Raw genomic sequence first — 72,089 nt, forward strand, 5'->3', positions numbered from 1 at the left:
CGCGGTGACCACCTAATTTGCCTCGTGGCCAAAACCGGATCAGGAGGACGGCGACAGAGGAGGAGGACGGTGGGGGTGGTGCCCACCGCAGCAGTCTGACCCAAAAGGCAGTATGTATGTATGTCTTTATTTATATAGCGCCATTAATCTACATAGCGCTACACAGCAGTGATACACGTGGTAATCATATAAATAACAAATAACAGATCATGGGAATAAGTGCTTCAGGCATAAAAGTAACATTTCGGAAAAGGAGTCCCTGCCCCGAGGAGCTTACAATCTAATTGGTAGGTAGGAAAAATGTACAGAGACAGTAGGAGGGAGTTCTGGTAAGTGCGTCTGCAGGGGGCCAAGCTTTATGTATCATGTGTATAGTATTAGCCACGGAGCTACTCATATGCTTCTTTAAGCAAGTGTGTCTTAAAGTGGGTCTTAAAGCTGGATAGAGAGGGGGCTAGTCGGGTATTGAGGGGAAGGGCATTCCAGAGGTGCGGGGCTGTCTGTGAGAGGTTTAAGGTGGGAGAGGGCTTTAGATACAAAGGGGGTAGGGATGGTGCATAGTGAGAAATTAGGGCTGAGATGTAAGGAGGGGCAGAAGAGTGTAAAGCTTTAAAAGTGAGGAGGAGAATTGAGTGCGAGATGCGGGATTTGATAGGAAGCCAGGAGAGGGATTTCAGCAGGGGAGACGCTGAGACAGGCAGTGAAAACTTCCAGGGTCTGCCGCCAGGAAGGACCTCCCCTCCACTCCAAATGTAGGGAGTTTAAACTGAGGGAGGGGTAGAGAATAATGGAGAGAATGGGGGTGAAAGGGGGGGGGGGTGGAAGATGGGTGAAGGAGAGAGAGAGAATGGGGGAAAAGAGAGAAAGGAGAGAGAATGGGGGGAGAATAGAGTCAATAGCCGGGGAGAATAGAGAGACTGGGAGGGGGGAGGAGGGAAGAGAGAGAATGGGAGGGGGGGGGGAGGGAAGAGAGAAAATGGGAGGAGAGGAGAGAAGAGAGAGAATGGGAGGGGGGAGGAGAGAAGAGCGATAATGGTGGGGGAGAATAGAGAGAATGGTTTGCCTAGAGCGCTTAATACCCCTGCACAGGCCCTGACTATAAGTTAAGTTAACCCACTGCAGGTGCCCACTGGCAACAAAGGAGTTAAAATATAAGGAATATATGAATATTATTTTTCATTAATGTTAACAATTTCATTGCCGGAGGGGCCCTGAGAACCACAAGGGTTCAAATGTGGTAAAGAAACAGGGAATTAAACTGAATTAAACTGATCCAGATGCAGGCATTGAATAAACTGCAAGTCACTAATGTATCCAAACAGTCTTTATATATTTATACTCTTGACACTTTTAACATTATCATGTTTAGTACATAAAGAGCAAGGAAGCAGGATAGGAAAATATCTTTTTATTCATCTCCATTTTTTGGCCCAAATCCACAAAGCTCCATTAAGTCGCTTAACATTGAGTTAACATAACTTAAGATCACATTAATACTAACAGTATATCTTCAAAGGGTAATAACATAACGTTGAGCATATCAGGTAAAGGTTACTGCGACAACCTAAGAATACGTTACTTAGACCAGACTTACAAACCTGGCGTCACTCACAGCCAGACTCTGAAATAGGGCTTTTATAGGGTCTGGGTGGGTGCAAATCCACAGTAAGGCATGAATGAACAAACGGTATTTCCCACTTCTCTCTTTCTCAACTTGAGTTAAAGACCTTTTTCAGGGCCTGGTGGAAGTGACGCTAAGACGTACTTATTGTCATGTGAAGAGAACCTCAGCCTGCCGTTAAGCCTAGGTCAATGAGATGCAGAACGGCCGTTGTTTTTGCATATTGCTATTAGGATACGTGGTAACCTCAGGGAATATAACGGCTGTTCCTGTTTTTGAGTGACGTCCGTTATGAGCCCTTATTTAGCCGAGCTTTGTGTATCTCGCCATTTTTCCCTTCTCTAAGCCTCCTCCTTCTCTCTCGCCCCTATATAATGTGCTGCAGAAGACGTTAGCTCCATTAAAACGAGTGGGACCAAAATATTCTCCAGCACGAGCAAGGCGTCTTCACAGTGTATTGAATAGTGACCACCAGTAAGTCTGCAGTGCTACAGATCCTGTCCCATAACAAGTGGATCAGTCGGAGGTATGTGACACATGGATGGAATGTCTAAGAAAAATCACTTCTAGGGATCAGTTCCTAAACCCTCACTGTTGCGTATCACAAGGGTGCTCAACTCCTGCTGTCAAGATCCCCAGCTGGTCAGTATTTAAGGATATCCCCGCTTCAGCACAGGCGGCTCAATCAGTGGCTCAATCGAAAACTGAGCCACCTGTGCTGAAGCAGGGATATCCTTGAAACCTGACCTGTTGGAGGGGTCTGGAGTTGAGCACCCAATGAGTATCAGGCTTAGGATGCCAGCGTTTGGGGCATGCACCATCGCCCCCTACTTCTGTGCTCCATAATGCTGAGTAATTGCCAGCTGCTTTGTGGCATTCTGCCAAATTATTTCACACAAATGCACCACTTTATCAAAACTGACAGGAGAGAGATTTATTCCCCTAATGAGGAGGCCCATCCTGAAACCTACGTGTTCCAATGCACGAATCTACCAAATTCAGCCCCGCTCAATCCTTTTGGATCGAGGGTTTCCGTGGCCGATCCTGACACTATATTATTAAAAGGACAGAAAACACACATTAATTGCACTAATGAGCATTGCAGACCAAGGTAAAGGAATGACCAGAGTCTACAGTGGCCAAAGCAGGTACACAAAATGAAACATACGTTGACACGCTAATTGATGCAGAAGCATTGGAAAAGATTTGGAGGTCTTATTTAAAGTCACAATCCACTCCTTGCGCTCTCTTACCCACCCCCCGCCCCTTCTTTTTTTTGTTACATAGGTGGAAAGCAGACGGCTCTCGGAGCTGAACCCCCTTAATTTGAGCTCAATAGGATGGCCTGTGTAATGTGGGAAGTTAGAGCTCTCTTTGGATTCCTCTGTAGGGGGTGCCACCGGCAGCACCTTCCCTGGTATGTATCTTTTTTTTTTTTTATAACTTGAAGTTTATTGTTTTTTTTGTTTGCAGTACATGGAATTACAATAAAAATGTTTACATTAGACTTCCTTCATTTTGTGGTCATTCCAATACTTTTTGCAATAACAACGTCTGACTCACAACACAAAACTCACAGGGGAGGGGGGGTGTGAAGGAGGGGGGGAAGGACGAGGCAGGGTGACCATCTCATTTCGGTGCCATGGACCTGATATCCTTTAAGATTTGATTTTATCTAACACGGAGCTCAAGGGGGGTTCTGTGACGGGGGCCTAGTCTTATTTATAATTAAGTCCTTTTCTGTCTGTATGAAAATCAAAGGAGAACTCACCTAACCCTATCATAGCCATATCGTGGCATTGCCTGGTATGTATCTTGAGAGCCAGGGGAGCACCAGAGCTGAAATGAACATAGTCCAGCTATGCATTAGAGAAATAAAAAGGGGGGGGGGGTGGCAGGGGGTAGGGGTGCCGGGAATTGAACAGGACAGCCCGGTATTTGGTTACTCTTGGGGCGATTCACTAAGCAGTGAGCTTTTTCACTAAGAAGTCAAGCGCATTTGGTAAGGTGCAGGCACATTCATGCCCGATTGCGCGAGCTATCGTACTTAAAATTCTAAAGCGCGATAGCTGATAGAAGAAAAAAAGCAGCCTGTAAGAGCTGCACGGAGACGCTGCGTCTCCATGCACGGCTCATACAGGCGATCGTGCATTAAGAATATTGATTTTGATCATAGTGTACATGAGCAGGGGGTCTCCTGAGCTGAACAGCTTTGGTTTCAGCCTCGGGGACCCCCTACTTCATGAGATAGAGGACCCATTATGGGGTGCCGGTGTCTCCTATGCAGGATTAAAATCCACCGATCACGTGACGCGGGAGCTTTAAAAGCACAGGAGATACCGGCACCCCATAACGGGGCCTGTATCTCATGAAGTAGGGGGTCCCCGAGGCTGAAACAATGCGGTTCAGCTCAGGAGATCCCCTGCTCATGTACACTATGATCAAAACACACATACAGTATCAATAAAAAATCATTTATAATAATATATATATAATATATAATGAAGATGCAATAATTACATTTTTATTAATAGTGTGCGGGAGCAGGGGGTCTCCCGAGATGAACCGCATTGATTCCAGCCTCGGGGACTTCCTGCTTCCCGAGTTACAGGCCCAGATATGGGGTGCCGGTATCTCCTCCATTATTTAAATGTCCTGTGTCATGTGACGCGGATGCCTTAAAAATGGCGGCGACACTGGCATCCGATGCCCCATACCGGGGCCTGTAGCTCGGGAAGCTTGGGGTCCCTGAGCCAGAAATCAAAGCGGTTCAGCTCAGGAGACCCCATGCTCCCGCACACTATTTAAAAAAATACATTAAAGCAGCTTCATTAGCTTAGCGCAGCGTTTCCCAACTCCAGTCCTCAGGGAACCCCAACAGGTCAGGTCTTAAGGATATCCCTGCTCCAGCACAGGTGGCTCAGTCAAAATGACTGATTGACCCTGGGCAGCCGTCTTGCCCCCGAGCCTCTCGCAAGTCGCAGGCGCTCGCAACCACTGTGGGTCTCAAGTATTGACCTGCCCAACTTTGCAGGGGGCTGTTGCCCCACTTGTGGCATCTTACCATGCACTGCACCCATTGCAGCATGTCCCCACCACCTCCCTGCCCTGCAGGCGGCTCTATTCCTCGCTGGGGCCGCCTTCGTCACTTGACGATGGCCAAGCTATGGCACCGGCTGAGCCGTAAAAACTTTGTCCACTCTCTGCAGACGGCCGTCGTTCCTGGCTGGGGCCACCCTTGTCAACGGCCCAGCCGTGGACTGCACCCATTGCAGTCCATCGTTGCGGCATGTCCCCACCACCTACCTGCCCTGCAGGTGGCCACCGTTCCTGGCTGGGTCCGCCATTGTCGCTTGATGGCCAAGCTACCGCACCAGAGAAGCCGTAATAACCTTGTCCGCTCTCTGCAGGCGTCCAGCGTTCCTGGCTGGGGCCACCCTTGTCGACGGCCCAGTCATGAACTGCACCCATTGCAGCCGTCATGGCAACATGTACTGTGCCGTGTCTCCTTCCTACCCCAGCAGCATGTACAGTCATGGCGACCCCTCGCTAAGGTGTCGGAGCTGCTTTGGGATGAGGTGGAAACAAAATAATTTTCCTGTCTACCAATATTTCCGCTGCCAGAAGGGGAGGCTCTGCAACACAGGTGCACTTCCCCTGTCCTCTCAGAGTCACACACTAGAGATCAGCCACGGAATCAGTTCCCAGACCTAGAACTTTTCTCCCTTGCTCTATCATTAGGAATCGCACCTACCGTCAAATTGTAATATAAACTGAAGTAGAAGTACTAGCACAGAACCCATCACACTTCCCTGGACGTTCCAAGCCATTGCCAGCAATGTTGCTTGTGAACAAGATGGTATCCAGCCCAGTCCAGGACCGCGGTACTCCCAATGCTTTGCCGATACCGCAATTCCATTTTGACCTCGGTGTTGAGGTATTTAGCCTTTGCCAGCCCACTTTGTCCCCTCAGTTCTGCTCCTACACAAATCGTTAGCAGAGAGCGGACTTGCCAAAAATAGATAAGAACCCAAGCCAGCATTATAAACAGTTATAAGGGCTTTGTGCATCCTGTGCAGTCCCCCACACCTCAGTGGGGGCCCATGTGTAGCCCCCCTGACCCCAGTGGGGGGCCTGTGTGTAAGCCCCCGATCCCAGTGTGGAGGGGGGGACACACATGTAGGCCCCCTCCCCAAATAATTTTGGTAAACACCCCAACCGCTATGGCTTATACCCCACAGAGCTTACCATCCATTTTACCTGTGTTACCGGGAGAGTGCTTATAGCAATAGCGGTTATTACTTATGTCGATGGCTGTACATTGATGGTAAAGGTTATGAACAGTTTGTAATGGGTTTGATAATAGCTGAATTAAACATTACATGTTAGCTATTTGCACAAAGGGAACCTACTTTCTGCCAACATGCTTAAATTATAAACAATCTTGTTGGGGGGCGTGTATAGCCACCTCCCCCACCCAAGGGGGGGGGGGGGCGGGACTTGTGCATCCTCCAACCCCAGTGGGAGGGCGTGTGTATCCCCCCCCTCCACTGCCCCTGTGCCGGAGCTCCATGCTAATAATGTGTGGCCCATGATATTGACCCTTACCCCCTTGCCCTTGGAGGCCAATGGTGTCACCCCTCACCCCAGTGGGGGCTCAAGTGCAGCCTCCCACCCCAATGGGGGTCCATGTGCAGCCCGCCCCCCCCCCAATGGGGCCTGTGAGCAGCCCCCCCATGTCATTGGGCCCCCCCAGTGCATTCTATTTCATATCACACTGCCCCAACTATATATTAGCGAATGCAGATGTATAGTTGGCTTACTAAAGCATTCATAGGACCGAGTTGAGAATCTAAGATGTGTAATTAATAAGATGTAAATCTCGTATTGTATGATCATATGGACCATATATATAGGTCCAACAAGAAAGGCTCTTATCTGTTTCTGTTGTAGCTGTAGGGGAAGGCCTCTTTGTTCTCACAGGTAACAGGGAAATCTGTTTGCACAACATGGTGGGCAAGGCAGCAAGCGGCCCCGGCCCCATTGAGGGGCAGTTCTTGTTTATGCAGCGCCCGCTACCTGGCCTTTCTCCCCGGCACGCGGAGGATCTCTCCCTGTTGCCATTCCGGCCCTCCCTCACAAACTGCCACTTCGGCGGTCAGCCAAGTGGGAGCGCATGCCCGGCACTGACGGATCAGCAGGGGGAGCACGGGTTAATCGAAGTCTGTAAAAGACTTTGATTAACCCGCGCTCCCCTTGATTTCCTTTTTTTGTCACATTAATTGGGGAACAAGGAAAGGTTCCCCTAAGGGTTTCTGAGCTGCGGACAGTGGACTCCGAAGGCGTACACTTACATGGTGGTTGACGCAGGGGCCCCCTGTATATGGTAATATAATATCATTTTTATTGCTATTCATATCTATCTGAATTCAGTCTGAGAGCTCCCAGGTATTTTCTGTCACCACACTGACGGATCAGCACCTTCCTCCTCGGCATGCAGGGACTCCAATCACCTGACACAAGGAGAATCTCGCCCAGTCGCCAAAATGGCCCTTTTCCTCACAAGCTGCCGCAGTCACATGGGAGCCTTCGGCCAGAGATGGCAGGTAGCGGACTCAGGTGGAAAGGAATGCAAGTGAGGGGGTGAATCCCTTCACTTACCCTGGATGTGTCCCTGCGGCTTCCACAGCCGACCTGCATTTGTAGCGCCCCGGCACCTTCGCTCCCTGTCACGCAGGACATCCCCTACCAGCCTCGCACTGGCCCGACAGCTCCCACGAGTAGCAGAGCAGAAAAATTCCTGCTGCTGCCATGTGGGAGGGCCAGAACAGGCGCTACATCAGTGCTCTCTATGCGCAATTGCTGGCAGGGAGTTCTCTCTGCACCTCAGCTGGCTGGAGATGACAAGGAGCAGACTAAGGGGGTTCAAGGGGGAAGGCCTAGGCCATTTACTTACCCTAGGTTGTGCGTTAATACTGGAACTCTACATTTGCAAATCACATCTAGACCGTTTGAGAGAGAAGGAAAAAAAAACCCAGCATCTGTAATGTAGAAGCAATGTAAAGCACATAACAGGTTTGCTGTTTAGCAAAGACCAGGGAGCATATGCTGAACTCTTCCTCAAACTCCATTGGAAAGGCAAAGGACTACCACAGGTGCGGAGAACTGCCACGTTTGACGTACTGTAGCAGAGTCGGATTCCCATCCGATGCGTATCCTTCTAAGATAGAATTGAATGGTTGTGCATGGTTTATTATTCGGTCTGCTAAATAAAATCTTCCAAAAGAAGGTCAACTGCTACGATCACAGAAGCCATCAAGTGTTAAAATAAAGTTACTCGAGTGAGCAAAAGGTCTATTGTTAAAATGTAAGGAAATGTACTAACAAATAAAAAAAACAAGATGTTGTTCTTGAATAGATTGCATGTGTAAGGCATGTGTTATTCATATTAGCATTAAAGAGGGACCAAAACCAGGAAAATTGCAATGGCTTATTTAGCTTGTCTGATGCATGAAATAATTTTCATAAATGTTCTTTAATATGTATTTTACGGTTAAAAATAAAAATCTATCCTAAAGGACTAATGTGTAGTATCAGTGTTTCGAGTCTTCCATTGACTATCCACCCAGAAATAGCAAGTAAAACATTTAGTCTCATATGTTGCTTTCATCTTCTTTCAATGTATCATCTGAACTCAGATGAAGGACATTGGGTTCGTTATTCACTTTGTGGTCCGTCTCTTCCGCGTTGGCTTCCCGGCTTTTCTGCTCTGCTTTCTGTTCCTTTGCCTGGAGCCAGTAGTGGATGGTCATCCCAATTAAGAGGTAGATAGAGGCAACAATCAGGACTATCCCACATGCTTGATAGGTGTACTTGTAGTCTCCATAAATATCATTTAATCTACCTAGAATTCCAAGAGAGGTTAAAGAGTGTTAGAAGCAGAAGAGGACATTACACTAGCAACTATATTAACCTACAACAAAGGCAGCCATACATTGTATATTCCATTTGGTAGGAACCCAGGTAATACTTTAATTTTACCATCACCATTCGCCCATACAAAATTCTAAAGCCCTGCCTATAAAAAAAATATATATTTTTAATTATTTTGCTTTTATTTTTGTTATTTTAAAGTGATTACTGCACATGTTAAGGACAAGCAGAGATGCAACTTTTGGATAATGGAAGTAAAATTGAAATATTGAGAGTAACTAGGATTTTTAACACCTATAATTGTGTGAGTCCTCGATTCGAACAATTATATTGCCAAAAATAGAGTATTACACAACAAGTATCCACAAAAAGTATTGCTGTGCTATTGGCCTTTTGACTACTTTTTACAGAAAACTGGGGCCCACATTATGGATCAAATTACAATGGGCATTTAAAAGTACATTCAGCCATGTATCTCATGACTATAATACCATATATTTAGTCATTTAACAAGCTTGTGGAATGTACCCTTGAACAACTTCAGTACAAGGGCATATCAATGTCAAAAGCATTAGGCCGCATCCATACTAGAACGCGCTAGCTTCCGCGCTTTTCCGTGACCCGCCGTCGCACTGGAAACATAAACTTGTTTGTATTGCGAAGCGCCGCTCTCCCTGTAGCGCATGTGCACGTGCTAGCGCCCACTATGCACATATGCATTGGCGTCCCAATGTTTATTTCAGCGCAAGCTACGTAGCTCGCGCAGTATCCGGCACTATGGACGCGACCTTAGGGTGGAGCTGAATTACTGACACTTCTAAAACAGGTGTTAACATATGCATAGAATAGTAGGATAAAAACTAACTCATGTCATTAACCGAGTTCTGCTAGTGTTTAATGGGTGTCAAAATAGACAAAGGACTGGTTTAACCTCCCAGCTTTATGGTTGTAAGTAGCAAATTATTTCTGGATCAGTAGATTCAATGGTTACGAATTTAGACAAATCTGCGTTTGAATGAGACTTCTTAACAGTTTTTCCCAGGCAGTGGGATGTTAAACTATAGAACGAGAGATGGAAAAAAGTAAAAACTATTCCCACTGGTAACTTTAAAATATCAGATACACAAATACTTAAAAAAGGACATTCTTCGTTTTACCTAGGAGAGGTGGTCCAAGTAAGACCGGGCAACATTCCATAACGGTCACCAATCCAACAGCACTGGAGAATCTCTGTGCCCCAACCAAGTCCATCAAGGTTTCAAAGAGGACAGAGCTCAGCCAACCAAAAGCAAATCCAAAGAACCCAGCGTAGATACAAAAGCCGAGGTAACTTGTTGACAGGGGAAGCATGACGTGGCATATTCCATTATAGAGCACTGAAACTGCAAAGAAATACTGGATCTTCGGCCTTACCCATTTGGTGTTGGCTAAAAGCCCCATGGAAGGTCTTGCAACCATGTCTACCAAAGCAAGGATAGAAAGCAGGAAGGCAGCAGACTCATTCGAAATGTTCTTGCTCTTGGCGTAGTTGCTAAGGAAGACCAGGGGAGAAAAGAGTCCAAAAAACATAATCATGTGTCCAGATAAGTAGATCAAGAAACCTCGGTGAGTGAAGAGAGACAAGTCTAAGAACTTGTTGATAGTCTGAAAGACAGTTGGCTTAGTCTTGACCTTGCAATCAATAAGGTCTTTGTTGGCGTCAATGTCTCCTTTCAATTCGCTCTTCCCAGCTTCCTCCAATACCTCTTTGGTAATTTTCTTTTTTGAGTCAACCTTTGGCCCTAAAGGGCGCATCAAGGATCCTGCCGCACAGCAATTCAGCAGGAGGCCACCTAAGATTAAGAAGCTTCCTCTCCAACCGAAGATGCTATAGAAGTATTGATTGAGGGGAGCCAACGTGGACAAAAATACAGGGCTCCCTGCCATAGCCAGTCCATTTGCAATTGGTCTTTTCTTGAAGAAATATTTGCCAATTATTGTCAAAGCTGGATTGAGGTTGAAAGCTAGTCCAAGTCCTGTTTAAAGAGAGAGAGAAATTAGGATAGTCAATTAAAATGGGGACATCCGCCATTCATAATCCAATATTGTCTACCCGCGCTCTTGGAGGGGGGTTCGCTCTCCCGCTCCCCAACCCCCACCCGGACTTGAGATGCAGAAGGAAGCAGAGGGAAATCCCTTCCTTTGCAGGCGGGCCTGGGTCAGGGGGTGGGGCCTCAAGTAGAGCAGCGTGGGGCTGGAGCTACAGCCTGTCTCTCAGGCTAGGAAAGGTGAGAGGAAGGGTTAAATTGCAGGGGTAAAAACATGAAAGGAAGGAGAGAGAGACAGAAAGACAGAGACAGACCCATATTTACTAAAGGGTGCAAAGCTTTACAACTTCCTAACTCCTATTAATTTGAATGTAAGTTAGGTTGGGCTAAAGTTTAGAACCCTTTAGTGAATATGGGTCTTAGAGTAGATCTAGGATAGCACTTTATAACTTTATATACTGTATGTGTAGCCCCCCATAAAGACTGTCAGTTAAGGCATTAATGGACTTAAGGGGTTAACTGTGTGGGCTCATGAAGTGCAGAGTATCGCCCTTCTCCCATCACATGGTATATAGAGTGATTTAGCAGGAAATAAGTCACTCCCTCTGTATGTATGTGATCAGTGGCGTCACCATGGGCATATATAGTTAGCCCAAAGGTTCTAGAACTTCGGCTCCTGGGAGATGCAGTTGGGGGAGCCTCACTGTATAGTATGGAAATAGGTTTCAGTGTTCAGTGTATAGATATATGTACTAGGATTGATCTGTCCCTGTTTGTTGTTTTATAGTTAGGGAAGTGCCCTACATAGATTGTGTGAGTAGAAATGGCTAAGATTAATAATTATTTATATTCAAGGAATTACTGCCCCTAGAGGAAGGTCCATAGGTAACTCCGACCCAGTCTGCCCGGAAGCAGAGGTCAGTGTACAGTAACAGGATATTGATCCTGAGAACATGCATGTCAGCCAGAGCCCGTCAGGGGCCCACTAGAAGGGGAACATTACATACACCATACAGAAGAGGGACTAGTCAGCTAACAGAGATAAACAAGCCTCAGTACCTCCCTAGTGTATTAAGATAAGGTCACCTAGGGAAGAAACAAATAGTGCAAACCCTGTGAATATATCAGAACTGTTAAAATTGTGAAGTGTGTCTCAATCTGAAGAGCATTATAATCGGCTGTTAATAAAGCTTCTGTTTATACTATAACCTTTCCTGGTGCCCATCTATATTACATCTTTATACGCCCAGCCTGCATGCATCCCGCACCCTGACAAGGTATGTGAAAATGAGCAAATCTGATGTAGACTCCTTAAGGCTAAGGTCCCGCTGCATGCGCCCGCACGGCCGGCTTGCTTGCCGGCGGCGCGTGCAAGTCACTGCACCGTGCCGTGATCTGCTGTCTGCAGTTAAGTTTTATTTCAGTGTGGGGGGCGTGGCCAAAATGGGCTGTGTGGGCGTGGCCATAATGGGGACAGGGCCACAATGCCGGCCAAAATAAAAAAAAAACACTTCACTTACTCCGGCAGCTATGTATGGTAGCTACCAGTCAGGTCTAGGGGGGTTAATCTATGTTCCACCTCCCTCAATAACACCCAGGTAATGTATAAAAGGGGCAACTGGGCACTACGCTCCCCACTGACTTACATGTGAGGCTAAGTACGGTGCGTGACATAAGGCGAGTGGTTTGTAACGTCACCATATAGTGTCAGTCTAGTTGTCAACTACTTTATTTGCGCTAAACATTTCTACTTATTTGGAATCTAACACACACACCCAAACAAACGCACACAGCTCAGCAAACCTCCCCCCCTCGCTCCCACTCCCCCGCCTCTTTGATTGGTTATCTTGCGTATCACGTGACGCGTCACCGCTCCAGAACACCAGAGGCTTGTAGCTCTGGCTGGTTGACGCGTCACAGCACGTAGTCAACCACGTCGGATGGAGGCAGCGGGGACCACCAGACTGGAGGTAAGGGGCTGCTGGCCCGCGGCCATGCGTGCCGCCGACTGCAGCGGGTCCTCAGCCTAAGAGATGGGCAAGGAGTTCATAGGCTCTTTTGATTATTACATCTGGACTTATACGTTTGTTGTGCTTTGATTGATATCAGATATGCATACAGTACATATGCATTTGTATTGCTTAGTTAATCTTTTGGGTGCCCAAGGACCTAGCTACTTCGTCATGGGGTCTGGCACTCCAGGGTCCCCATGATGTGATAGGTACATCACAAACTCTCCTCCCCACACAGAACCTGTCTCTTCTCCCGCAACATGTCTCGCTCCCTCCCCCCGAGCATGTCTCACTCCATCCCCAGCATTACTTTCTCTCCCCCCCCCACCATTACTTTCTCTCCCCCCCCCACCTTGACCCTCTTCTTACACTGCTCATCTCATTCTCTCTGTTCTTCGCTCATGTATTTATCTTATTTCCCCCTCATGTCTTTTTTACCCCTCCCTCTTCTCTTTTCTCACACATGCCTTTCTCTTTATTTAATCCCCCATATATAATGGGAAATAATACAAATAACAGATCATGGGAATAAGTGCTTCAGACTGTCAGGGTCGCCTAGACCTCCTGTCTAGCCATAGCTTCCTTGTCCACTGGGTGTGCTGCTGCCTTCTGTTGGCTCTGGGTTCCTCTGTCTGTCTGTCTTCTTGTTGCTCCTGTCTCTGTCCTTTATAGCTTGCTTCCTGTCTGTTGTTTTTGCCTTTGCTTGAAGTCAGACTCCTAATGCACTTGCTTCTGATTCCTGATCTGTTTCTGTACCTGTACCTGTATTATAGAAGTCTGTTCACAGTAAAAGACCTTGCTGGTAATCTGGCTTGTCCCTGTTTGTTCCTGTTTTCAGTCCCTACCCCCAGACCTGTCCTTGCTCCCCTGTCCTGTTCCAGTCTCCTCGTTGCCGACCTCTGCTTGTTATCTGACTTCGCTGCCTGCCGCTTGCCTCGGACCTCTGCTTGTTTCCTGATTTCGCTACCTGCCGCCTGCTTCGGACCCCTGCTTGTGAACCCTACTACGCTCGTGCTGTTCCGGCCACCGAGATCCTACCCGCCACAGGAGTCTCCCGTGACACAGACATAAATGTAACATTTCAGAAGAGGAGTCCCTGCTCCTAAGAGCTTACAATCGAATTGGTAGGAAGAACGTACAGAGACAGTAGGAGGGCATTCTGGTAAGTGCGTCTGCAGGGGGCCAAGCTTTATGTATCATGTGTATAGTATTAACCACGGTGCTTCTTTAAGCAAGTGGGTCTTAAAGGTGGATAGAGAGGGTACTAGTCGGGTATTGAGGGGAAGGGCATTCCAGAGGTGTGGGGCAATCTCTGAGAAAGGTTTAAGGTGGGAGAGGGCTTTAGATACAAAGGGGGTAGAGAGAAGACATCCTTGAGCAGAACACAAGAGTCAGGAGGGTGCATAGGGTGAAATTAGGGCTGAGATGTAAGGAGGGGCAGAAGAGTGTAAAGCTTTAAAAGTGAGGAGGAGAATTGAGTGCGAGATGCGGGATTTGATAGAAAACCAGGAGAGGGATTTCAGCAGGTGAGACGCTGAGACAGATTTAGGGAAGAGCAGATTGATTCAGGCAGCAGCATTTAGGATAGATTGTAGGGGAGACAGGTAGATTGTCAAAGGTGGTCAGATTGTTAAAAATCCTCATTGCTTAAATCCACAGGAGGGGGAGAAATTTCTGTGGATTAATCCATGTGTGTATTTTTATCAATCAGGCAATAAATTGTGGCTTCCGTGGACTGGATTCCTAAAAATCCACCCGATTCTATCCAATGGTTGTTTTGGATTAATCTGTACGGATTTAAACTAGGTCAACGGAATTTACACTGTGGAATAGATTTTGAATGGAATGTCTGGGGAATGTATTTTGACCGTTCCGCCCATCCCTACTCATCCCCAGAAAGATTTCTTACCTCCAATAACGCCAATACAGAAGTACAGTTCACTCACAGTGTTGCATAACGAGGCAGCAATTAAGCCACTTCCAGCAAGACAGCCACCAGCTATCACAATAGGCCGACTTCCATACTTGTTCACCAAGACACTGCTGATGGGACCTAGAAGGACTCAAAACACGTTAATGTTATCCAAATGGGACACTCATTCTGCTGCGTTCACAAGCCAGACTATACGCCAAACAAGTCAAAATTGGCGCAATACTTTGGTTACAAATGTCCTTAGTAATGCTTTAAAGTATCAATTAACATGGGCAGAGGGTCTGGCGGCACATTGCCTGGCAAACGTATATACACATTCTTTACAAGAAGTGTTCTGCAGGTTCTTTGAGCAACAAATAGGTTGATATGAAACAAGATTGTCATAGAATTTCTTAATTTCAGATGTCTTTTGATGCAGAATGGCATCTTAAAGCAACAAGCAGTTGCAAGCCTTTAATTTCCAGTTGTGGGTCACGGGCTCCTATAAGGTTCATTACATGGAGTGTAACTGTAAAAAGTTATTTCCCCCAGTACCTTCGTAGGATTAAGGGAGTCATGAATTTGAGAGAGCACGCAGTACTTTCGAAACTGCAAATCCACTTCCCCTTTATTTTGGAGTCCAGACCAGTTGTGTTCCAAGGTAGAAGTGCAGTAGTTTTACACTAAGACCATCCCTCTGATTTCTGGATGTTTCTTTTTTAAGGCCATTTCTACCTTCAAAACATTTTTTTTAAAGTTATGTTTTCAGTTTGGCAGTCAGTTAATGAGACCTCGTGGCCATTTAGCATTTGACTTGCTGGCAGCTTCCGGTATTCTACCATTTTAAACTACGGAATTTTGACATACAAACCATCTGCGGAACAGGGCGACTTCATAAGTGGTTCCTACATCTTTGATGTTGAGAGAGAAGTTGATAACTAGGCTAGTCTACTATAGTTGTACCCCAAGGCCAATTGCCAGAATTCAACATTATCCTATACGTTTGGAATCTTGTCCAATAGTCCCCTCTCTAAAAGTAAAGAGCTCTTATAGGTCAAATATAAGGTCCTTATGTTGACAGGTTTCATTTCCATCACAAAGATTCCTAGGAACTCCTGTTGGAAACCACCATTAGACCCACATGGAATTTCCCTTAAACAAACACTACCGAGCTCACTCAGTAGGGCAAACTAGATTAGATACGATATTAATTGATGGAGAAGGCTTTAGGAGTGCTTGTAGACTGCAGGCTTAGCAATAGTGCCCAATGTCATGCAGTAGCTGCAAAGGGAAACAAGATCTTATCTTGCATCAAATGGGCAATGGATGGAAGGGAAGTAAACCTAATTATGCCCCTTTACAAAGCATTAGTAAGACCACACCTTCAATATGGAGTACAATTTTGGGCACCAATTCTAAGAAAAGACATTATGGAACTAGTGAGAGTGCAGAGAAGAGCCACCAAATTAATAAAAGGGATGGACAATCTAACTTATGAGGAGAGGCTAGCTAAATTATATTTATTTACATTAGAAAAGAGGCGTCTAAGAGGGGATATGATAACTATATACAAATATATTCAGGGATAATACAAGGAGCTTTCAAAAGTACTATTCATCCCACGAGCAGTACTAAGGACACGGGGACATCCCTTAAGGTTGGAGGAAAGGAAATTTCACCAGCAACAAAGGAAAGGGTTCTTTACAGTAAGGGCAGTTAAAATGTGGAATTCATTACCCATGGAGACTGTGATGGCAGATACAATAGATTTGTTCAAAAAAAGGTTGGACATCTTTTTAGATGGGAAAGGTATACAGGGATATACCATATAAGTATACATGGGAAGGATGTTGATCCAGGGATTAATCTGATTGCCAATTCTTGGAGTCAGGAAGGAATACATTTTCCCCCTTAATGGGGTTTTTTGTTTGCCTTCCTCTGGATCAATAAGTAAGTATAGATATAGGATAAAGTATCTGTTGTCTAAATTTAGCATAGGTTGAACTTGATGGACATGTCTTTTTTCAACCTCATCTACTATGTAACTATGTAACTATGTAATTGGAGGTCATTAATGGACTAGACTAAGACTATTGAGTGGCAGTACAAGCCCAATAGTTTTCTCTTCACCACATTACATGTTACAGTTATGTTACTGCACCAGGCTTACCTCCACCGTACATAACAGCCAGCATGATGGAAGAAATCCAGGACACTTCACTGCTTGTCGCTCCAAAGATCACCTCTATATCCTTGAAGAAAACTGTGATGGATTTTGGGAAGGCATACGAGAAGCCGATGGACACAAATGCCCCTATGACCACAAACCAGCCCCAGCCCCCTTCTGGCGGGGGGTAACTCACAGGGCCTCCAACGGCTGGTGCCATTTTCCTAAAACACAGGACCTCTTCTATAGTTCAAAAACCTGAGGGAAAAAAAAGAAGGTATTAAAACAAATATATAACAAATGCCATTATCATATTAGGTCTACATAGGAGAATCTAACTTTCTAGCAAACTCCCCCAGTCTGTACCCTTCTGCTTGCTCTCCCCCCCCTGCTTGCGTCCCACCACCCCCTGTTCGGCTCCGGTGTCAAATTACGCCTCAGGGTCATGTGACGGCACGTTGCCATGACAACATGACATCACGTGACCCCGCAGCATCATTTGACAACCGGGTTTCCATGTAGACACGCCGCTGGAAGCCAAGGTAAGTAAAGTTACAGAGGCCTCGCGAGGTCCCCCAGCATTTAATTGAAATGCCTTCAGAGAAGTGTGGGGCCTCTGTAACTGCTGCGCACCCCAGAAAATCCCACGTGGGGGGTGCGCCCCCCAAGTTTGCGCTCTTCTGCTGTACCGCATAAATATAGTATAAAACTTTCTTAATGGATTGTTTCAAATTTCCTCAACTCAAAAACAGGACCACAGCAGCTATGGGCTGAAGGACTATCTTAGCGGTAAGAATACTGCCTTGGAAGTGGGTGACCACGGGGGGAATCCTAGTGTCCTTTGGCAGGTCACTTTATCCTCCTATGCCCCAGACAAAATTAGACTATAAGCTCCTTAAGGCAGGGACTTATAATGCCTGCAAAATTCGACGGTAGGTACAAAGCTGCAGACACTGTGGGCAATGTATTAGAAAAATACTGTTACTTAATAGTTTAGGTTGATAAAAGACATTTGTCTATCGAGTTAAACCTTTGTTAAATTCTGTTTGGGTGAGATAGTCATCCAGTTTTTGTAATTCTATTGATCCAGAGGACTGCAAATAAAAAGCCCCAGTGAAACATTTGCCAATTACATCTCATAAAAGGAGAAAAAATCCTTCCTTAACCCAGTAATGGAAATCAGATTTCTCCATAGCAGTATTATTATTATCATTATTATTATTATTATTATTATCATTATTATCATTATTATTATTATTATTATCATTATTATCATTATTATTATTATTACTGTGGTGTTTTTACTAGTGATAACATCCCAAATCGCCAGTTCAAAAATAAATAGTTGAGGTCTCAGCTGATGGGTCTGAGATGTGCTTTGTGCCCGACTGCCAGAGTTGGCATATTTATTCACAGCAGTCATCACCTGAGAAAACTGTTTTCAGATGACACAGAGTGAGCCTGTTCCTGCTTACTCTGGCATGCGGCGCTGCACTGACACTACAAAGCTATGGAACGTGCTGCATGGGAACGCTCTATCGGTTTGCTGAAGTGGAAAATAGGACAAGACGCTGAGGCCATCATATATCTGCTGAGCTTTAGGAAGTGGGAACGAGTAGATGAGATTAAAAAAAAAAGACATTATGTCCACTGAGTTCAACATATGTTACATTTAGTTGACTGAGATACTCATCCTATATTTGTTTTTGTATTAATCCTGAGGAAGGCAGGAAAAAAAAACCCCAGTGAAACATTAGCCAATGATGTCTCAGAAGGGGAAAAATAAATTCCTTCCTGACTCCAATAATGACCAGATTTCTCCCGGGATCAATAGACTTCCCATGTTTAACTGATTTCCCTATAAACCTTTCCTTTCTAAAAATATGTCTAACCTTTTCTTAAACATATCTAGTGTATCTGCCATCACAGTCTCCATTGCTAGTACAGTCCACATGTTAACTGCCCTTTCCTTTGCTGCTGATGAATGCATGTTATTTGTTCTGTCACAGAGCTGTATTGGCTTTGTTACTGCCAGACTGGTTCTCTCTCGTTCTGCCTTGCACAATTTTCATAGACATTATACAATTAGTGTTAATGTGCCTGGATGCAGCAGAGCACTGGAGCAAAACGCTGTTGACATCATGTGGAAAAGATTGCTGGTGTATTAATGAAAAATTACAACGTTTCTTACATAATTGCACTCTGTACTATACACTGACATGGAAATTTCACATTCCTGCCCACAATCTAATTTGAATTGTCCAAGGTCAGCAGCATCCGGCATAGGGATTCGAACTAGGTTCACATGCTTTAAAGGTAGAGATGTTACCACTAGATTACCTTTCCCTAAAGACCCAGTACCATCTACCTTGACCCAAGATTCCCTTAGTCCTTTGTTAAGATGTCTCTTGGTCCAGGACCCCATGAAGGGATCAATTCTTCACATTCTCTATTGTATTCTCTGATAGTTGTTTTCTTTTGTAGTTAGGGCTTTGAGTCTACATATGCAAATGCATCTTCAATTATGAATCAAACGTAAACAAATAGTAGAGAAGTTGTGACATGTCTTTCACTTTAATGCAACTGCATATTGCATACCCTAAATGTAGGACTAAATACAGGGCCATATTTATAAGCAACCTTCTGCCACAAGGCACCTTCCGTCATTGGAAGACACCTTTTAGCCAATTGAAGTCAATGGTCTGTACGAGGTCTTCCAGTGCCCAAAGGTGTCTCGTGGCAGACAACTGCTTAGTTAAAAATGGACCACATTGTATAACAATGTTAAAAACTGTAGGGAAGGTGTAAAAAAGGATGAATGCTTTCCCTTTATTGCAACTGCAATAAAGGATGTAAAGAAGGATTGGTGCTCTAAACAAGTCATTAGATCTGAGGTCTGTAAGTAAAACAGTAAAGCTGCCTTTGAGTTTGATCCCATTTCGTCCACTGATTTTTTAATTTAACCTCTAGAGTGCTTGTGGGGCCGAAGAACCAGCGTGCCAAAGCCCCCTCACATCGCGACCATGTGGAGCGATCGCGTGATTGTGGTATCATTGATGATGTGAATGGAAGAGGCGGTGTCCTCCTCTTCCGTTCCTGCTCTGGCCAAGACACCCTATGTCATAGGGACCCCTGGAGTGCCAGACCACAGCATGTGGTGGCTACGTCATGGGACATTCAAAGGGTTAAACAACTGGAAGCTTTACCCACGGCTGTGGTTTACAATGGTACTTTTACCCAGGCAACATTTGGCCACAGGAAATGTTAGGCGTGTATATTGTATATTGAAAAGGGTGGGACATGAAGCTGTCCCTGTTTCGTCTATGGAAAAGAAACAGTGGCAAGTTATAGCTGGCAGAAATCTCAGAGACAAACTGATAATTACAGCACACAGATTTGTAACTACTTCATTGAATCCCCTTGTTTTTTTTATAAAGGTTATAATTAATAAAAGTCTGCTGTGAACTACCTAATGATGCGGAAACAAAGAGAAACCAAATTTGGCATGTGTGATAGGGTACCTAGAGACAGAGCCTTTCAGCAGGAAAACAGCAAATCCCTAAAGTCTCTCAGATCAGAACCAACTCTGAAAGAAAGAAGAGAAGCATTTAAACATGTCAGAAACACTACAGAGCTCTTATCCAAGGAAGGTTGGAGAGAGAGAGGAATCTATGCAAATGCTCTGCAGCGGTCGTCATACAGCTCATCAGCTTTATCACGAGAATAAAGCAGTCTGCCTTCTCCAGTCAATGTAGAGAATGCAATGACAAATAAAGAGTTGTGAACATTTCAATCAATGTGTAATTGCGCTCCAGTCATATATTAGGAAGTGTCTGCAGCAAAGACATTGGATTGGATATTTATATTATCTGTTATTTATTTGATTACCACATGTATTACTGCTGTGAAGCGCTATGTACACTAATGGCGCTATATAAATAAAGACATACAATACAATACAAAGATGCTACAGGAAAATGAAAGAAGCTGCTTGTATGATTCATTCCAGATATACTGTAGGTCCTATGTTGCAACCAAGCAAGCTGTGCGTTGCTATGAGCGGACCCGCAATGCCGTCTCAGTGCTACATTCGGCTTTCCACAAAATTCAGTATAAAATAATAAAATTACAACTGAAAAGCGCAATACAAATCCAGCCATGCTACTGTGCCAACATGGCCCAATTCAGATTCCTCAAAAGGAAATAGCCGCTATAAAAATTCAGTCTTTGGTTAGTATTAAACAGAACTGTATCTGTGATCACGTCACTAAAGATGCAATACTAGTTGTTTACTTGCTTTTGCAAGGAAAAAAGGCACAAGACTACAGGTTTGCCAACTACAAAAAAGAAAGGCCACAGGTATGGTTAGGTGTGAGGAGAACTAAAACAACATTGATTTATTGGAATTTAAGGATCCTGAATCAAAAGCAAATCATTGATAAGGGGGGGTTGGACTTATTGAGGATAAACCCATGATGGATGAGGAAGCTGTAAGCCGGGTTCCTCTGGTACTGAAGGAGCTTCAACATGGTACTACTGTAGTAGAGAGACCCAGCCCAAGACTATACTGCAAGTCTGCCGACTGTCAAACATAGATACCACGAGGGACAATCAGAGTTGATAAAAACTCTGCCAAGGTTGACCTGCCTGATATCATGCCAGGTACGGGTGGTCACCGTAGTGACAAGGAACAAAAGATCGCATGACGCAGGAAAATACTCATTGCCAAGTGAGTTACCCCCTTATTTGTTTTTTTAGGTCAAGTGCTTATTGTATGTTACTTAGTTAGTATTATTATTGCCAAGTGAATAAAAGAAGATTTGGTAAAATGGAAAAAGAAGCTTAAGTGAGAAATCCTCTGCAGAGTTGAGGAAGCTAAGCACATTATGGAAAATCAGTGCTGGGAAAAGTCCTCGGCGAGCGACTTAAGCGCACTGAATTCAAGCGTTTACATGAAGACACAGATTATATATACACTGGCTACAAGGACATTGCCACCAGTGTCCTCCTCAACCACGGCCACATATCATGGTCATGAACTGATGGAGCGATAGAAAGCAAAGTTGCTGGTAGGAACAAGGATTGCCTTAAGAGAAGACTTGCTCTGGTGAAAACCCCAGAATAAATATGTGGTCTCTCTCTCTCAAGCGTTCTCCCTCGACCAAGGGCTCAAGAGAGAGTGGAGGCACGGGGTTTCCACCATGGCTAGTCGTAGTTACACACAAACAGGTGAGGAATGTAACAGGGTACCTTCCCTGTTGAAGTAGTTTTCCAGGAAAACCTGTGTGGAGAGCCCAGCACTGAGCATGTTAATTCAGAGGAGACTGTACTAATTAACCTGCTCAGCTGGCTCGATAATTCCTTTAAAATGTCTGCAGCATTGACTGCAAGGAGAAGATCTCTAGCACACACAGAGAGAGAGAGAGAGAGTGAGTCTGTTCTGCCAGAGAGATTCCATGGGAAGAGTGTCATGATTCCTTCACACAGTACCCCTCGCTGACTTGTAGGGCACAGAGAGGAGTTAGGTTCTGACTGTCCGGTTAGAACTAGAATAGTTAATGAGGCCAGCTGCTATCCTAAGTTGGCTATAAAACCCCACCCATCATATTTGGTCTTTGCTTGTAAAAAGTTATGTTTTACAGGCCAAGAGTCACTTTATTCTTTTTTCTTAGCGCTGGGTCTTTCCCTGTTCTGCTTCATTCTGGCTCCTAGTTCTACTGACATTCAGGTACATTCTAGTTTTTTGTTTTTTATTCCCTTTGCACTATTTTTGTCCCTCTGTATATTATCTTTTTGCCTTGCTATTTATTGCTGTTACATTTAGCACTGTAGTTCCTTGCAGCTTATCTTGCTTGTCCTGTTTTTTCACTGAGCAATATTGTCTCATGTTTATTAGTTAGATACCATCGCTTTTTGTTACAGTTCTGCACATTATTGCAGACTCAATTTTGTTTTCACTGTCTTGTTATTTTTGTGTTATATTAAATTCTATCAGTTCTTATATATATTTCTGACTTCTGTCTTTTGTGAGTTTCCATGCTACCTTCGAGGGTTCCATCCTAATAAAGAGACTGTTCCAGACAACACCAGTCCCTGGAACCTGCCAGAGGGAACACCCCACAGATACCACCACAGACCCTGGACTAACGTGGAGAGCACCCTACCTACACCTCTCTTTGGGATTTGTGTCAAAAAGTTGGTAAGATGCCTAGCCTTCCAGCCCTCAGATAGGGACTGCTGAATGTTCGCGAGTCCCCTACATGAGGTTAGGCTTGGTTATTATTTTCGACTCTCGCTTTGTTTTGCTGATATGAAGCGGTTTTCTGTTTAAAGCTGCTGCCTAATAAAGCCTACATATAATTTTCTCCTAAAAACGTCTCTGGTGTTACCCTCTGTGCACATCTCCTACGTGTCAATATGACTCCCAGTTGTCGAGTTTTCAGTCAATATATTTAATATTCTGAAGAAATAAGGGAGGGGCGGGGGTAGGGTAAATACCTTTAAAGGGGAAAAGCCCATACACTGCCCCTTTTATCATATTAGGGTCTGTAACTGGGGCTAGCCTGTTAAGAACAGCTAGGGCTGTTGGGTGTCGGCCATGTAATGGTTAAGCCCTTCCTGGAGGAAGGCAGAACTACTCAGGCCCAGCTGAGTGTTGCAAGGGGTTAAAAGACAGGAAAGGGAAGCGTTTATGTCTCTCTTCCTTGTCTGCTTACAGACCAGGTGCGTGTCCTTACTGCATAGGGACATTTGGTATCTTTCTACATAGATATCAATAGACGTATATGGACTTTCATACGCTGGGGAAGCGGAACTTTGCCTAGAAAAAACCTGTATTTTATGTCGGTGAAACTTCAGCTGAATAAAAACCTGTTATTTTTCCGAAAGCAAGTCTCCTGTCTTCAGCTCTACATCGTCTACAGGGTCTGTGCATAAACGTAGTAAAACGTGTGTTTAGATGCATGTAACAGGGTCTTATCCCTGTTAACAGGCTTGCCTCTAATCCAGCAGTGTGCTGGTTAATTGCACACCTGCAATCAACCACTTGACCTGCCTAATGACGACTCTGTGAAAAAGCCTGTTCCCAAAAACAGGAAGGAGATTTTCCTCAGTACACAAGGGTGCTGATAAGAGGAAAGAGGTCTTGAGCAGAAAAGCTCTGCTGAGTTCAAGACACCCAAAGACCTATATTCCTGGACACAGGGGACCCAGGAACCTACCAGAGACTGACATGAAGGGCCACCTGCTTTAAGGTATCTCTTGAGACTTTGGAGAATAGGGTGGTAATGGGAGTATCCCTCCAGCCCTGGAGAAAGGGACTGGGGAAATAAGTTAGCCCTTAAACAGGGATAGGCGTTTGTTGTTTTCATATGTTTTGCTGTGTTAAAAGGTACAGGCGCAATAAAGCCTTATTTTAATTTCACCTTAAAAACGGTCTCCATTGCATACCTCTGCACACATCTCTTACATATGGTGTCAGAAGTGGGATGAGAGGTGACCCTTGAAGTTCAAAGGGGCCCCGGAGACTGCCTGTGAAAATGTTTGTGCTTTTTCCTGAATAGTTCCTGCAAACAGTCTGAGTAACAAAACCAAAGAAACACAACCAGGCAGCAAAACTGCACTGCCTGTGAAAAATGTTGTGCTTATTTTCCCGCATATAGTTCCTGCAAACAGCCTGAACAACAAAGCAAAGAATTGCATGCAGCAGGGACCAGAATTAAAGGGATACACATCCAGGCAGGAAATCTACACTGCACTGAAGAAAGCCACAAAACCACAGATGGACTCTTTTCCCCAATCCCAAGAGGAGAGAGAGAGACTGCTGAAGTAGGTAAACCTTACTTGCCTATCACAATAATGTGTAATATGGTTGTTGAAAAAGGGGCTTTGCCTTCCAGCCGTAGTCAGAGTTCAAGAAGTGAGTTAGCGCTCCAGAGGAGCTAGGCTTTTTTATTGTTTTCTTTAAAAAAAAAAAAAATGCGCTGAAGCAGTGAATACAGACAGTGACCCACAAACGGTACTGATTCTGGAAGTTAAGGCTGCCACACCGCATAGGACTAACAGCTGTGAATGGAGTATATGCAGAAAAGTGTGAAAATTGATGCAAGACTGTGCTGAAGCAGGGAAACTTTTACAGACGGTGACCGACGTAAAGTACTGATTCTGGGAATTTAAAATGGCCGCCCAGCTGAAGTCAAATACAGACCCTGCAAAAATGGGGAAGAAAATGTGTTCCTGGTGTAAAGAACCCCACCACACAGAGCAGTGTCCCTTAAGGCCTTATTCAGACGATGAGAGTGAATGCATGCACAGCACTGCTAATATTGTAAAACTTACCCAAGGGAAGAAAAAGTCTACAGAGATGCCTGTGAGAGCTGCGACCTCTACAAGCAAAATATGCACACCTGTAGGACTACCACAATTTGGGGTTCTAGCAAATACAGTGATAACAGCTGCAATAGCGCCTCCTGAGGTCGGGAATAAAAATACACCTGATAGCCCCAAAATGGAGGATAAGATGCGGCGTTCCTGTAACGAACCCTACCCCACGGAAGAGTGGCCCTTTCAGTCCGATAGGGAGGAAGACATCTCTTACGGCGAACCCGAACCGAATCACACCCACAGAACACCCCAAGAATGGTGGGGGTGCCTAAACTCGGTACGAACCAAAAAGACCGCTCTCTATGATGATGAATGTGATCGGCAGGAGGAAGAGCGGGAACAGCAGATCGCTGAATATTTACGCCAACTAACGCAACTGCAAGGAAAACATGGCGGATACAGTGAAGCTGCTGAAATTTCAAATAAAGACAGAGACCCCAATATCCCTGATGGACGGAGTCGTCAAAAACAAAAAGGCAGAAAAAGAAAACGAAAAAAGGGTCTTCACTTACCGTGGAAAGAACAGATACATCTGCAGATCCCGCGGAGGAAAAGGGGGTCCGAGATGCCCTGCAGCCAAGAGAAAATGGAGAATTCGTCCCGCGGATGACCGAATATCCAGATTGCCCAAGGCAGAAATCGTGTACCCCAAAGAATTGTCTGTCCGGTGCTAGTAGTGAGAAACCCTCAACCAACCATACCAGGGAAGCGGAGCCGGAACCAATGAGTGACGATCCCTTGACCAGCCCTGAAAATGCCCTGAAAATTGCCAGGCGTGACTGTGATCTGCTCCGGGAACAATTGAAACTGGAGAGGGAAGATAATGCTGAGCTACAGGAGACTGTTCTCACACTGTATTCTGAATCCGGGACCGACTTGGAGGATCTAAGGACAGACCTAGATATAGCAAACGTTACTATTACCGCCATGGATGAAAAACAGAGCAAATCTGAGAGACTGATTGCTAATCTGAAGCAGAAATATGAGGAGGCACTGAAGGAGATTACAGTCTTTCATCAAGAAGTTCGCAAGTGCCATAGAGAGGTGGAAGTCTCTCAGAATGAGGTTCACACTCTCCGCATAGAACTGAATGCCTCACACCAGGAGGTCAACAGTGTCCGGACAGAGGTGGACATATCCCAGAAAGAGGTTCATAATCTCCACACAGCACTGGATGACTCACACCATGAGATTGGCAGCTGCCGGACAAAACTGGAAGTCTCCAAAAAGGAACTTCACAGTCTCACTGAGGAGCTGGACAATTCTAAAAAAACTATTGTCAATCTTAATATAGATCTCAAAGTCTCTCAGAAGGAGCTTGAGACCCTCAACCTAGAGATGGAAGTCTCACGCCAGGAGACAGTCGGTCTCCAAGCAGAGGTGCGAAAATAGAAGACGGACTACAAGGAGGCCCTGAATATTACAGAGACTGGAAAAAGAGAAAATTTAAGATTAAAAAAAGAAAATTCTGAGTTGACAGACCACGTCAATGGAAAGAATGAAAAGCTCCACGAGTTGGAAAAAATAAAGAAACTTCTGGAAGGTGAAAAGGTTGAAGCAGAGCACCGACTGCAGAACCAACTACAAGGTCTGCATACACACCTCCAGAATACAGAGGAGAAGCAGCGAACTCTGCAGGAAGAAAATCTGCAGGCTGCTAAAGAGGTACAAACGCTGCAGGAACGTCTGAATACCCTGTGTGTCCCCACAGAGCAGTATGAGGAGCTAAAGGCCACGCTGCATGTCACCAGAGCATCGTTGGAGGCGGAGCTTCGATACCAGGTGACTCTGTATGAGAGGGAGCGGGAGAAGGCCCAGAAAATGGAGCAAGAGCTAGAGAGACAGAGAGTCTGTTCCTTGAGTCAGTACACCAAGGAGAAAACAGACGCAGCGGCAACCTTGACGACAAACATTACAGAGCTCCAGAATATGAAGGAGACACTGATACAAACTCAGAGAAAGCAAAGTGCGCAGATAAATTCCCTGAGAACAGACTTGCAAGACGCACTCAAAATACAGGGATCTCTCGCAGATGACAGTACTACAAGGACAAGTATTGACCCTGACCAAGCGTCGGTATCCCACAGCCACAAAGAAACAAAGGAAAAAGGATACAGTGAAAGCTGGGAACACCGCTCATCTGAAAAACAAGGTTGCAAAGTCTAAACCACCTAAGCAAGCACTAGCAAAACCTTCAGATGGCAACAGGCAAAACAGAAAGGTATACGTGCAGAATCAAAACCAGAAGAATCCTTAGTGGATGAAGCTGAAAAGATGGGACATTCTCTGGTGGTGGAATTGCAACTCAATCCCAAAGAAGCTGAACTGGCAACACCATGGAGTGGAAAGAGTGCAGAAGGACAGCTTCAAGAGCGGAAAACTCAAAGGGTTACTCTCAAACGCTTTGCAACTGTCGCCATACAATATGCCTACAAAAAGAGGAGCGCCCGACGCAAGGGAAATCTCATGCCCGCGCACTCGGTAAAAAGACTTTACTTGGAAAAAGTTCTCCTCAAGCGACTGAGGAGTGCTGATCTCAAGCACCTTCGGGAGGAGACACAAATAAACTGGAGAAAGGGCTCCAATCCCAGCGGGACTGAGGGTTCTCTTCCTCCATCCACTCTCATTCAAGTCACAGAGATATCTCGAATGAGTGGAAGGATGGGCTTTGGCCATGGTAAGCCCGAGCTTCCCACAAACAGGGGAGGTATGTAACAGGGTCTTATCCCTGTTAACAGGCTTGCCTCTAATCCAGCAGTGTGCTGGTTAATTGCACACCTGCAATCAACCACTTGACCTGCCTAATGCTGACTCTGTGAAAAAGCCTGTTCCCAAAAACAGGAAGGAGATTTTCCTCAGTACACAAGGGTGCTGACAAGAGGAAAGAGGTCTTGAGCAGAAAAGCTCTGCTGAGTCAAGACACCCAAATACCTATATTCCTGGACACAGGGGACCCAGGAACCTACCAGAGACTGACATGAAGGGCCACCTGCTTTAAGGTATCTCTTGAGACTTTGGGGAATAGGGTGGTAATGGGAGTATCCCTCCAGCCCTGGAGAAAGGGACTGGGGAAATAAGTTAGCCCTTAAACAGGGACAGGCGTTTGTTGTTTTCATATGTTTTGCTGTGTTAAAAGGAACAGGCGCAATAAAGCCTTATTTTAATTTCACCTTAAAAACGGTCTCCATTGCATACCTCTGCACACATCTCTTACAACGCAAGCTCTATGTTTTGGAGAAGAGTTACGGTATATGCAAGAACAGTTTCTAACAACTGATGCAGTATGTTAGACGTACCCCACTTCATATGTGGATCATTTTGGGGGGCATATAATGACAGATCCACAGAGCTGTTAAATCAGGGCCAATAACATGACATTACCTAAATAGGTAATGGACGTTAGTGTTCCTGAGTTTAACAGGTATCTACAAAGCTAATTATATGTATAAAGAATATCCATTAGGGCCCTCATTAGCATATGGCTAAAGAGGCAGTAGTCCGCAAACGCTGTGATTATACACCCCGGCGCTAGCTGCCAGAAATGCTGACTCGCGTTAGACATATTCTAACGAAGATATAAATAGAACAGAGCAAGAGCAAATCGTGCAAAGTTTAATGCCTCCCACTCAAATTGAGTCTAAAGATTTTTTATCAGGCTGGAAACCTGAGCAACCTTTATGACCCAATCAGTTTTTACCTGCATAGACCTGACAGTCTTTGACTCTATGTGATATTTCTTTCTAGGTCAAAGTTAAGAATGATTAAAAAAACATCACAGAGCAGCACAAAGTGCACTGGGAAATAGACTGGGATCATACGATGCAGTGAGCGAGTTAAGCAGGCACATATATGAGTGATGCCAAAGGCTGCACAGTGCGTGGTTAAGCAAGAAAGCGATCAATTCCATCTCTTTGAAACCTGCCTGCAAATATTTATATAGTCATATGTGGCACTAGGTAAAACAAAACGGAAACTCAAAATATGCCCGTTAGATTATATTTAATAGTATTATATACTGTATGCATCAAACGATACATTTCAGCTAAACCAAATCCCGCATTTAATGGAGGGAGGCAAGAGATGCATGTCATGAGAGAGAGGATTTGGCCCGGGATAAAAAGGGGTTACACCCCATTTGGCCACCCTCTACTCTCACCTGGGAAGCAAGGGGTTAACTGGACTGGGGTCCAGTAATGTGTTTTTGCGATGCTTCAGCCATCCAACTGTTTATTCCCCTGTATAAATGTATTGTTTCTGTGCCAGTGTCTGCACCACACACACACTGGGGCTTAAGGGGTTAATGAGCTACAGTTTAGGAAAATACAAATATGTGTGGTGTCTTTTCAGAAATATCAAAAGGCTTGATTGAAGTTGGGTGTGAAAAGTACCGAGGGGGTTTAGTGTATAGTATGATAATACCTAATTGGCAGACCAAGGGTATATTGCTGGTAGAGACAGCTAGGCCCATGTCTGGAGCATTGGGTGTGAAATCTAGCACCTGTGACAAATGTTCTCTACACACGAGTCCCTGCTTCAAAGGATTTATTGACAAGGGGTTATGGGGGCCAGGGGTGCGGTTACCCAAGGAGATATCAGAATGAGTGACCTTATTAAATATAAGAATATTATGAGATGTCCTCGGCTGAATGTGCTAACAGCTACATATGTGTATTCGTGGGACTGATTCGCACATAAGGATTACAGACACATGATGTCTAGCAGGTACTAAGAGACAGATATTAATATCTCTCTTAATTTTAATATTACACGGTAATATTTAGTCTCATTGGGAGCGTCATGCGTGCCGGAATGTATTAATATGCTTGCGTGCCAGTAAGTATTACTGAACTGAAGTTATGAAGTTATTTAGATAGGAAAAGCAGTTTTTAAACGTCCTTGGGTGGGAGGAGTTTTACTCTGGGGAAAACTGTCAACCTCACCACTGATTTATGAGAGGGGCTGGGTTTAGGTTGTGTTCAATGGGAAATAATTGTATAAGAACCAGGCTCAGCCTATGGCTATGGTCTTTCGTGTCTTCTGTGATATTCAAGATTGCTGTATGAACTGCTAGTCACGATTTCTGACTATTTCATCATTCCCAACTCTAAGTAAGTGCATAGTTTGCCTGTTATTTGTATATCTCGTGTGTTCGCCTTTTTCAAGGAATAAATTATATTTTATCATATCTAAGCCTCGTTCAGTTCAACCCAGGTATATTTTTGGTGTGTATTATTAATAGTCTGTCACAAAGTTACCGTCACAATGCACAATAGCTATTCAAACTTAATACTGGTGCCCCAATAAAATACTGCTAAACTGGCAACACCCGTAAAGCCTTACCCCACCTAGTGGGAGGCGCTTCCACCACCAACCGCTATCACTGAGAGCAACTCCGGGGCTGGAGTCCAATGGCTGGGGCAGGCTAGCAGACGGGTAGCGATGGTCAGTAAACATGCCTCTGCCAGGGCTGGAGAGAGGCAAGCGAAGTGAGGTCCAAGAGGGTCTGGTAACAGCAACAGGAAGAGGCAATGAGCTTGGCCACATGGAAGAACCACAAGAAACAGGCAAAGGAGTTTTATAAAGGGCTGACTAGGAATGAGGAACAGCTGCTGAGCATTAAATAATCAGGATCCTTAGCGAGTTCTCTGCAGAAATCACTAGCAGGCAGCAGCAGTCCCAGTGGAAGAACGGCTGGTAGTGAGAGAGACCAGAGTTAGTGCAAGTCCCATCAGAGATATCTTTGACAGTGTCCTTACTTGGGTTGAACACCGATTATTAACCGGGCAGTATGCCCAACTTGATATTTATGGGCCCAGTGTGTATCCTGAAACAACCGCCACCAGAGAGTCCATTAAACGTCTTAAATGGCCAAGCTAACCCCCTCACCAAGCATTCTACCACACCTACTTGAGTGCTCAAATTACATCTGATACTAATTTAGCCATGGCTTTATTCCATTTTTCCTGTATTGATCTCCCATGTAAGATACAGTACAAACCATCCAGCCAAACCACCTCCTCAACATGATCTCAGGCTAACTCACAAAACACTCGATTAGTAGCCTTCTGGCATTAACCTGATGCCAGCCCCCCCCCCCACCCCAATAACTCACATGCACCAATAATGCATGTTATTGCCCCCACCGTGAAGCAACACACAAACAGGTGACCTGAACTCGGTCCGAGTCTTGGTAACTCTGGCAAACTCCATGATTTCTTAATAATTGCATTCCATACGCATCTGGGAAGGCCGGTGTTATGCAGACACTCGCGGAAACACACCCAAACTGAAACCATAAAACAAATACCCTTCACTGCGTACTAACTAGCACACAAATGCTAAACCGGACAGATGGGGCAGCCATCCAGGGCGCCAGCCTGGACCCCGTGCACCTTTGCCACGCTGATCCGTGCCTGACCACATTATGAAAAATAAATACCACTTCGCTACTAACTCTGACATGGTTAGACCCTGAACCACCTGACTTGTGATGAGCAGGGGCAACAACACGCCAACCTGCGATGAACGATAAACCGCAATACAAAGCCGATCTAAACAACAAGACTTCCCATGTTGACTCTCACATGCCATGCACTGCTTGTATTAACGGCCTCACAGGAGCAGGCGTGACCAGACTGTGCCTACCCTCTCCAGAGCCATTTCCTTCTGACCCTTTACCATTACCATATTGGTGAAACTTTTTTTTCTAATATATAATATGCATGCGTCTGTGCAGCTTCAGCATGAACGACCAACCTGTCCCGACGCTATCCCTGGCACAGAATCTTGCGATAGCAAAAACCCTACCATTGAAACACCCGATAAACTTTACACACCCACCACGTCTGTGGCGTCATTTGAAGCTGGGATTCCAAAGGAGCAGGAGGGCGGCAGAAAGGAAGCGGCCGACATAGGTAGGTGCCTAGAGGCCAACCCCCTTTTCAACTGCATTCACCACAGCCAAGGCCAAGATGACCCCCCACAACCACCAAGCCAGTGCCCTCTGTTGCAAATAATGGTGGTGGGTTACGGTTATGCGAGGCTTGGCGGGTAGCTGTACCTCCTTAGCATTCATTGGTGATGTCTATGATCTAAGTGTTTTTTCGGATTATACTGTTTTATAGGCTAAGAGTAAGGTGTTATTGTTTTACCACATTGGTGTGTATCATTCATATATGTTCCTCAAAGGGGTAAAATAATAAGTGTAAATAAGCGCTAGTGCAATAATAATTATAAAAAACAGGAGGAACAAAACCTGAGATACAGTCCTTGGATGTAGATAGTCCTTGAGCTGCCTTGGGGGGTTAATCTGGGATCTTCCAACCAGATTTGGAAGATATGTGTTGAAAAACCTCTTGTGGCGCTGAGGATGAGTTGATGGAACAAAGTCTTGTGCAGAGATTTCTTCTTATAGGAATGACTCAGAGAGGGAGACAAGAGAAATACAAAAAAACACCACAATAGTGTATTACCCTTTAGACAATATAAGACATGGTAAATTGAAAATAGAGCATTTAATAGTTAAAACAATTGTAACTACAATTCATGTAAAACATGGACTGTAAAAATAAACAGTAAATGATCTTCTGTTGATTAAAGGAAATTAGGGCTTCCAAGCGCTTGTGCTGAAAGAAGCCTTGCTGCTCCACCAAGGTAAAACTGAAATCCTACTCACCGTCCTGGAGTAGGACATGTGCAGTGGTACGGGGTCTTTTGCCAGGGGTGGCCGTCTGCTGCGGGGTGCTGGACGTCTGCTTGATGCGTGCGGGGAGATTTCCTGGAGTGCTCGTGGTGTCAAACCAGCCGAAGGAATTACAAGCGTCTCCTCCACTGACGTCACCGCCGGGTTGGTTCAGCTACGGTGTCCCTGGATGACCACAATACCTTCCTACGCGTTTCAAAACACCCAATCACGTGTTTCTTCGTCAGGGAATGGTTGCTACAAGGGTTGAGCTTCCTTATATACCCCCGAAAGTCTAATTGGTTGATGGGAACTCCCAGAACCGTGGTGGAGCAGCAAGGCTTCTTTCAGCACAAGCGCTTGGAAGCCCTTATTTCCTTTAATCAACAGAAGATCATTTTCTGTTTATTTTTACAGTCCATGTTTTACATGAATTGTAGTTACAATTGTTTTAACTATTAAATGCTCTATTTTCAATTTACCATGTCTTATATTGTCTAAAGGGTAATACACTATTGTGGTGTTTTTTTGTATTTCTATTGTCTCCCTCTCTGAGTCATTCCTATAAGAAGAAATCTCTGCACAAGACTTTGTTCCATCAACTCATCCTCAGCGCCACAAGAGGTTTTTCAACACATATATGTTCCTGCCTGGGTTTATCCCACATAGTTAGGATCCCGCGCAGGTGGAGGCTCTGTCACCTATCAAATCAGGCACACCCCAGGCTCCCAGCGGTGGAGGCTCAGACCTCCTGTGAGTCACAGGTAACGCACCACACACACCGTAGTCGCCATATCTCCCAGAGGGTGGGGGAAAGTGCGCTACATGTGTATATGTACCCCCCAGGCCCATAATGAACCCCCCCAGGCCTTTTGTCACATTGGATGTAGCATTGGGTATCTTTGTGTTTTGTTGAAAATATTAAAATAAACAGATTGCATTGTAATGGTTTTTTTCCCGTATTAACAATAGCAAGAAAACAGTTCCGTTAAAGTTGCGCAATATTTTTTTTTTGTGGTAGGTGCGCTATGGGTTTGGGGGGAGGAGGGGGGGGCTGCTCCTTTCATTTGTCCTGGGCCCCATTATTTCTGTTGGCGGCCCTGAACAGGAGCACATTCTTACCTAAGCTGGCAATCGTTAGGTAAGTTAGGTCGATTGCCAGCTTAGGTAAGAATGTAGAATTAGACATTGGCACATGCTTACATATACAAATAAGAACAGTAGTATTGCTGCCATTTAATAGCGATATCACTGCCTTTGAAGTGGGTGAACCCGGTTTGGATCTCGGTGTCAGCTCTCCTTGGGCATGTCACTCTATATCCCTGTGTCTCAGGCATCAAAAGCAGGGCAGGGACTGATTGCATCTGCAACATTGTATGAACAGCGCTGTCTACACTATCTGCGCTATATAAGGAAAAATATAGTAATATGTGCAGCTTTCCACGCATTTCACTATTTTATAAAAGCATAAAATACAGAAACATAATAATTATAATACTTATTATTATAAGTATTAATATGATTATAGTAGTAAGAAAACACATAGAAAATTCCCCACGGAGATTATTTGTAGATGCCATCACAATAGTATTTACATTTATCCCGAACATAGCACTATAGAAGCATTTCACATCAAAGTAGAGTATGTGATCAGATTTAAATGCCACTTACTTTAGTCCATTTATCTCTGGGCTTACTGCATGGCACTGCACACTGGAATCTTGTCTGCTACAATTTACTGGGTATTTGCCACTAATACTTTTTCTTTAAACAGAGATTACCAAATACACAGCTCAGAGATTTGATCTGATTTACGGCCGGGTGCTGGAGATTGACAATTAAGCTTCAGTTAAACCGAGCTTCTATTTCCAAGCTTGTTGTGTCTTGTTTAGGAATTATAGTGCAGCAAGGTTTGCTAAAGTTGATTAATTTTAATGGTATTTGTTTGTGTGTAGAACAATACACCCTTCTGTCCAAAAACAGGGCATTTCTGTCAGCGGATGGTGGCTGAACACACACGCGCACACACTAAAAGTAACAGAAAGAAGGTACAGTAACACAAACGCTCTCTTGTAATTGAATTCTGGGTACTTCTAATAAATTATACTTAGAATGTATTTTAAAGCACTTAACCCCTTATATATTTTTTTAAAAAGTATTCTATTTTTAAACAATTTTCTATAATTGTAGGCTACAGTATTTGGTTTCACCGGTTACTTTCCTAGATCTGAAGTTCTATAGAACACAGGCTATTATGGGTTACCTGAGACAGTTCAGTATGCCATTAGTTCTCAAGATAATTACCCAGTTATCATAGGTCATATCATGCATTTATTGTATAGTTATTGTTTTTTTGTGACATGAACCAGTCATCTGTATCACCAGCACCAGTCCATTGAGAAAATGGGATTATTGGACCAATATTGAAGTTTAATGTGGATCAATTGAACTATTGCAATTAGCAAGGCTATAAATTAGTATGGCACTGGTGCTGTGATATCCCTGACGAAGCCATCTAATGGTGAAACGCGTAGGAGGAGGAGCATAGGGTGTTTGCTCTCATTCAGTGCAGTGGAGCGGAGCAAGTAACATCACACATTGGGCTCCAGCCAGTAGCACCTGATCAAGTTTGTTTGCCTGTTCATCGGCAACCACCAGGAGGAGGAGAGCTGACAGACGCAGCCCAGAGACTACCGGGAAGTGTCTGTGCGTCACGGCCGGAAGTGACATCAGACCCGGACACCCGGAGGGCGGTGTGGTATCGTGTGCCATCGTGCATCTGTGCAGCGTGTACCGGAGCAGATTTCGGGATTGAAGAAAGCTACCGGACCCCCACGGACCAGCAGTGAATTCAGGGTGAGCATATCGAGCATTTGGCTCAACCCTGGGGTACCCCTTTATACCAAAACCTGCCCGGGCAGTGCACAGCTTGAAGGACTCTGACTTTCCACAGGGATTTTCCCGTTTTTAACCCCTTGGAGACCCATTGAGTGCAATTGCACAACAGCTTCATCTGCACAGTTTTTAAACATTATTATTTATGTATTGATCATATGTTTTTGTTGTCCTAGAGGGTGATCCCTGGGACACGATTTTTAATAAAGGTGTTTAGCTTGACCACAACCCCATTTTGACTGCGCTTCTAACTTTTTTTCTTCTTTGCTGTAACGGTCTCATCAGGGACTGGGGTTCCCTGTTTTAAGAAGCTGCGTCATTCATTGGGTTGTGGCTATCTTACTCATCTACTACTGTTAGCAAGACCCTATACGCGCCGGACTGGTTCATGTCACATGTTTTTTTTTTTTTTTTGCATTTTGTTTTATTACATAGCCCATATTCATAGTTACATCCCATTTGGCACATTTTATTTTAGTTTTTTCCTGTATGTATCATAGGTAGGGTTGGGGATTTATATGGGCAGTCCTTCCTTGGGATGAAAATGAACAAGGCAAATTTAATACGTTCAATGACACCTACGTGAAAAAGAAATTCTGGCAAGAATAAAGAATTAAATATTAAAATATATATATATTTTCACGGTTAACAAATGTTTTGTAGGGATTTTACAATCTTCATCTAATGAATTTTGCTGATAAGACTGTCAATCGGCAAAGGTACAGATACATAGTTTCATTCACTGTTTAAATAATAATGGCTTCCTAATTACTTAACGATCAGTTAAACAGAAGTAACTGATATGCTTGAATTCGGGGTAACATGTTGGGCCTTCTCTGCTCTCCCCGTCCACGTGCCTCACACTTCCGCGGGAGCTGGGGTGTTTGGGGTCCAGGGGTCTGTTGTTATGGAAGACTAGAGGAGAGGGGCATGAGGCCAGTGGTCTGCAGTGTAGGGGGAAGGGGGGAGAAGGGGTTCTTTAGGGGCTTGGTGCCAGGAGTCGACAATGGGGATCAGACGCGGAGAGGGATGGGGGCCTGCAATCAGACTCCCCACGGTGCCTCAGTGCCGACAGTGCTGGTCATGGATACTGAAGGTAAACTTGGGGTATTAAATGTTTTTAAGACAGTCAGTTATTCTGGTAAACTGTTTAAAAAACTTTGTTTTACCCGTTGGGTGGGACGACCCCTTTTAAAATGCGCGCCACCAAGGAAGTTTAAGCCAGCATTGTATAATCAACATTGTAGCAACGAAACCACATTTGTCACAAAGTGAAGCTATTCTGTTTTTACTGGTCACTCAGATGCTTCCTGCAGAAACCAGCGCTCTCAGCAGACTGCACTGTGCAGAGGCTCCAGTTCAACACTTCCTCATTGGCAGCTCATGATTATTTGAAAGCCAGTGGGTAGGACTCTGCTAACATCAGTGCTGTGCCTGTGAGGGAAGGATATACCTGTCTGTTCTCCACAATTATGTGGCAGTGAACTTTGGGATAGCAACTCAATGGAAACTTATTGAGGATGTGGAATCTGAACGAAATGCATGGTGCGGAGACCTCGTTGCAGGTTCCTGTAAAGAAATTACATCTGCAGCTTCACAAGGGCTCCCTACTAACACCCCGGATCCAACAATACATCAATTTATTTTTAATGAATTCATATAATATGCAAATGCATTTTCTATTAAAAGGACATTTAATATGTACACAGAATGCCTTTAAGCGAAACTGTCTAACAATATGGTTTTAAATTGGCGGAAATGTGGCAAACAATCACTTATTGTGATTTAGCCATCAAAATGTACCTAATAGTACTGATGATACTGGGTCATGCTCTACACATCTTTAAAAGCAGCAATATGCGCTAATCGCCATTTTTGTATTTAAGAGATCTCTTCTTGCCCTTTCCAATACTTATTTTCAAAATATGATGGTTCATTCAGGAGATAAGCGTTTTCAATATTAAGTGTCTGGCAAGTTAAAATGGAGCGTGCCAGAGCGTGCCCCCAGAGCGCTGTGCAGACTAAAGGTTACCATGGTAACAGCAAAAGATACAGATGAAAACAATAATGATTTTTAACATTAACATTTTGTTTTAAAGAAATGCTCAGGGGGTAAAGCACTAAACTTAAACATATATAGACTTCTTTGGGGATTGCAGATTTAAGGTCTCTGTCCAGTGTAAGAAATGTCTGTCGTATGATTGACCAGGGGTGCGCAAACTGGGGAGGGGGTGTGCCCCCCAAGATTTTCCAGGGGGCGCTACGGTTACAGAGGTCTCCCCCAAGCACTTAAATTAAATGCCGGGGACGGCGCGAGAACTCTGTAACTTTCTCCTACCTTATCCTCTGCGAAACGTTGCCATGCTAATCCAATGCCAAATGACGCTGCGGGGTCACGTGACATCGCGTTGGCATGGCAACGTGACTTCACATGACCACACTGCGTGATTTGATGCCGGAGCTAAACAGAGGGGGGGAGGGCGCGAGCAGGATAGGAGAGCAGAAAGGGGGGCGCAGGGAGAAAACTTTGCGCACCCCTGCAGCTAGACCACAGGTAGCCAACTCCAGTCCTTGAGAGATACCAACAGGTCAGGTTTTCAGGATATCTCTGCTTCAGCATAGGTGGCTCAGTACCGGTAGCTGAAGTGAACACAGTTCAGCTCCGGAGACCCCATGCTTCAATCCTGTAATGAAAAAAAATGAAACCCGCAGATTTTTGGTAGCGTCGCTTTGTTGCCGTCCAGTGCACTATAAGCGCCGACGACAGTGACAATGCATTTGTTTTCACGCGACGGTCGCCTCACCGTCGCTGGCACTATAAGTGCAGCCCAATACAGTTAGGCGATTCATAATTGCTTGAGATAGACATAAGGCTGCTCTAATTAGGAAATAAAGTCAAAGATCAAATGGCATCTCAGGTTTTATAGCAGTTGGCAGAGTTCTGTACGTGGGCCAACTGGTTCTTCTCTTCCGTCAAATTCTGTTTCTAATAAAATGGACTCAGTTTGAGACAGCTTTCTTATCACCAAACAGTAAATGACTCAAATGTGTTTTGTAGACATACCAGATTTCTGGGAGACTATGTACAAAACAAGGTCTTTAAAAAAAATTCTCATAAAAATTGCCGTGCTAAAAATAAATAAATTAAAAAATATATATACAGAAAAAACATAATTTGCGTGGCGTGCATGAAGGTCGTTATGGGACTTTTTACATATGACGCACAGTTTGTTGTCCGAAATGATCTTTGACGCATTGTGTCATTTTGCGTTAAACTAACGCACAAATGTGTATTTTTTTTATAGTTTTAGTAAATATCAAATATTTGTTTCATATATTTGATAATAGTCATGAAAATAATAAATTTTGTTACCATAAAAACCATTAAACATCTGTGCGCGATTAAAAAAACAAACAGAATGTCTATACATAGCAACTTAAGCACTTCTAATTCTGCGCTAACATTATAAACAGGTTTTTCATAATTTACCCCAGGTTGGCAGACAATTTTGACGCAGCCGGTACACAAACCAAACAGAGCAACCTCTCTGCAACTCGTCCACGCCTCCATGCTGTATGTCACTGCTTCAATGCATCACAACATCCGACGTGTTTCATCACGTGAGCCCTTGAAGAAGTCACTCATGTGACGAAACGCGTCAATGCGTCACTATGTCCGACGCGTTTCGTCACGTGAGCCCTTGCAGAAGTCGCTCACATGACGAAACACTTGTGCACCGGCTGTGGTGCGTCTGGAATGCCGATCGGACCGGACTTCTTTCGGCAGTGCCGGGGAGAGGTGTGAGCCCTACTGAGATCTTTTTCATCATTGGCGGTACAGGGGAGAATAGTGAGCCCTGCTGAGGATCGCATTGCTCCAGATGCGTATCAGCTAAAATCCTGAGCAACTCTGGCATCTACTGTCTATGTACTTTCATCAAATTCGTCCTCCAGCTGTTCATGTCAGCTTACAGATTGTCTCAAATGAAAGTGTTTTAACTTACTATGTGAGTGCAAGTCCTGGTGACTACTCTATGTTCTCTTAATACATTTTATATGCAGTATTATACTATGGAGCTGGCGCTTCTTTTTTTCCACATATATATATTTGTATATATATATTTGTATATATATATATATTTTTATATATATATATATATATATATATATATAATCAAAAAATAAATAGATGATACCGTTCTGTGGCTAACGAAATGCTTTTATTTGTGCGAGCTTTCGAGATACACTGATCTCTTCTTCCGGTGATGTTACAATGAATGAAGCAAGGATAACTTAAAAACAGTGTCTCTTGGAATGTTATCTGTGCTGGTCCTTCCCCCGGTGTGGATGAGATTTATGGCTGGAGGTGTCAAAGGGTAACTGAAAGCAAGTGAATATATTATATATATATATATAAATATATACATATAGGATATGGACTGGCTGATTTGAACAATGTATCTTTACAATTATTGCATTATCTTGCAATCAAGCACTGTACACAGCACTGCTACTTTTCATAGGAGTTTGACCATTTGTACCATTTATACTTTGGGTCGGGTGAGCTAGTACCCTCAGCATTGTATGTTCATTGGTAGTGCGCTGAAACCCGTTGGCTCCTTCACCCATTGGCGCCTTCTCAAGCATGAAACCAGTCTTTACAACCCACAGTTTAATTTTGTAATTCAATCCGATGCGGTAAATAGTTTTCTGTTTGCTGTGTAACTTGCTCTTCACCGCCTCTTTACCTGCCTTTTACTTGCTACTAACTATAAGGACTTTTGCCCTACAGACATTAGAATTCACCTTTCACCCTGATGTACTTGAATATTTACAGACCGACACCATAAATGCTGGCATTCGCTGTTCTTCTACAGGTACATTTCCACGTATTCAGCAAAAGAAGAGTGTGTGACAGAGCTTAAGAACTCAAAGGCAGGCAGGGCCGCTGACAGGCGGAGACAGTCTGGTGTCTCACACACCACGGTGCGAAAGATTCCCACAAATGCCATAATTCGTGGCTCAACTATGCAGCCCCAGGGCTATTTTGAAAGGCAGCCTCAAAATGAATATGTCAATTACAGGATCTTTACCATATGTACGTGAGGGGAACACAGAGGAGTAGGTGACTGTTAGAAATTCTTGATGACTTGGTTTCGGCTCCAATGTCCAAATATCAACTCTCTAATTGTAGAGTAAATAAAAATGGTGCACTTGTGAGCACATTCACACGTCTCAGAGAGCTCCACAACTCTGCCTTTCCCCATTATCTCTTAGCATACAAGCCTTTCACTGCAGCCAGGGATTCTGGGAAATGACATGCAAATAAGCACCCAGTGTGTCACTTTTTACTTCTAATTATAGAGTGGGATCGGGCGCTCATGTTTGAAACACAGAACGATCTTCCATAAGGACATTTGCTTCACTTCTTCTGTGATCTAATTGATCCAAATAACAAAAATAAATTAAAATTGGCTCAGAGAGCTGGATTACTAATAAATGGAGATTTATTTTGTTAGGTAGTCTTTATGTCAAATCTTTCAGTGTCGCAAATGTCAGTGCCTGATTGTTATACAATTAGAGATTTGATATATTAAATCTATATAAAATATCAATTCAAATGATAAAAACGACTATAATTTTAGTATCTTCCCATCTTAGCGTGTCCGGCTTTTAAAAAAAAGAAAAAAGAAAAGAATGCAGTGTTAAAATCCATGATTGTCTTAATCTCTCTAGTGTCCAAGTTTACCATTGCAACCTTATATCTCCTGAACAAAGCATCACATTTAAAAAATAAATAAAGCGCTGGCAAGGGCAAGAAGAGCCCAAGAAAAGGATTCAGTAAAAAAATGAAAGTTACGCCGCCCTGCAATGTATTAAGGGTTACATTTTTGAATAAGGATGGGCTGATCAGTGATTGGTTATGAGTTGCCGGCTGGGCAGGTCCGTAAGGAGAAAAGGCGGGTTACAAACTGTAGGAGGAGCCATTTTAGAAATCCCGAGGTACAGGTTAGTTGCGCAATGACAGTTTAGGTGCAGTTTTATTGTCATTTTCTTGTTCAGCCCCAGGTAGTTTATTTATTATTAGGATGAATAGATCCAGCATTTCCAGGGAAGGGCAGGTGTGCCCATGGGGGAGTTTCACTTAGGGAGTTAAAGGAGTTGTTAGGGAGGATTTAGGAGCAGACCTTAATGGACGGAGGAGTATGGTTAATGAGGCAACTTGCAGGTGTAGAAAGGCCCCAGGTTAGTGGGGCCCATAGAGCATCTGGGGTCAGCAGGGAGGAGAGTGTAGTGGTCTCTGTCAGGGGGCAGAGGTGGCTGTTTTGGGGCCCAAGCGGTCAAGTAGGTCCAGGCCACCTGAGAGGCTGAGTCCCAGCTGCAACTCGGTCATGAGGAGCAGTAAGACATTGGTGGACGGAGGGGAGCGGTGTGGAAAAGGGAAGATGGCGTGGTGAGCGCAAGCCCACTATGGGCCGGCTCTGAGGCTTAGGGCAGGAATGGAGCAGCGGATGGATCTGGAGGAGGATGGTGAGGGTGGAGCAACGGAAGATGCTGGAGGAGGGTGGTGAACAGAAGGAGTGTGGCAGCAGCGGTGAGCAGGCTCGACCATAGGAGATCGGAGTGGAGGAGCATGGTGGAGTCACATGGTGTGGGGGCGTGCAGGCTCATGGCACCCTGAATCACCATATGGTCTGGAGCAATGGAGAGGAATGCAGGTAGGGTAGGATGACTTGCAGTGGATTCAGGGACCAAGGAAGAAGAAAAGCTGACGGACGACCTGGCCTATCTGCAGCATTTGTGGTGTCAGAAAGAGCCAGAGGAGATGAACTGGAAGCAGAAGACAAGACTGGAGGGATGAGTATGGTCCTACTAATGTGTGGATGAGGAGAGGTTAGAAGGGCCTGTGCAGGGGAGTGATAAGGCCTTATTGGAGGTGTTAAGGGCTTTATTGGGTAGATTGGAGCCAGGGGTTGAGAAGACTCCACTGGCAGCTGGATCTGATGATGTGTTGGCACATATTGCAGGAATGGCGGAAGAGGGCTCTTGCATAGCTGAGATGGCCCAGAGAGAGTCGTAATTTGTGTAGCGAGCGCCCGGTGGATGCATTTGTTGCCTGAGGTGATAGAAAATATTTTAGGGCGAGTTTGTTGACATCTTATCTTTAGTGAAAGTTGGTAGTGGATAGGATAGATAGAGCAGACATTTCCAAATGTTCTATGTCCAGATGAAGAAACCAAGGTACTGTAACAATCTAAGGCAGGCAGATGATGTAGAGATCTCAGGGAATGCAAGGAAAGGAAGTTTGGGAAAGATGTAATTTTTTTTTGTTAAATATCTTTTTTGTTGTTGAGGAAAAGATACACATAAAACAGCACAAAATATTAGTTACCAGCACAGAATATTCCAAACAATCACATGATTATCCAGATTCTCATACAGTTCTGTAGGAGATGTGTGCAGAGGTTTAAAAGAAGAGACATATAATAGGAGAAATCAAAATAGGCTTTTATTAGCCAGTAGTTTTACACAACAAAAACACAGCTTAGGTTTCATCAAAAAGGGAGCAGCAAAATAAACTGACCTAGCTCCTATAGTGAGAGCTCTGACTAACATCAGTCTTTAGTCCCTATCTGAGCGTGGGGAAGTAGGCCCCTTACCAATGCCAAAATCCAGTACTTTCCTGGATCAGAGATAGGAAGTTCCCGCGCGATCCTTCAGCAGCCCAGGGTCTCTCCCTGGACTAGAGATCCCCATTGCACTTTAGGATTCTTAAAGGACTAACGAGCCAGCTGAGCAAGTTAATTAGGACGGTCTGTTGAGCTCAAGCTCTCCACACAGGGTTTTCCGTAAAGCTATTAAGACAGGGAAGGTACCCTGTTACAGGTTCTTTTTGAGCTATACAGAGTCATTGCTGTGTGTCATTTTAAAGCTATTAAATTGTCATTTCTTCTTCCTCTATTTTCTATTTCAACATTTTTAACCAGATAAACTTTACAATTTGGACTATACAGGTAACAAAGCAGGAGCGATAAGAGGGAATATACACTAGGAAATCCACTAAATACAAAAATAAGAAAAGCAAACGTGATTTAGATTAGTAAAGAGAATTGAGATTAATAATGGCTTTACATGTGTAATGTTAGAATCATTTTAGTTTACAAAAGGCTAAGAATTTAAATGCTCACAACAATTGTGTAATAGGAGGTAATTCAAATAAAGTTTAAAATCAGCCTCTCCATACATCAAAAGCTTTCTTTACACAGGATTGGGAGAGGAGGAGCTTGTTAGACATACGTATAGGATCTTGGCTTCCCCGGTGCACTGGAGATCAGGACCACAGGGCCAGTCAAATTTAAGATAGGTACCGGCTCAGAGACTGAGAAAGTATCTTGGCTGTAAAACATAGACACAAGATCTAGTGGCTTCCCAGGTGCACTAGAGAGCAGGACCACCGGGCTTGGAAAATTCAAGATGGGTGCCAGCTCTGAGACTTTGTTTAGAGGCTGAGAGGGTAGGGAACAGATTCAAACTTGGCCTCCCGGTTCTGTGGTTTTTCAGCTGAGTTCCTCTCAGACGTATCTTGTTCAAGAAAAGGTGGGATTTCTGTCTTACTTTCTGTGTGATGATTTTCTGGCCTTGATATTATAGGTTAGGGTCTTTCGGGTTAACTCACAGATTTCATCCAAAAAGCTGAGTCAAATTTTCTAATCAATGACATGAGTTTCTCTCCAAGAATTCTTCAGTTTTCATTTGAGCCACATTATTTCCAGCTGAGGGCTTCCAGCCAGTTATTAGCTTACGTTGTGGCCCCGATTCTCTCTCACTCCTATATTCATAGGATCTTAGGTGTGGACCTAAGAAAAGTCAATGCGGTCTCACAGTTTGATGCATACCAATGTCCAGAGTAGATGAGTTGCTTGATTCCTCAGGAGAAGCAGACTACATAACCCCCTTTCTAAGCCTGTTGTTATTGTTGGCATGTATCGCCCCCCTAAAGCCCCACTACCATACCTGACAGATATCACCCAGTTTCTTGGCTCAATTTCCTCTCAGAAAGAGAAGTGTTAGCTGTTAGTTCTTGGGGATGTCAACTACAATTGGCTTGACCCTAAAAACAACAAAACCAAAGTACAACTCAAGTCACTTCACCTAACCCAACTAATTTCCCAACCCACAAGGATAAACCTGAAATCTCACAACCATTCCTAGACTGCATTCTCTCCTCTAGACCAATCAAACTCCAATCCTCTATTATTCTACCTGACATTTTCAGTGACCATGTAGTAGTGTACAGTACTGTGTAAGGGAAATCAGACCACCCCTATCAGTCTGTAACTGTTACATATTCCTATAACTTATTTTATCTTTAAATTTTCATGCAATGTCTTTATAGTTAATGTATAACGCTGTTTACCTGATGTAATGCAACATTTATATATATAATGTATAACCCAGTTCACCTAATGTAACCATGTATTTGTAACCATGTATCGGTCATCACAACTCTGTGCCCAGGACATACTTGAAAATGAGAGGTAACTCTCAATGTATTACTTCCTGGTAAAACATTTTACAAATAAATAAATTCCTTTGGAAATTAATCCAGATCCAAAACCGCTTTCGCCATTCCGATGGGTTTGTTTCAGTTTATAAATATGCCATTTGGGTTACACTGGGCACCAGCAACTTTCCAGAGGTCAGGAACAGGGTGTTGAGTCCCCATAGAGCTTATGCTGTTGTGTATGTTGATGATTTTGTCATATTCAGCAAGCTCTTGGGATCCCATAAAAAAGGCCAATGGGCTTTGATGAAATTAAGAGATGCTTGTCCCCACTCTTAAAAGTCCTGACTTTAAAAGGCCTTTTATCATCCAGATGTATGCCTCAAATATAGGCCATGAGGCCATCTTGTCCTAAGAATTTAACGGTATCGCACATCCGATTCTGCTCCTAAGCTGGATGTTCCCTAAATAACCGGCGACAGAAAAGTAGGCTTTGGATGTGCAATGGCCAATTGAGTCCCTAAAATATTATTTGACTGGGGTTCATTCTATGTTATTTACTGATCACCCTCCATTAAAGTGGCTTCATACTATAAAGTACTCCAACCCCAGATTGACCAGCTTGTTCCAGTCCCTCCACACCTTCTCCTTTGACATCAAACACAGGCCAGACAAGGAGAGCACGAATACGGACTTCTGTCCCAAGAGGGAGGGGAGGGAGGGGAGGGACGGTCTTTAGCTCCAGTTATCATACTGTAGCTACCCACAAACAAGAGAGGAGTGTAGTAGGGTCAACCCTCATAGTACTAACCTGGGGCTGTTTGGTCAGCTAACAGTTAATGCCTGCCTACAGAAGGCAGGAGCACTAATGAACCACCTGGGCTAAAGCCTTTAAAAACAGGCAGTCTGCAGTTCAGTGTTGTTGCTGTTTTGGAATGCAGAGAGAAGGTGCTGACTCTGACGTTACCGCTGAACTGTACCTAATGTCTGTTGCCTGCTTATGCTTTATACTGTTGAACTTTGGCTGGAAAAAAAATCTATATTCTGTACCGTTCCACTGTGGGTGAGAAAAAGCTATTGTTTTTTTGTTGCTGAGTTGCTGAATTTTGGCTAAATAAACGCCTACGTTTATTTCTCCAAACCGCAAGTCTCGTCAATATCTCTGCTGACGTCCCCTACAGTATCCCTTTTTTAACGATAGTTGTTGCATGCTGTCCGTTTGGCATTGTTGAAGTTGTGTTTGAACGTGAGGCCTTTTGGGTGAAGGCGCTTTGTTCGGTATTTAAGATGGGTTTATTGAAATTGGGTGCGCGCTTATGATTTCGGTATACAATCTTTTCGGATTGGGGCCGCAACAGAGGTTGCCCAACTGGGCATGACGAAGAGGGAAGTTATGAAGATCGGGCGTTGGGAGTCAAGATGCTATAAGGGTTATATGCATCCTGATCTGATTAGTTAATGTACTGTTTCAATTAATGTTTCAAGCAGAGAGGCCAGCTCCAGTGGTGTGGATTGTCGGGTACTTGTACGTATTTTGGGCAGCAAGGCAGGCAGAAGGAAGGTCATTGGGTAGGAACCTGGGGCTGGGATTGATCAGGGTAAAATGGCGTGGGGTTTAATCTGGACCCGTCTGCTGCTTGAAGTAATGGAGATGAGGCGGGTGGCGAGAAGCCTAATTACTGTGGTAATATATGCAGGTGGAAATGATTTGGGCCAGTTAAAAATGGTGAAATTAATTAACACCATAAAATAAGATTTATCAAGGTTGTTGGCCCCTTTTAGTGATATCCGTTTGGTATGTTCGGAAATGATTCCGAGAATATTCTGGAGGAATGCTTGGACCTGGATTGCAATTGAGCGGAGATGGAAAAACGTCAATGCGTCTGTTTCCAAATTAGTTAGGAAAGTGAATCGAAGTGTTCCCGGGCACAGGGAGATGGAAGGGGATAATAGGGATTTTTTGAGAAAGGATGGAGTCCACCTGACAGATATAGGACTGGATATTTTCAATGTGGGTCTTCAGGATGGTATTGAAAGGGCATTGGCTCTTGGTGGGGTAGGGTTAATACGGGCTTACATGTGGTGGGGATGTTGCTAGCCAGTTGAAGTTGGTTGGAAGTTTGAGGATGAGGAGAGTAAGAGAGAGGAGGCGGAAAGAGGGTGGGTAAAAGAGGAGGAGCAGGGGGGGTGAGAATTTTTACAGGGCTGAAGATTCACCTAGGATGCTGAATACCCTTGCAACAGCCGTGCCTAGATTCATTTACTAGATAAAAAAGAAGGCCCTAACATACTGCTAGAACAACTGCTGTGTATATCTATGAAGTTCATGATGTTTGTAGATGTGAAGACTAATTGTGATAAGGTTTTGCAGTTTAAATATCAGCTACTAGTTACAGAAATTGCTGTTCTAGTTAATTTGTTGTAGACACTTGCGTATCAAAGGTAACATTGCTCGAAACATGCCATAGTAAGGAATATACGTATGTAGCAGACGTTATTATCCCTGTTAACACAAAAGAACGCACAAAATATTGCGTTAAACAATACATATGTTATCTCCTTAACCATTGTTTTGAATGGTCCTACCGCTAAATAATGAGCCAACGCATCGCCTTACTGGGATAAGCCACATGTGCTGAAGCAGGGATATACTGAAAAACTTACCTGTTGGTGGCCCTTGAGGAATTGGCCACCCCTACCCTATGACAATAAGAAAATAGGGGTAGCAATTTAATGAATCATAGAACATATTTTGAAATGATAAGTGTGATGTTTTGTATAACCTTCCTTTATAGCACTACCTTTCGACAGAAGACCGTTAAATCACAACATGGTAAATATGGATATTATTTATTGATATCCTTACACAATGAGCTGTTAAAACTACAGAGGACATTAGGAGCCACCTAGTTCCTGGCATACTTATGATGAAAGGTAGAGCCACTACGTATTTAAGTCCCACGTGTATCACACGGGCCAATCAGAAGCCTATTGGTTTGCGTGACATGGAGGATTTAAACCGCCATTTTGTTTCCCTCGGAAGGGATGGTACCATCACTATCTGTAAAGAAATGTGTGTCAAAATAGGGGGGTGGTCATTCACTAATCTGCAATAGTGCCGACAGACCCTTTAGCAGTTTAATAATAATCCCCTAACTGGCACTGCTCCTTTATCGTGTATGTATTGGCTGCTTTTATTTATTGGGTAAACATAATTGATCATTCTTTCATCTTCCTGGAATCTGGATTATAAAATCACTTTATTTCGCGTGAATGAATAAAACATTGATGATAGAGGTGAAGGAAAACAAAACATTTCACCAGCAGACACATATATTCATGTAGTGCTAGTACGTCTTAAATAGCTATAGGCACCTTTAAAAGAGGGACAAGTATAAGTGTTTTAAAATAATTTGTGAGCTTTTTCTATGATTAATGCTTTTCACACCATAGAGATATTTTAGGCGTACGTCATAAATGTAAAATATATTATTTTCTAATTGCCGTAAGGTGGTAGTTTACAAGCCTCTCCATTGGTAAACTCCATCAAGTAATTCTCCAAATAACACTTTATTTATATTCAATCTCTTGGTCATTCCTAAAATCAGGTATGGCTGGGGTTCTCTGAGGTTGTCAAATCCCCCCTCCCCCCTTCCCCCCCCCCTTTCCCCTCCCCCCCCCCCTTTCCCCTCCCCCCCCCCTTTCCCCTCCCCAGGTCATCCGGACATGACAACCATATATGGCTCTCTCACCTCACTGTATTCCTGGATTCATTGTAGAATAGAACTCAACATGAGTTTAGAGGACAGGACTAGATCATCTAGACCCAGTGACCTGGAGCTGTTCGGGGAGTACTAGGTAAAAGAATGTCTGTAATTCAACAGTTCCATTTAATTTGCTGATGGTGAATGTTTGGCTGCATGAAGTTTATGGAGAGATATAGATCATAGGTTATATCTCTTTACAATGTTGCTAAATCTTTGCCTTCACTCCAATGATCGTTATTCTCTTTTTATGATGGTATCATTATGTTCTGCATTTGGTTTTCTGGTTGCAACATTGTTTATTTTTTATTGTCTAAAACACTTGCTTTATGGCAGCAATTTTTGTGAACTGTATACTACAACAAGCCATTTCTATACTTTCTGAAGCCAACTTTTTTGTCGCGCTGTGCTCTCCAGAGGTCTTTCTCAGAAATAGAAACATTCTGAAGGATTCGCCAGTAAAAGAGCAGATCCGCAGAGTACTGTTAAATCAGGGCTCATAATATCATGTTACCTAAATCAGTAACATACAGTATATTCCTTCAGGTTAATACATATCCACAAAGCTAATTTCATGCAAATCCCACCTTCCTTTGTATATCTTTTTAGCATAGGCTTAAAATTACGTAACAGCAGAGCAAAGTTCTAATAATGTCCTATTTTATTTGAGTATACCTTTGACTATTGTACACTCCTTCATACAACACATGAGGAAATAAACTACCTGTGAACACACCTGAGATACCTGGGAATTATGTTAATTTAAATATAATTTGCATTTATTTGATTGGGTTGAAAAAATGAAAATATAGGACATTTGTACAGAAATATATATTTTACATTGAGCACGTGGAATGACCGCTATAACAATGTTTGGGGAAAAGTGTTTTGGAAGGACTTATGTGGTTAGCTTGGTTAGCTACAGTATACCTATGTCTCATGAGTATTGTGACAAGGTAAAACTAAAGGCCTAAAAAGATGCCTCTGGGATGGCTTTGAGTTTAAAAGAAATGAAAGTAACAATTTAGATCCATGTGCAAAGATTGCTGAATCCTGAAGATCCAGCAATGTGGATTCCCAAAGTTCTATAGACACTCACAGAGCCAGTGGCGGATTTACAATTTTGCCGCCCTTAGGCCCATACCTTGTTGAAGCCCCTACATTTTTCTTCTCGCCATCTCCGCAATACACATAATACCAACCTCTCCTCAATACACTAAATTTAATCATCCTCCCCCCTGCAGCACACACAATATAGCACCCCTTGCGGCACACACAAAATGGAATCCCCCACACGCAGCACACACACATAATGGCACCCACTTCACGCAGTACACACACAAAATGGCACCCCCCGTGCAGTGCACACACACATGGCACTTCCCGCGCAGTGCAAACATAAACATGGCACCTCCTCCCCACTCAGTGCACACAAAACATGGCACCCCCCTGCAGCGCACACACAAATATGCCCCCCCTGCAGCACACACACACACAAAATGGCACCGCCACCCATGCAGCACACACAAAACGGCACCCCTACCCCAGCACACACAAAATGGCACCCAGACACCATGCTTGTTATCCTTTTAGGACCTCGGTTCATTATTTTGGTAAGTGTACCACGCTGTTTAATTTGACGCACAGTCCATGTGCCAGAGTATATTTTTCCATATTGCACAAGGAGGTCGGACCTCCACCTCCCCCCCACCAGCAAAAAAAAAACTCCAGCAGCAGGACTGAACTGTCATTTCCTACATATATGCAATTATTTGGGATAACTAGATCGTTTTCAGTGTTCAAATCTGTATTCACTCACACCTATTTAATACTTAAGATTCATTAAGTATTCCAGCTATTGGTTATACACTATCACAATGGTTTTCAACGTTTTTTTGGTTAGGGAACCTCAGAATTCAATTTTGAAATTCTGGGGAACCCTAACCCTCGCCCCCGTCTCCTGCCCCCGTCTCTCAACCCCTACCGTCACTTATACACACACACACACACCCACTCACTTCCACAAGCATGCCCCCTCTCACTGACACACACACACTCCCACTTACATCGACACACACTCACACTCACACACTGACATACTCTACACTGGCACACTGCCACACTGACACACTCTTACACAGACATTGAAACACTGACACACTCTCACACAGACACTCACACACATACACTCTCACACAGACACACACACACACAGACACACTCACGCACACACGCAAGCACACATACACACACACACAGACACACTCACACACTCTCACACAGACACACACTTACACAGACACACACTTACACAGACACACGCTCACACAGACACACACTCGCACAGACACACACTCTCGCACAGACGCGCACAGACACTCACACAGACGCACATAGACACACTCTCACACAGACACACACTCGCACAAAGACACACAAAACAGAATCGCCCCTATAAAACAATCTGTCCACCAACAAAACAATCTGTCTCCCTCCCACAAAACAGAATCTGTCCCACCCCAAAACGGACCTCCCCAAAACAGAATCCCCTCACCCACCACAAAATATCTCTCTCCTCTCCCAACGGAATATCTTTCTCCCCCAAACGGAATATCTCTCCCCCCTCCCCGTAAACAGAACCTCTCCCCCCCACAAATGGAATCTCTCTCTCCTCCCCCCCCCCCAAACGGAATCTCTCTGTCCCCCCCAACCACCCCCTTCTCTCACCTTAGTAGATGCCGGCTGCTCTGTTGCCGGCTGCTCTGTTGCCGGCTGCTCTGTTGCCGGCTGCTCTGTTGCCGGCTGCTCTGTTGCCGGCTGCTCTGTTGCCGGCTGCTCTGTTGCCGGCTGCTCTGTTGCCTGCTCTTAGGCCTCGTTTATAGTGGCAGAGCACATGCACACGATGTCGCACGCCGCCAAAACGAATGAATGTTTTCTATTGAGCGTGCACATAGTGCGTGCGACCGTGCGTGCGACTGATGCACCCAAGCGCGCAAATTTTCAACAGACAACTGCAATTAATGTTGCCGCGTGACGGCCGCGTCATGTAAGCGGTTCAGCCAATGAGGGCGAACCGCTCATGTGACATCATGGCCACGCCTCCCTGTCGCCTCCCGATGCCTCCAGCCTGCAGTGACATCATGCGATCGCGCGTGCACACTGACGGCTCTACTATAAACGAGGCCTTACACCAGCAACTGCACAGCGTCGCTCAGAGAGAATTGCAACATTGTTCCTGCGCTGTGCAGTTGCTTGTTGTCCCCGCCCATTCCGATGTCTCCTCCAATCCAGGTTCGGGGGAGGCAGCGAGCCTGAGGACTGTGAGGACTGTGACATCAGGAAGATGCAAAGAAAATCTGCCGCCCCCAAATTCTGCCGCCTTAGGCCATTGCGCCTAATGGCAAATCTTACACTGAACAGAGCCAAAGCAAAAACAGTTGTTGTAAAATGCTGTCTGTTTATATTTATCACACATGGGGGCTGGTTTACCAAGCACCGACGCAGATTATCTCACCCAATCTGTCATCAACTGCTTACTGAATTTCGTCAATTCTGCTTTCACCAGAGGCTCAGTACTAACTTGAAAGTGAATGTTGCCTAATGCTGCCTTGATCCCAAAGTCACAATACTCATGGGAGGCAAATATGTACAAAGTCTCCAAAGATATAATTTTACATTATTATTTCTCTAAAACAGTGTGTGTGTGTGTGTGTGTATATATATATATATACAGCTGTGGGGCCCCCGGGGACCCACAGGGACCACCCGAGGGACCATCCGAAGGACCCCAGCCCCCTGTGGGAACCACCCGAGGGCCCCCAGACACCCGTGGGGACACCCTGGGACCCCATTGGGGCCAACAGAAACCTGCAGGTACCACCTGGAGGCCCACGGAGCCTAGCGGGGACCACCCAGAGGCCCCCAGGCACCCGTGGGTACCCCCCGGGGTGCACTGTGGGGCCTGCAGACACCCGTCGGGACCACTCTAGACCCCCACTGGACTGGGGTATTATTCCTGTGTGTAAAAAAATAAATCAGGGTTTTATGGGGGGGGGAGGGGTACAGGGGGTGGGTGGTGTATTGGTGCTTACTAAATATTTTTACATTTTAATTTTCTTACTAGTGTAGCAGGGGGTCTCTGGAGCTGAACCGCATTGGTTTCATGTCCGGCGACCACCTGCTTTCCGAGATACAGGCCCTGTAATGGGGTGCCGGTATCTCCTATGCACGGTCACGTGATCGGGACATTTCCATGCATAGGAAATATTGGCACCCCATAACGGGGCCTGTATCTCGGGAAGTAGGGGGTCCCCGGACCTGAAATCAATGCGGTTCTGCTCCGGAGACCCCCTGCTACAATACACTAGTAATAAAATTTAAATGTTACAATTTTTTTATCTCCGGCGAGATTTTCGCAGAGTGAGGCGGATCTCTCTGCAGCAGATACAAGTCGCCGTGTGAGCCCTTCTCGGAGGGCAGGTCCTATCGCCGCCGGCAACTCGCCAAGTTTGGAAATGTTGCTCTCACTGGTATTCAGGCCTTTCTGCAATACCGTGAGAGCAACACGGCAAAAAAATGGCGAGTTCAAAACCCTGCCGAAAATTTCTATCGGACTTCACTGCATGAGGCCCTTAGCCTCCTTTATTCATGCAAACAAGCTATTAAATGACACAATGTAACTCACATGTTGCTGGGTGAGGTGTCATTGGTTCCATAAGGTTAACACTGTTAACACAATCGTCGGTGTGCGGATCCGCCAAGTAACAAAAGCAATAAAACAGGGAAAAGATGCGACGTAACACCTCCCAAACTGAATGCTCAAGAACCCGGATGTAACCCGGTTTCCCGCCGTGCGGCGCTGCGTTCCAGGCTGTGGGACGCCGCTCCGCACGTAAGCATTCAACAGACATGTACATACTTTCATTGGTAATAGAAAAATGACATTACACAGAAACTGTGTCCTGTTTAAATAAAAACTACACAAGAGTACAAATGTAACAATTAGATGTATCAAAATATATTTACACACATTTAAAAAAATCCATTATTGTTGAGGATTGTTACCTCCAACACACAAAACTGCAACACATACACAGTGGAAAAGATGTTCAATGTTGAAAAATCTCTGATATTCTGACTCAGTAAAATACGACTTATTTAAAAACATAAGTATATATATTCAGATATATTAAATTCATTATCCACTCTGTGTTCGCATATCTAGACATAAATTTGATTTGATGATTTCCATAAATAGGTATATAGCTACCAAGGGCACTCCAAAATGTATCAATTCCGTTAGGACAGACAAATATCATAACAAAATTAGAATCCATACCTTCATCAAATTAAATCAACAAATCAAAAAACCTATTCCAAATAAACTTCACATATGTATTGATGATTAAACATCTCCTGGTGCACAGTAAACCAGCATTACATTTAGTTTTGTGTTCATTTGGTAAGCTCTAATTTGATTATGGATAGATACCTATGTAAACATACATACTCACAATACATCCACATTGAGTATCTCTCTGTCCCCCTCTCAGAATGGCAGTTACATTTTCTCTGTGCCTTTCAAACTGACCACCTGCTCCAACATTCCATCCGTTCATCCTGCCACCCAATCCCATATCTCCTGTCATGTGTTGCCAGGCAGACCGGGGACAGCCTCTCCAATTCCCAATTGCACCATATGATAGGTGGAGCCAGTGGTGGCAAAAAGGTCCGCCCCATATACTTTTGCTGCGCTATCGAGCCTGATGGGACGTCACTTAACTATTGTGAGTGCCTCCTTGCCTGCTGCTCTCCTTCTCCTTCTTAACCGTAGCATCAAATGACTCTGTGGACGTCCCCAACATGACGTCACAAGGCACCTCGTTGCCATGGCAATGTGACGTTGCAACGTGAAATGACGGCATGACACCGTGTTACCATAGCAACGCAACGCCGCGGGACTTCACGTTGGTGATGTCTGTAGCATCATTTGCGCTGCGGTTCAGAAGGAGGAGAGGGGGGGGGGGGCAGCAAGGAGGCGGCCGCAACAGCTAAGTTCTTAGGGGCTGGGTGGAGCAAACCAACTCTGCATAGTATACACACATCTCTCACAGGGCTACATTCTCCCCACTGTACATTCTCCCCCTGCTAAAACCATTGATGCCTGCATTAACAATATACGAAAGAATATTTATAATAACATTAATGCATTTCTGTCTAACAAATGATTTTCTGTCTCCAGTTCAGTATTTTTCCTGTTTCCTGCACCTCCCTGTTGCCTTAGCATACCTTTCCCCATCCCTGGGGCTTTGGTACTTTCCTTTCTCCCTGCCACTTGGTGCAGTCCAAGCTGTTTCCCTCTGGCGCTGTGTTCAGTTCCTTCCTTTCAGCCTTGCTGCCCTCTGCATTGCTTCTCCCCACTGCTCTCCCTGTGAGTGGGCTTTGCGTCTTTGAATATGCTAAATGGCTAATAATTTGTTTCTTACCTAGTCCTTATTTTTATGCATTCCCAAAATGTTTTCCCCCTTTTATTTCTGTTTATGTTCTTATAATAAATTCTTCAGAAATTCAAGACTTCCATTTTGTATAGAAGACGGAATTGAGTAAACTTTCTGACTCAATTTATTAAGCCAGAAGTGCGCAAACTGGGCGGTGCGAGATTTATTTGGGGAGGAGGGGGGGCTCGGCAGTTACAGAGGCCCCATGCTCTTCCACCAATGCATTTAAAAGCCGGGGGACCGCGCGAGGCCTCTGCAACTCAACTTACCGAGATTCAGCCAGCTTCGGGACATGTCGCCATGGCAACACGGCGTCATTTGATGCCGCAGTAAGGTAAGGGGGGCACGAGCACTGAGGGAGAGCAGGCAAGGGGCGCAGCAACAAAAGTTTGTGCACCCCTCAGTGGCGTAGCTAGACATGCGCAAGCCCCCCAGGCAAATTTAAAAAGAAAATTTCAGGGCCCCATTAATATTAATTCTGACTGCAATTTTTTCCTCCCTCCCCCACATCCTCTCCCTGATCCTCTCTCTCATCATCCCTCCCCCTCCTCCTCATCATCTCCCCCTCCTCATTATCTCCCCCTCCTCCTCATCTCTCCCCCTCGTCCTCATTTCTGCCCCTCCCCATCATCATCTATCCCCCTCCCCATTATCATCTATCCCCCTACCCATCATCTCTTCCCCACTTCATCACCTCTCCCCACCTCTCCCCTCCCCACCTCTCCCCTCCCCCTCCTCATCTCTCCCCTCCTCATCTCTCCCCCCTCCTCATCACTCCCCTCCTCATCATCTGTCCCCCTGCCACACCTCCTCATCTCTTCCCCTCCTCCCCCTTCCCCCAGCATGTCTCCCCGAGTCCGGGGTTGGAGAGGGGAACGTACTAGTTTTACCGTAAGCCAAGGTCAGGTGCGGAGAGAGCAGAGTGGTCGTAATGCCGTAGCCGAGCAACACACAACGGGTCGGAGCATGAGTATCACCCATACAATGCTTTTATTGTTTGGAATCTTGTGAGTTTTCAATCGTAATGTCCACGTTTTATTAACTTTTACTTACGTTATTACACGAAGATCGGGCGCTTTTTTCTTCTTTTTTTCTGTTAGGTTTGTCAAGGGAGGTTGTTGTGCCTGAGAAGAAAGCTGCCGGCATCTGGACAATTTTTAGTCAGACCTCTCTAGGTCACATGATTGGTTTGGTATCAAATTGATATACAATACATGGACTAACTTTACCCACCTGATTTTTGAACATATATTGTGTTTTTATATCATATTTTTATTTTTCATTAATGCATTGTATGACATTATAGTACGCTATTGATTGAGTGCACAAAATTGTGATTGTTTAACATCATATTGTGGTAAATCTACAACTTATTAGAGTGTTTTACAACCATATAACACCAAAACTATATATTATACTAGTTCAAGTAATACATTCAGTTTCACTAGGCGCAGTCTTTTTTTCTTTGTTATATATATATATATATATATATATATACATATACTGTTACATATACACTGAATCTCTACATCATTAATCAAGTCAACATATTCGCTTACTGGTTTAGAGTTTGTTAACAATCAGAGTTGGCGGGAAAAGATTAATAGAACTGAAAAGGGTTTTAAAATACGAGGCAACAACTTTCATTATAAGGTTTTTTCTCATAACTTCTGATGTATTTCTGTTCCCACTTACAAGAATCTGCAGGTTTCCTGGCACTAAAGCTGGCTCATATTACTAAAACTGAAATGTTTGGATGCATAAAATGGAAACCGTTAAAAGCCAACACTTAATCACTCCTAGACCACAGCTTCATTTCTCAAAATGTTTATTTATGGCAAAGGCAAAAGTGAGCGCAAGTCTTAACTTACTAAATATGAGCATGGATCCTCTCTCATACACGGGGCGTGTATGAATGACACAAACGTCCGTAAAAACATTACACTCATGCCCCTATTCAATATAGTAAGAAGCTGTGTAACATACAGTTAAACATATTGTCCATTCGCTTACATTGAAGTAAATGGAAATGGCTGCATTACTGGAGATTCAGTGTTCTTGAAGGATATCATGCACTATGGAAGCGTGTGCGCCTCTGCCTTTATTTTTAGATGTAGCTGTGGGTGTGGTCTCTATCCAGAGAAGCTACAAGCATATCTAAGAGATCTCCTTATCTGGATACACATGGGATTTCACTAGACAGTGGGATTTTATACTATTTGGACTTTTTCAATTCCCTTTGGCCTGTCATTTAGTAACACTTTTTGGCCCGGATACATGAAGCTCCGCTAAGCCAACAATGTGGTTTTATCGGCCCCAAAAAATGTGTTATTTTTATAGTGCCAAACATCAACGTTGCACTGCTTAAAATAATGTTTTTTTAACAGGGCTGTAAGAAAATAGTCATAATACAGAATTTTCTGCATTATCATGCAATATACATCTCTTTCCGACATTTATTGGAATGGGATTCACGGCAGAAATACCGCACTTTCTTCTTACCACCTACTCTCTGTCGGTAGCTCTGTCTTGCCTACAGTATGTATAGAATGACCAATATATTTCCCATTATATACATAGGCAAGATATCTTAAACCAACCTGGAAAGGTGATCAAATATTACTTTAAATACATTACAATACATATTAACCCCTTAGTAGCCCAAATCATCAAATACTCATAGAATTCTATGCTTAGCTGACTACAAAGGACTAAAAAGGAGTTAATATCAACATTAAACTACACTACCTAATCCCCTTGCCCAGCTTTGTGGCAAGTAGGAATAATGAGTGGCCACAGCAAAATCCACAGATGGCAATCCTAATAAGCAGATGAGTGCAACACGTGGGTATATTGGTGGGTGTGTAAAAATGTGACATTTATTGTTTGAAAAATAATACTAATTAGTGACTAGTTTATTTGCTCCAGTTCCCTTTTTAGTTTCCCGTTTGCAATTTTGTTTTAAGCAATATCAAGGTTTCAAAGCCTTTCACATCATTAATTCCACCTTTTAGCTCATTGATTTGGATACGTACTGTCACTGAAGGACATAACTTATTACCAGGATCAAGGCACCAGACAAGGTTAATTACCTGTTTAACCCTGTAGTTTTTATAACTCTGTGCCCAGGACATACTTGAAAACGAGAGGTAACTCTCAATGTATTACTTCCTGGTAAAATATTTTTATAAATAAATAAAATAAAAGGCAGTTAAATAAACTTTTTTTTATTCTAGCCAGAGCCAGCAAGCACAACACAGAAACACATCCAGCACTATAGTATACTCACTAAAAATGAGGCATACTGGAAGAATCCTAGCTGGCTGGGTGCTGAGCACATCAAAAGCTTACCCTGGGCTTGCTTCCACTCTCCGATGAGGTAGGGACACTCCAAATCGCTCTGGTGCAATTCGCGGCAGAGCACTTGCAAATCCCCCGCTGAAAAGTCTTGCTCTGTGCTTCTCCGTCAGAGCTACAGTCCGAGCACCGAGCACTTTTACATTTCCCGCTTGGCTCTCAGACTAATTTTCGGGTGTCTCCGGGAAAGCTTTGGGGCACACCGCTTAGTTGAATGTGGTTTATTAATTCTAGCTTTTTCTCTTCCGTCTCGTTTCTCCTGATCAATAGGAGTGTCTTTTATAGGTCAATGTATGTGGTACAAATGGAGTCCTAGCCTTGAGCCCAGAAAGTACTTTTTGTAGATAAACGTTTAACATTTAGATCATTGATTAAATATAATCGAGTTAAATATAAATAACAGCTATTAATTTGTCTGACAGGGCTCAATTTGTAACATAGCGGAATCATTGTTATCATATGATAACGATTTATTTATGTACAGTACCAAGTGTTGCATATGGAAGTGTACTATGATATTTTGTATATCTAATCCCTGGTTTTTTTTCTCTTTCCTCTTTTTTTCCCTCTGGCGTTGTGTATGGAGAGTTTCTGGAATCATCTGTGTAATATAATCTATATTCTATCTGTTCTGATTATGTCTGATTTATGGGAGATTGTATTAATACGCTTCCAATACAATTGCCCATTGGAACTGGTTATCATACAGATCTGACCACCCTATACAGTATATCTGCATCCCTAGTAAGGTGATTCTCAATTTTGAGAATGACATTAACTCCTGTGTAAAACATTTAGAACCTTTAAAATAATTTCCCTCCTCCATCTATTATGTGGAGCTGACTATCATAAAGTTCTGACCACCTCATATATCCAGAGTATGGTGATTCTCAATTTTGAGAATTACATTAACCCCTGTGCAAAACATGCAGAAACTTTCTAACAATTCTCCTCCTCCACCTACAATATAGGAACAACGAGCTATGTATGAGGGAGGTGGCATTCTCCTGATGAAGCGTAGAGTGGGAGTTGCCAGACTCCTCTACGAAATGCGTAGAGTGGGAGTTGCCAGACCTCAGAGCACTCACAGACGCGTTGTAGAGCCTCAAATGAAAACCAAAAGTTGAGTTTTGCAAAAACGGATGTGACGTGACGGAGCCCACGGAGACGCCGGCAAGGAAGTCAACAGCCGGGAAAGTCTCCCTAGACCATCGGCGTCACGGAGGGGACGGAGGTGGTGAGGAGATTAACCACCCATGATGTTTGAATTGAAAGATACGTTAGTCCATTATAGAGCATAATGTCCTGCCATAACAGAATAGCTCAAACAAATTGACCTTCTATGGTAGTCCAAATATTATAGCTAATAAAAATTGTATTAGTCATAGAACTAAATAGGGCATAGATCTAAAGAGGTTACAAATACCCCTCCTTAATGTAAATTAAATAAAATGGGGAAAGTTCAAAATATTGAAACAGATATAATAGATGAACATCTAACCTTCCCAATTATTAAACACGTCAGTAATTGTGGGTGACATTAATGTACATAAAAGGGATAACACAGATACAGTGCTATCTAAGTTCGTTTTGGGCGTGAGGAAACTGCTGATGAACGAGCCTGACCGCGGCCCACTAGCAGCTTCCCCGAAAGTCCAGTAAACTGGCTGCCCTGAAAGGACTAACAAAGCGGGGGTCCGAGCTTCTGAATGGGCCTCCCACTGCGTCAATCCGACCGGGCCACTACCAGTCTAAGAGCTGCACAGAGAGATCAGAGAGAAGTAGTCTCTGTCTCCATGTGCAGCTCTTACAGCAGATTGCACTGTTTTTACTTTTGCCAACCCTGACATAGAGCAAATGTTTGTATAGACCAATTGGTAGAGAATATAAAAGATCCACTCTAAGCAAGCGTGTGTCAGAATGCCTTTAGATCCATGCTCTATTTAGTTCTGTGACTGATGCAATTTAATTAGCTGTAACACTTAGACTACCTTAAAAGGTCAATTTTCATTAGCTACTAGCTGATATACCCGGTGTTGCCCGGGCGTGGAAGGGCAGGGGGCATGGAGTGGAAGGGCAGGGAGGGGGGGGCAAAGGGCAGGGAGGGGGGGGGCAAAGGGCAGGGAGGGGGGGGCAAAGGGCAGGGAGGGGGGGCAAAGGACAGGGAGGGGGGGGCAAAGGGCAGGGAGGGGCAGGGCAAAGGGCAGGGAGGGGGGGCAAAGGGCAGGGAGGGGGGGCAAAGGGGAGGGGGGGAAAGGGCAGGGAGGGGTGGGCAAAGGGCAGGGAGGGGGGGACAAAGGGCAGGGGGAGGGAGGGAGGGCAGGGGGGACAAAGGGCAGGGGGAGGGAGGGAAGGGGGGCAGGGGGAGGGAGGGCAGGGGGGGCAAAGGGCAGGGGGAGGGAGGGCAGGGGGGGCAAAGGGCAGGGTGAGTCTTGGACGCGTTAAATAACCCATTCCCCTGCGTTTACTCACCTTGCACACGGCCGCGCTCCTGTTCCTACGGGTACCGGCCGCCCTCCTCTTCCACCTCGGGCTCCTCAGCGGAGAGGCTGAGATGCTCTGGTGAGGAGGTGCTTTATATCCTGGCTTTGGCACTGAACCAGTGCCGAGCATAACTCCTACCTTGGACGTTACAGTCTCTGCCACAAACCGCCCAGGCCTCTCTCCTAGTGTTCTAACCTTCCTAGTTCCTGAGTATCCAGAGGCCTGTTCCTGTCTCCTGTGCTGAAGCGTGGTTAGCCAGCACTGGTACTTGCTGCATTCTCTCCTAGCAGTGGTTACCCTTAATTTCCTGAGGTACCTGCTGCATTCTCTCCTAGCAATGGTTACCCTTCCTTTCCTGAGGCCTGCTGCTAATCTCCTTGCAGTTCCCTGCCCTGGACTTCTGTGCTGAAGCGTTGGTTTCCCCGACGCTGCCCCGCGGTGTACTTCGGCCAGCCTGCTGTCTCCCCCTGCTGAGACCGGCGTCATGGGCCGAGCCTGCTCCTCGCACAGAGGCCGCTCACGCTCCTAAGCTGAAGCGGGGAACTCCTGTCTGCCTGTTGCCGATTCCTTGCTACGACTACGACCACCCGGATGTCTTCTATCCTGACCCTGCTTCGGCCATCGATTGTCCTGTCTTCTCCTACCCCGACTTTGGCTTCAATAACGACGATGCTGCCTTCTCCAATCCTGACTCTGCGATGTACGACTACGAACTGCGCAGTCCGGATCAGTCTGCGCGGACTAAGGTCGGTGATTATATAACCCCACCTCAGCCCCGAGGTCCGGTCCTGGTTTGTGGTGAGCATCGGCGTAACATATATGTTGTCCCCTCTAGTAGTCTCCTCTTACGTGGTTTTCTTGTGACACGCCCATGACAAAGAAAAGGTAGGCCATAGTCTAGCATGAAGAGTACAGTATCTCAGAACATAATAACGTGACAATTCCATTCACATTTTATCAATGAAAAATGGCATGTAGTGCACAGCAGGAACCTTAGCAGCATATGGCACTGGTGATGGTTCCGAACCCTCGAGTCCTCCTGCATCTGATGTCACGTCCGGTTGATGTAATTTCTGGTATCTGCACTGAGCACTGAACACAGTTTCCTCCGTTTCCACAGGCAAAATAGCTCTCCGTAAATAAAGACTCAACGCGTTTTGCCATTGTGGGCTTCCTCAGGAATTTCCCATTTTATTATGTGATGATCAATTGGAATATATACATTTTTTGTACACTTCACTTCTAAGTTTATCTAGTGTTCCTAATCGGAGAGGCTGCCATAATTTCCCAACTGCTTTTTTAACATCTTGTTTCCCGCCCTGTGACAGAGAGACATGTTGGGGAACATCTACACAGCCCTTTCGGTGGTGAAATCACTATAAAAGGACGCGAAAGAATAAGCCTGTTCACTCTTTGATAAAGCGCTACTCATGCTGGGAAACATGTCAGAGGATTTTTTAATTGAAATTTCTTTGCTGGCACCTAGTAAATTTTTCCTAGCACAAATCACCTTCATGGTGACGAAAGTAGTGTAACGGAAGTAACATGGGTGGCCTGTGTTTGCTGCGCATGCGCAGAAACAAGGGGACACACACAGTGAAAGAACAAAACATGAACATTTTTTGTAAATGTACAATAGCATTATGTCAAACAAAATAAAGAAAGGCCATCAGCAATGAAAAAGAGCCGATTATATATTAGATCATAGCGACTTAGGTTGTAATACATTATTGTATGTAGAGGAATAGAAAACATATTAAATGTTTCTTAAAGTAGATAGGTAAGACTTTAACAAGCAATTTACATGTATCCAAGTCGGCGGACGCTCAAAGAGGTATGCAAGGGAGACTGATTATAGTGAAAATAAACAAGCCTTTTATTGCGCCTTTTCCTAAACATCAGGAATCCATCCAAACAAGGGGTAAACAAAGCTTCTATTCACTTGGGAGTATTTCTAGTGAAATTCTATGCGGTTCACAACTCCCTTAGATAAGCTTGTCTCCCAACCCCAAACATATAGCATGAAATGAACAGATATAAAAAGTCTTGTAAATAAAAGTCTTATCTGTTCCTTGTGGTTTGGAGGGAAAATCTTCTCTGTCCCTGGTTGCTACCTTTTCTTCAGGGTTTATCAGCATTCAGGTTTAGAAGTTTCCCCTGTGTCTTGAAAGCAGCTCTGCTATTTCTTCTGGCAGGGCTCAAGACAAGTGTCTCCAAGTTCAGCTCAGGTGTGAGCTAAGGAGTCTCTCCCTGTCTCAAAAGACAGGCTTTTCTAAGCAATCTAATCAGGCAGGTGGTGTTTGTTAATTGACTAATAGCAGTTAACCACCACACTGCTGGATTAGAGGCACATTACCTGAACAGGGATAACTCCCCTGTTACAAAGTCCTTCCCCAATTATTGCATTACCTAAGCAAAAAGTAAAACCAATGATGAGTAATATGAGCCTGTAACATACAGAGCCCAACAACTTTCACAACTTGACACAAAAACTTTCTTATTGGTCTTCAATAGCAACGATTAGTGTGTCAAGTTTTGAAAGTTGACAGAGACAATTTGTTAGGTCAGATTAGGGCAGCATTTCTATAATAGAACCGGTTGAATAGTAGATAATCGCTGGTAGATTTTAAAAGGGAAATGTTAAAACTGTAAGCACGTTCTAAGTGAAACTTCTTTGTGTTTTATCACTGAAATTGTATTTTGATTTTGATGTTTTTGATTGAATTAAAAACTTTTGAGAGTATAATTACAATTTCAGTGACAAAACACAAAGAAGTTTCACTTAAAATGTGCGTGCTCACCACACACCCTTTTTGTTTTAACCTTCATCTGTTTGGATCATGCTCAATAAACAATTTTAGATCTACTTGTCTACAGCCCTTCAACTTTTCTGCAGTACTCGCCTGTTCTTTTACTGATATAATAAACTTCTAGTTGATTAGCTCTATTGTTGTGATTAGGTATTAGCTCAAGGCTGCAATGTCAGGACTAGGTGAACTTGGTTGCCGCCCAAGAACAGGGCATGGAGGGCACTAGTCTCCAGTCTCCAACCCTTTCGAGGACCAGGGTGCAGCCAACACTAGCCCCCAAGACTATGCCTCCTACGAGGTGCGGTCGGCACCAGCTGTCAGGCCTTGAGAGGAGCCAGTCCGGATGAAGGACCTGGATGATGAGGCCATTAAAGATGACGTGCTAACTTTTAACAAGCTCTTTTGATGATGACTGGCCCAGATGGGTCCAAAACCCCTTCTCCGACAACAGGCAGTTGGTTATGCAATGTCTGCAGCAGCAGTTTAGACAAATTAGGGAGGTCCTACGGCAGCAGAGGGAACATGAACTCAAGCAGAGGGAGCTAGAGGACTGGTAGCAGCAGTGAGCCACAGACAGCGAGTCGGAAGTCGCCAACCCCTCTCACTCCAGGCTCATTCCACAAAGGGGCACAGCCTCTGCCACAGCTTTGGACAGGCCAGATCCATGACACCTATGGGGCCATCTTCGATGCCCTGTGCGGAAACTACATGGCGGTGAAGCAAGCCTTACACAAATTTTTCCACAGTACCCCTGAGATATACCATACCCAGTTACAAGCTCTGCGGCGGCAGTCTCAGCAGACCTACACTGAGTTCCACACCCAGCTGGTCTGGCTCCATGCAAAAGTGTATCACCAGTAGCGGGACCAAGATGGCTAAGGAAATAGAGGACATGTTCACCATAGAACAGTTCCTCTTGCGCTGAACGGCAGAAGTGAAAGAGTGGGTAATTTAACAGAAGCCTCCCACATTTCAGGACGCAGTCGAGCTAGCAGATAACTTTGTGGAAGCCCGGCCCCATCTACTCAAGCAACTGGGGTCAGCAGTACCCCATCAAAAATACCAGACCAGTTGAAGCCTCTAACCCCAGCCCACCTCAGCGATCCATACCAAGAGGTGCGCCAAACTCCACCCTACAAGGTTGCTAGAACCGTACAGTCAGAAGGCCAAGTTCCGCCACGAATGATGGTGCTACCAGTGCAACCAAGTGGGCAAGCCCAAAATAGAATGTCCAGTACCGTGCTGAACCACCCGGCGGTGGCTCACACCATAGCCTGTGTGAGTATGGAAGCTAGCGGGGAGTGGCATCATGCTGTATAGGTGGTACAGGGTGCCACTAGCCCCCCATGAAGTACTACCAGCTGCTGATTGGGACTCCGCTCTTCCAGCGGGTGAGTGTCTTAACCCTGGACACTCTCACCATGGTAGGCCTTAGTGAGTATACCCGACAGGTGACCATGGGCACCACACCGGCCGTTGGACTCATTGATTTGGGGGCCTGTTTCATTGTTATTGCTCTGGGGATTATCCCACTGTCCTTTGACATTTGTGCAGAGGTGACAAGAGTCATATAAATATAATTTTTTTATTTATATAAATCCTAAATTCAAACAATGAAAATGTGTACAGGAAGAAGTTTCAATCTGTGTATATCTATGTAAAAAAAATCTATAAGTGGATCAGCCCTTTTCCTGTTCATAAGTTGTCTGATACTGTTCCAATATGTTCTGTTTACATCTTAGAAGTCAGCATGTGGCCATAGAGCAAAACAATAGCAGTCACGTCAACCCAGGTAGATCTTGGAAATGTGCTTGAACATGTTGATGTTTCATGAAGTGTGTAGCGTGGGGTGTGTAGATGATAGAGATACACATACTTGAAGAATGGGCTGAGCATTTCTGTACAAGCAACATTCACAGCAGGAGGAACAACTTCAAACCCCATATTCATTCTTCAAATTTCTATCAAATAATATTTCTCAAATCACAAAGCGCAGGTGACGTTGTATAAACCAGTATCAACGAGCTTATCAGAATGTAGACTTACCAGCAATATAAAAATGTTGACACCTTTTTGGGGCCAACAAAAGTTCTTTAAGATGTTTACACATGAAGAAGATACTCTTGTAAAAACTATTAAATCTATAAATGACTCTCTTGGTTTCATAACATATGACGATTCTACACTTCTCTAGGAACAATATAACCAACAGAAACTTGCAGTGCAACAGCAGGGCGGTAGCACCAATACATAGCCAAAAAATAAAAGCAAGTCTTACAAGTTGAATTTCAGCAATATATCACAGTATTTAAGCAATGAAGCATGTATGATCAGAATGTAACTGTGTACATGAGTGTGCACATGCAAATCTGTATACACCGGGACATACAGTAATTGAAAACGAGAGGTAACTCTCAATGTATTACTTCCTCATGAAACATTTTATAAATAATTACATATACTGATGCAGTGAACCTGTTCTTAGAGTATGTGTATCGTTGTCTTTGTGTATGTGTGAGTGTCTGTGCGTCGATGTATTAGTGTGTATCACTGTTAAACAAAGGTGTTACAGAGCATCAAGTGCTGGCATTATAAGTTAGTTCAGCAGTGCGCAAACTGGGGGGCGTGCCCCCCAGGCGGGGGCGGGAGAATTTGCTGGGGAGGCGCGGGCTGTTACAGAGGCCTCGCGCTCTTCCTCCAGGCATTTAATTTATGGCGGGGGAGGTGTGAGGCCTCTGTAACCTGCTGGCAACCAGGTCAATGACGCTGCAGGGTCATGTGATGTCACGCATTGCCATGGCAACGCGCGTCAAATGACGCAGTGGGGTCACGTGACGTGACCCGCGACGTCATTTGAAGCCGTGCCTTCGGGGTAGGGGGGCGCGAACGCTGCGGCTCCCAGGAAGGGAGCCACAGCTGAAAAAGTTTGCGCAGCGCTGGGTTATAAATGTCAAATGTCAGATGTAAAGCTATAAATGTCAGAGGGCACCATTGACTTGTGTGCTTATAAAATATGTATATCTCCCTTGAAGTGTACAACATAAACTGTACAGAATGCTTTAAAAAATAAGACAGACACATGGGTCCAGCTCCTTGCCATCATGGCTTATTTGTGTTTTCTGAAAAATGATGGCGAGTTACTACTGTAAATATCAATGAGCTAGATACCAAGCCCCTATGTAGGAGGTCTTCAGCTAGTTTTCCAAAGGTGTCAGAGCGAGAAAAAAAACCTCAGAGTCAAAGACCCACTAGAGCATTGTAATTTTTAAATTTGCATACATTTAACAACCAAACATTTGCAATTAACTCAGAACGTCACCCAACCCAGCCAAGAAAACCTGACAAGGAAAACTGCATGGATACACACATTTTGTTGAGCACACCAGTTTGTTCTGGAACAAGCAGATGGACAACTTGTGAAGCTTAGAGATGTTCATTATTATGTATCAATAATGTTCCGGGTACGCCATGCAACATGTATGTAACGGGTTTCCCCCCCCCCCCCCCCCATCGCAGATTATACTGTGGGTGCGGAGGAACATACGGTGTTACCATAGGTGTGGTGCATTACCTGTTGGCTCGCAGGAGGGCTGAGCTTCCGCCACGGGGAACCTGGGGCAATTATACTAGGGGTACTCACAACAATGCAGCGCCTCCACCTGCGATGGCTCCCACCAGAGGGGGAGTGGTTCCTCGCAGGACAATCACTAATAATCAATACTCACACACAATGATATATAATAACTAATACTATTTACTTAAGAACATGAAATAACACATATCATGACAATACCAACATAACCGGTGTCCCTCTCTAGAGGAGACACTTACCACTGCGTCGTGCAGGACGCTTCCCAACACCAGGTGATCCCACCCAGTGTCCATAGAGTCCCACCCAATGTCCCACACTCTTGCAGAGAGAAGCAATGGGTGACTGCGCAGTCACAATTACACTAAGGGCCCGTTGGTGCACTTATGACTGTATGATACCTGCCGAGCACTCCGGTGCTCGGGTCAGCAACACTTCACAAAGGGTCAGACGTGCGATGAATCCGTCTGATCCCAACCTTGAGTTATTCTCTGTGGCCCCGACTTGGGCCCGAACTCCTTAACTGGAACCGCAGCGTCCGCTGAGTCCCTACCTAACACTATAACAACGTAACACACACTGTACTATAGGCCGTCCCTACAGCACAGCAACCTTAGGTGGCTTAAGGAAAACTCCTAGGGCATACAGGGCTGCCTATCCTATGCAGGTAGGTCCCTGCACCCACCCAACTCGTAACACGGGCCCTGGGCTATGGCTCCCCGGACTGGTTACCGCTATGAACCCCCCAGTTGTCCCACGTCGCTTACCTCACCTAATTCCTGCAGCAACGCTCTGCAGACTAACACTCAGCCCACTTGTCCCTTTCTATTCCCCAGCTCTAACTACAGCAAGTGACAGGGTCCCTAACCTGAGACTATCCCTGGCAACACTCACTAACCTGGAGGGGAATCAGGACTAACTTGGACCTTAGGGCCGCTGGCCTAGTGCAGGGAGTCCCTGACTCCTGCACCCTACCTCCTTCCCTGGGCTGCTCCTGACTCTGACTCCAACGTGCTGCAAGCCCGCGAATTGTATCCACTTGCCTCTGCAGATCCTTGGCCCTCATTGGCCACACTGATGCACATGGTGTGCTTGGCCCTAAGCCTCATGGGAGTTGTAGTCCCGTGGAGGCTGTACTTACATTGGGGCCGTGTGCGCACCTTCCCTGCGCCTGCACTAATCCTTAATGGCCGCCGCATCATCTCTCTCACGACTCTTTCCTGCCCTCACGCGACCCTCTAAGAGCTGTCTCAACTCCCTACCTAGTCCTGCGCATGCGCGACTCTGTTGGCCCGCTGGGAGCTTACTGCGCATGCGCGAACCGGCGCGACATGGCGGCGCCCTGCGCGAGAGCCGCCGGAGATCTCCTGCACTCCGGTGCGCTCCCTGCTCGGCCCCCACCCTCCGGAATGGCAGTCGGGTCTGCCGCTTGCCTCCGGCAGCACCCGCCATCGATCCTGGCCACGGAGGGGATGGGGGTTGCAGGGGGCAAAAGGTGACCTGGCTACATGTACATAATATATCTTTATTTAAAATGTATTTATTTAAAATGTACCAAGCGCTTTAAAAAAAGAGAATAAAAGACCTAGAGCAGTGTAAGACACCGATCGAGGTGGGCTTATGGCAGGGAATGTGGATCCCGATGGTTGGAGCTTGCACGGCTGTAGAGACTGGCTGAGCGTCACAGAGCTGTTGCAGGGCAGGATTGATAGACAAACACAGTACAATGAATGAAGCAGAAGTGCAGGTCAAGCAGACTGAGATCATGGCAAGCGGCAGGCAGGACAAGGCTGCGTCCAGGGTGCCTTCTTGCTTGCTGAGGCGTGCGGAGGCTGAGGCCTGGGACATAGTAAACACTTTTGTGCTGCTGCTCGCTGTTGCTTGCTGCCGCTCGCTCTACCAGGAGCTTTTTGCTGTCCTGGCAGAGGAGTGTCATGCTGTGCAGCCCGCAGACAAGACCAGTCCCCTGTACTGAGGTGGGATGTAGAGTATACGCACCGACAGCAGAGGGGGCGTGTCCGGGATGTGGCGTAGTAGCGTGGCCAGGCCTGGAAGTAGATAACGAATGGTCAAGTACTTGCCGAGTCCGAGGATATAGAAAGTTCCGTAGTCAAAATCCGTAGCAGAGTCCGAGGGTCTTAGAGGTTAGAGTAGTCTGTAGGAAAGCCGAGTTCAGGAGCCAGAGGGGGTTTTCAGACGAGCCGGGTCAATAGCTGTAGGAAATAAACACAAAGAGAGCACGACACAGGTTCCAGGCAACACAGGTAGCAAGGAGCTATCCAGAGCAAGGAAGTGAAGGCAAAGCAGGATATTTAAAGCGACAGTGACCAATCCGGACGAGGGGCATGGCGGAGACGTGTCGAGGAGCTGCTCGTGAGTGGCTGAGAGACCAGGAAGTAGTGGAGCACAGCTGAAAGTCTGTAACACCAGTGCCAGAATCCAAGATGGCGACGGCAGAGTTCAAGGTATGCACTGGGCAGCGGCATGGGTAGCGACGTGGGGCAGGGGCAGCAGCCGCTGCAGTACTGGTAGTGGGTAAGGAGGGGTCACGCCGCAAGGGACGTGGCCCCCGATTCCTTACAAGGAGACAGCAAGCGCGCTTGGGAGGTGGGTATCACTGTGTGTGTGTGTCACTTGGTAGCTGTCAGTGTGTGTGTGTGTGTCATTGGGTAACTGTGTGTGTCACTTTGAAGTGGTCTGTGTGTTTGTGTGTCAATGGGGAACCTGTGTGTGTGTATATGTGTGTGTGTGTGTATATGTGTGTGTGTGTGTGTGTATATATTATATAAAATTTTAAAAATTAAAAAAAAAGACATGTGAGAATAAATTATTTATTAACATTGTGCAACTTTGATAAATATACACACACACACACACACACACCACATATACATATATACACCACACATACATATATATACACCACACATACACACATATATATATATATATATATATATATATATATATATATATACATATATATATACACCACACACATACATACATGTACATACACACACAGACACACACACATAGACACATACACACACACACACACACACACACACACACACACACACACACACACAAACACCTCTGTGCTGCCTCTCTGTGGGGAACATATGTGTGTACAGTATATGTGTGTGTGTGTGTGTGTGTATATTATATAATATTTTAAAAATTAAAAAAAAAGACATGTTGTGAGAATAAATTATTTATTAACATTGTGCAACTTTGATAAATATATACACACACACACACACACACACACACACACACACACACACACACACACACACACACACACACACACACACACACACACACACACACACACACACACACACACACACACACACACACACACACACACACACACACATACACACACACACACACACATACACACACACACACACACACACACATATACACATACACACATACACACACACACACACACACACATACACACACACATATACACACACACACATATACACACACACATATGCACATATACACACACACACATATACACACACACATATGCACATATATACACACACACATATATACACACATATATATACACACACATACACAAACATATACACACACACATATACACACCCACATCCACATATACACACACAACACACACACACAAAGTGTTTATGTTATTTTACATTTTATTTCACATCACAGTTATTAACCCCCATATCATAGATATATTTGTTTTAGTTCCTCAACCTGTGCTCCCCCTTTTTTGTTCGTTTTTTTCACCTGCTTCAAACTCAGTGTCTTTACTCATTGAGCCACTCCTATTATAGCAGGGGAGCTCCTCTCTCTCCGCGTCCCCCCCCTCTTCCTTGGGCTCCAGCGTCATGACTTCACGTCGCCATGGCAATGTGACGTCACATGACATCGCGGCGTCATTTGCCATGGCGATGCGTCTCCAGAAGCAAGGTAAGTGCAGTTTACAGAGGCCTTCGCTACTTCCCCGGCACTTAATTTAAGTGCCTTCGGGAAGCGCGCATTGCCTCTGTAAACCCTGCGCACCCGCAGACAATCTTGCGTCCCTCCTGGGGGGCGTGCCCCCAGTATTATAGTATAGTAAAAAGGAAATACAGTACAGTTGTATCCAAACAAAGTACTTCCCTTTTAAATTTAAAATAGTAATAGTGTGAACACTATTGTAATATTGCAATATTCTTCTATGCATTATACTGCTGCTTAGATATAAAACGTAGCAGGACACAGCTATAGCTATAAGGCAGTGCACAAGATCTTAGCTACAAAAGAGCAACAAATATTGCTATTGTGATATTTCTCAGCGTTCTCTAAATGAAACTATATGTAGCAAAAACACCGCCATACAACCAGGTCACGGTGGTCTATTCAGCAATCAAAACAAAGTGTTGATGTACAGTTAACAACTGCAATGTCA

The 72,089-nt window shown here is 44.6% G+C and overlaps 1 protein-coding gene across 3 annotated transcripts; it reads right to left on the reverse strand.

Annotated features, from left to right (window-relative positions):
• Positions 1-8,137: 8,137 nt before the first annotated feature.
• Positions 8,138-54,553, reverse strand: LOC142503183 (monocarboxylate transporter 1-like). Of its 3 annotated transcripts, none has more exons than XM_075615284.1 (5): positions 54,413-54,553; positions 16,676-16,930; positions 14,503-14,646; positions 9,712-10,569; positions 8,138-8,525 (listed from the first exon to the last, which is right to left on the reverse strand). In XM_075615284.1, the coding sequence occupies exons 2-5, from the start codon at positions 16,890-16,892 to the stop codon at positions 8,275-8,277; spliced, it is 1,470 nt and encodes a 489-aa protein (XP_075471399.1). In that variant the 5' UTR covers positions 16,893-16,930; positions 54,413-54,553; the 3' UTR covers positions 8,138-8,274. The 3 variants fall into 3 exon arrangements, with proteins under 3 accessions (XP_075471399.1, XP_075471400.1, XP_075471401.1); XM_075615285.1 differs by having other exon boundaries at positions 54,409-54,462; XM_075615286.1 differs by lacking the exon at positions 54,413-54,553 and adding an exon at positions 20,194-20,258.
• Positions 54,554-72,089: the final 17,536 nt, after the last annotated feature.

Source organism: Ascaphus truei, chromosome 9, assembly GCF_040206685.1.
Source record: "Ascaphus truei isolate aAscTru1 chromosome 9, aAscTru1.hap1, whole genome shotgun sequence".
NCBI classification, from domain to species: Eukaryota; Metazoa; Chordata; class Amphibia; order Anura; family Ascaphidae; genus Ascaphus; species Ascaphus truei.

Bases quoted from the DNA above. Each gene is read 5' to 3' on its own strand.
- LOC142503183 (XM_075615284.1), bottom strand. From the start codon at position 16,892: ATGGCACCAGCCGTTGGAGGCCCTGTGAGTTACCCCCCGCCAGAAGGG. The intron at 14,647-16,675 runs GTAAGCCTGGTG...GAGTCCTTCTAG, and splicing joins GGCTGTTATGTACGGTGGAG to GTCCCATCAGCAGTGTCTTG. The intron at 8,526-9,711 runs GTAAAACGAAGA...TTGGAATTCTAG, and splicing joins ACTTGGACCACCTCTCCTAG to GTAGATTAAATGATATTTAT.